The sequence below is a fragment of the Ambystoma mexicanum genome, chromosome 14 (assembly GCF_040938575.1).
Source record: "Ambystoma mexicanum isolate Mex_15411 chromosome 14, UKY_AmexF1_1, whole genome shotgun sequence".
NCBI classification, from domain to species: domain Eukaryota; kingdom Metazoa; phylum Chordata; class Amphibia; order Caudata; family Ambystomatidae; genus Ambystoma; species Ambystoma mexicanum.
This window is the reverse complement of record NC_090940.1, coordinates 609,763,181-609,835,269: the sequence shown is the minus strand read 5'-3', so window position 1 is coordinate 609,835,269 and position 72,089 is coordinate 609,763,181. Positions and strand designations below refer to the sequence as shown.

The window sequence follows — 72,089 nt, the reverse complement described above, 5'->3', positions numbered from 1 at the left end:
TCGTTCATGAAGTATTGAAATGCAGCAGGCGCATTGCAAAGGCCAAAGGGCATTACTTGATATTCGTACAAGCCATATTTGGTGCGAAAAGCGTTTTTTTATTCATCCCCCTGTTTTACGTGAACAAGGTGATATGCCCCCCTCAGGTCTAGTTTTGTGTAGATTTGGGCATCTTTGACTTGATCAAGCAATTCAGGGATCAGTGGCAGGGGGTAGCGATTTTTTACGGTAATCTGGTTCAGTGCGCGATAGTCGATGCACGTTCTCAAGTCCCCCTCCTTTTTCGGTACGAATAGGACTGGCTGCTGGAGACTTTGAGGGACGGATGAACCCGTTGGCCAGGTATTGGTCAAGATAGGCCTTCAGGTGCTGGTTTTCTGGTTCCGTAAGCGTGTAAATTCACCCACAAGGGATTTGTGCACCGGGTATCAGGTCGATTTGGCAATCGTATGGTCTATGCAATAGCAGGGTATTAGCCTGTTCTTTCTGAAAGACATATTGAAAGTCCTGGTATTCACTTGGTAGGGTGCCGATTGCCACAGTCGCAAGCGTGGAGGTTCTGGTGTCTATTGGTTGTTTCTCTTGGCGATAACATGTGTGGACGCAAGTCTCGGGAAAGGACAATTCTTTTGCTCGCCAATCGATTTGAGGATTGTGAGCTACCAACCACGGCATTCCCAAAATCAACTGGAACTGTGGTGCCTTAATGAGGTCGAAAACGATAGATTCTTGGTGTCCATCCTGGCACAGAAGGGTTAAAGCTGCAGTGCATTATGATACTGGACCAGAAGCTATTTCCATGCCGTCGACTGTGGTAACAGTGTCGGTGGTTGATTTAGGGCATAACGGAAGCCCCATCTTTGCCGCAAGATCCTGGTCGATGTAATTCCCAACGGCTCCACTGTCTATGTACGCTCTTACTGCGTGCATCCGAGATGGTTGTTGGTGATTGATCAAGACCACAGATAGTGCAAAATGGGAGGTCTGTAGTTCACTTTCTTCGCTCGACAAGTGGACCCCTACACTTGCCGGGCTGGGGAGTTTTACGATTGCTTGATGGTATCTTCCTTGTCCGTGGCCCCTACCGTCCTCCTCTGTGGTTTCACAGGGCACTCTTTAAGGAAATGACCTGACCTTCCACAGTACAGACATAACTGCTGCTGTCTCCTTTTATCCCTTTCCGCTTTAGTCAAGGGGGATCTAACCCCCCGATTTGCATTGGTTCTCCTGAACCTTCCGTTGTTCGGGCAGTATTGTCCTTTGAACGCACATACATAGTGCGAGGGTTCCGTCTGGTTCGATCTGCTCTTCGGTCCTGCAACCTATGATCCAGTTGAACAACAAGGTCAATGAATTCTGAGCAGTCTTTCGGGGGGCTCACTACTTGTGCGAGAACATCCTTGAGCTCCCCCCGCAATCCCTAATGAAATAACGTGGTTCTCTTCTCCACTGGCCATTCTGCTTCAACTACGAGTCTATTAAACGTGGCTATGTATGTTAATAGGTCTTGATTCCCTTGGCGCAGGGACAGAAGTTCGTTGTCTAACGCCTGCCCATGAGTAAGACGGGCAAACAGCTTTTCCACCTCCTGCTGAAATCCCCTCAAGTCATGCAGCAAAGGATCGTCTTGGGCCACAAAGGGTATAGACCAGTCCGCAGCGCTACCAATCAGGTAGGATAGCACAAAAGTGGCCCGTGATTGGTCATTCGGAAAGGCCCCTGGCCTACAAAGGAAGTGCAGGCGGCACTGGTTCATGAACGTTGCAAACCTCTTGGGATCCCCAGTAAATCGTTCGGGTGGGGCCAAGGGAACTGCCCCAGGAAGGGTTATATGAACGGGATTGGCTGATGGCGCTGGCATCGAGGGCAAGCTTCCCGGCAATGGTGCATGCCCTGCTTGTGACTGGAGAAGTTGCCGGCTTAAATCAACAGTGCGTTCTTTGACTACTATCAGCTCTCTCCTCAGGGTGTTGCGTTCTATGACTACTATCAGCTCTCTCCTCAGGGTGTTGGTCTCCTGCCTGGCTGCATGTACTTTGGAACGTAGCTGCCCCAACATGTGGGCTAACTGGTCGGTTTCCGACTTTTCCATGACGCCCAGGTGGATTTTGATGTGAGGCTTTGTGTTCTGTAATGCTCACCTGGTATCCATGGGGACGTCACTCAGCCTGTTCTGACCTCTTACGACCTTAAACCCTTCCCTGGAGGCTATTCGACTGGAGACTGGGCCTGAAACACAGGATTGGTAGAGTTTAACTCCCTATTGTCTCTGCGTGCTTGAACCCCTTCTTCCCCGGGGTCCAACCCTTCCCTTTGATCCACAGCTCACCTTGTTTTCTTGGATAGTGTGCTCTCCGTCCTGCCTTCAGCGCAGGGGCGCGTTGATTGCTGCGGGCTCGTTGCTGCCTAGTTACTTCACTGGCAAGAGTCTGACATGTAAGTATAATGTGTCTTTTGAACAGTTCTCTAACTTCGTTCTTTCCTTCCTTAGATGATGGCCGGCATCCAGGGATAGCGGCGTATTGCTGAGATGAGTAGCACTGAAGGTGAGTGAGAGCGCGATGCACCCCTTTTGTATTTGCATTGAACGGAGTTCTTTTTCTGTGCCTTTTAGGTGCCTCAACGTTTTCAGCGTGGATGCCGGTTATGAAGAACAAATGCGGTGGGTAAGCGCGGTATGCGGCGCCTCTAGATGTTTCCACGCTAACCTGGAGTGTCTTTTCCCTCTTGCAGATGGATGAGAAGTTCCGGAGACAGAGTTCCCCCAGAGTGGCTGGGATTCAGGTAAGCGTTTGAAGCTCGTACAGTATTTAAAAATAAGCGAAGATTTGCAGAATGCTTACTAATGCCTTTTTTCTGTTCTTTTCCCTTTTCCTTAGGAAGCGGTGTGCTGGGATGGGAATGACACCGCCGAAGATGCCCGCAGAACAGAAGGAACGATGACTGATGGGCAGAAGCGCTGCAAGGTAAGGCTGTTCCCTGCGGTGTTCTTGCAGGAGCTGAGCGCAGAAGAAAGATGCAGGCCTACTGGAGACCGATCCGAACACAGTGAGTGTCACGCTGCAGGTGCAGAAAACGCAAAGCATGTTTTTCAGCCTGGGTGTGGCTTAAATAGTCTCTGGGTATCCCAGGTGCCTCTGGGCTGAACCACACCCAAAAGTCTAGACCGCACATGCAGTTCTTGGAACCAAAATATGTGGGGGCATCCATCTGGTCCCCATCAATGCACTACAAGTCCAAACCCCAATGTTATCCTATGGAAGTGAGCTAGTCTGGTGCCACAAGCGCCAAGTCTGACTCCAAGTGGGTCTTTGGAGGGATGGAGAGGCCCTTGAGGGCCATGTAGGTGATCGTGGCCTGGTTCCAGCCTGACATCTTGGAGGGCTGGGGACATGAGGGGCGGGAATCATGACAACTGCAGAATCTTCTCTATCGATTGCACAATCTTCTGGTCGAAGAGGTGGTAAAGATTGGGCAATGGCTGTCAAAAACACATCTGAGTATTGTTGGTAGATATCGGGTACTTGGGCAATGTTTGAAATACAAATAGATGGTTGTTCGAGGGTCTGGGGTTCCACAGATGAGGTCTGCACCATGTTTTGGGATAAGCAATGAGACAAGCAGAATTCAGAGCCTAGAAATAGAGATCCGGCTGCCCAATTGATATAAGAGTTATGTTTTCGTAGCCAAGGCATTCCCAGAACCATAGGGTAGTGTGCTGCCTTGATGATATCAAAACAAAGCATCTCCTGATGGTTGTTTATTGAGAGCATCAACTCCGAGGTTTGCTGGGTTATGGGTCCTGAAGACAGTGGTTTCCCATCAATTGTTTCTTTGGATTCTCGAGGAATGTTGTGCTTCAAGGCCCATTCGTGGTCCAAGAACACTCCCATGGCACCGCAATCCACAATGGCCAGGATAGAATGAGTTTCCTTATTGGTGGTTGTCAAGGATGTTTGCAGGACCACCATGACCACCAAAGTGTTCAATCGAGGAGAATTCAAGGAAGGAAAAGAAGCAGAGCAAATATGTATCTCCCGAAGCTGGGCTCCGCTCAAGATCGGGAGCTAGACGCCTAGGTGGAGCTGTAGGACAGTTCCTTATGAGATGTTTGCCTGAGGCACAATACATACAGAGTCCAGTATTAATCCTACGCATCCTTTCCTGTGAAGATATCGGACCCCGCAAGGAGCCCAATTGCATGGGTTCTGGATCAGGAGAGTGCTGAGCAGTCATTTCCTTTGGGCAAGGAAAATCCATGGAAACTTTTGGAGAAGCAGTCTTTGTTTTTCTTTTCTCTGCCTTCCTTTCCTGGATACGAAAGTCGATTTGGAGGGACAAATCTATTAAAGCCTGGAAAGAACTTGGACGGGCTACTCTGGCCAGTTCGTCCTTGATTTCGTCATTTAGCCCTCTCCGAAATAAGGTAAAACTCGCCTCTTGGGATCAATCGGCCTCTTTAGCCAATTGCTTGAAGCGAGTTACATAAGACAATATGTCTTGGTTCCCTTGTTGAAACTCCAGGAGCTTTTCCTGAGCACTGTTCAGGGCAGTCAAACATGGTTTTAAAGGCTTCTACAAATCCATCATAATTGTCCAGTAGTGGGTCTCCCGCATTCACCAAGAGAGTGGCCCAGGCCAAAGCATTACCGGCGAGATGTGATATTATGAATCCCACCTTGGCCCGCGGTGTAGAAAAATAGTATGGTTTAAATGTGAAATGCACCAAGAAGAATCAAGGAAGGATCGCAGTGTTTTAGAGGAACCGTCATATTTGTCCACTATGCCCCCTAGCAGGGCACTTTCCTGGAACACCGAGTCTCTGGAGAGCGCGAGTTGTTTTAGCGCAGCATTTTCGGCTTTTAGATTTTGCACCTCTGTGGTCAGTTCTTGCATTCCTCTCATGAGGTCCGGGACAGCAGCCTCCATGTTGAACTCCGTATCAGGTCTTTGTCACCTCAAACTGTCACACTCAACCCCTGTTCTCACCTGTTTGCCCTTTGTCGTCATCTTCTTTGGGGTCTTTCAGCGTTCTGGGAAGTCCGGGTTTTATACAGGTAAGGGCGGTGATCTACCGTATCCAGTGTGGGGACCGTAGGCAGTCTCGGAAGGAGAGAGGAGTTCAGGATTCCAGGAAGGTAAGAATCAGGTAGTCTATATCCGGGATGAAGTGCGGAACCAGGAAGGGAACAGCATAGCTCGCAGAGAACAGGGGGATTGCAGCAAGCGTGGAAGAAACGGGTTGGTTTCCAGGAAGGATGGAATGAGCGGCCTCAGGCAGAGGCGAATGACGCACTAGAACTTCAGGAAGGAAGAGGAAGGGAAAGCATATCGGATGGTTGGTACATGGAGAAGGAAGAAAACAGCGAGCACACTAGCCGCGAACTCGAAAGGGAGCGTTGAGACGCGCAGCGCCGCGGGGGCGTGCCCGTTTTCTAGGAAGCCAGAGTTCCTGCGTAAACGCTGAACCGCTACGTGTCTGAGCCGGCGGCCATGTTGGAAGGATTGCGGCTCCAATGTAGCGGTGCACCATGGACCAGGAAGTCCAAAAGGGGCGTAAACGGCGAATCATGACAGCATGCCTCCTCCTCAACCTTGTCGCACTGGGTTTGCCTAGATGAGTTAGATGGAATCTCCGTAATAAACGAGGGGCATTCATGTGAGAGACAGGTTACCATGTTCGTTCGCTGGGAGAATATCCCTTCCATTCCACAAATAACTGTAGCCGACCTCTTCTATATCTAGAGTCACAAATCCTGGAAACCTTGAATTCAATCTGGTTGTCGACAAATACAGGGTTAGGGCGATGAGCTGATCTGGTGGACTGAATATAAGGTTTGAGCAAAGAAGTATGAAAAACGGGATTAATCTTCTTCCAGGAGTCCAGTAACTGAAGTCGATATGCCACAGGGTTGATAACCTCTTTGATAGAAAAAGGCCCATAGAATTTGGGGGCCAGTTTATTAAGTCGCAGATGTCGAGGCAAGAGTTTAGAAGATAGCCAGACCTTGTCACCAATTCCATACATGGGGCCAGGTCTCCGTTTGGCATCAGCATGTCTTTTGACATCCATCCTGGCCTTTTCTAAATGTTCATTTACATACTTATGTATAGTGACCAGTCTGTCAATCCAGGAATCAACCGACGAGGTAGGATTGTTGGCAGGACAGATGGATGGAAACCTTGACTGCAGAAGAAGGGGCTAGTCTTGATGGTAGAGTGATCAGAATTGTTATAGGCAAATTCGGCAACTGGAATCAAAACCGACCGACCAATCATCCTGCACCTTGGTGAAAAACACTGCAAATATTGTTCTAGGGTCTGATTCACTCGCTCTGTTATTCCATTAGTCTGGGGGTGGTATCCAGGGGACAAGGCACGTTGAATACCTAACATGTGACATAGGTGTTTCCAGAATTGGGAAATGTATTGAGGACCACGGTCTGAAATGATCTTGGAAGGAAGAACATGCAGCCTAAAGATGTGATTCAAAAATATCCCTGCCATTTCTTGAGCTGTTGGCAATTTGTACAATGGGGTGAAGTGAGCCATGTGGGTGAATAGATCGATAGTAACCATGATGGTAGTGATCCCCTTGGAAGGGGGCAATTCCACGATGAAGTCGGTAGCAATTACTTCCCAAGGACGTTCTGGCAAGGTAGGTTAATGGAGAAGACCTGCAGGCTTTCTATTATCACACTTATTCTGACTGCAGACAGGGCAGGCTTGGACATATGCCCTTACAGTGTGGATCATGTTAGGCCACCAGAACTATCTATGAACGAGGCGAAGAGTGGCAGTAACGCCTCGATGCCCGGAATGGAAGGTATCATCACAGAGGTTTATAACCTTAGTTCGAGGGGATTGGGTCCTCCGACGCATTCCATATCAATGACAGTAATCACCACAGCTGTGCTACTTCGGAAAATCTTTCAGCGTCTGCGTCCTGCGTCGAAGACGTCGATACACTGTCCTCGAAGGTCTCCTTCGAGCCGACGTCACCAGATGTTATAAGTAGGACGCACGACACCCGTAGCCTCTGTTCCATTTTTTTCTGCGAAGGTGTTTGCTTCGGAGATCTCGGCGCGCCTCGACTCTTCTGAGTTCTGTTCTTTCCGTTCCTCAAACCTGTTCGTTTGTGAAGTTATCGTATGATGTCTTTGTCTTCTTCGACCCCGCGGCTGTTTTTTAAGAAGTGTCGGGACTGCGGGTCCAAGATGTCGTTGAGGATTTGCACGTCGCTTGCCTCTGGTGTCTCGTGAAGGACCATGACATGGATGACTGTGTGGACTGCCAATCGCTTACTTCGAAGCCCTTGCAGAAGCGTAAGAAGAAGCTTTCTGTAGGTAAGGTGACCAAAGCTCGTAAGCCGAGGTCCTCTGGGCTTTCGATGGACGATTCGAGGGGCGACTCTCTGCGTCGTCGTCGTCGTCATTCTGGGAGGTCTCAGTCCCGCAGTCAGTCCCACCATTCTTCTGCTTCTTCGAGGCACTCACGGAAGCGCCGTCATCGGTCGCCTTCCCGGTCCTATTCTGAGGACGCCGCCTGTCGGCGGGTTGCTTGTCCCACCAAGCATTCGACTCCTGAGGAATGGGCTTCCTTCCGTAAGGAGATGTTGGCGATTTTTGAATCGCAGGGCTCTGGTCTGTCCACCGTGACCATACTAGAGACACCGCTCGTACACCTTCGGGCTCGGGTGGTCGGCACGATTCGTGGGAAAGGTCCCGCTCAGACAAGGATCGCCCAGGACCTTCTGTGGTGGGCCGACAAAGGCAATCTGATGAGGGGTGCTCCATTTTGGCTGCCCTGGCCGGAGGTGACGATCATGACAGACGCCTCCCTCACGGGGTGTGGAGCTCATGCCAACGAGTTGACAGTCAGCGGTCGTTGGTCTCTGTCGGAGTCCAGACTCCATATCAATCTGTTGGAGCTAAGGGCCGTCAGGCTTGCCCTGAAGGCTTTTCTGCCGACTGTGCAAGGAAAGAATATCCTGATTCTGACGGACAACACAATGGCCATGCACTACCTCAACAAAAAGGGGGGGGGGGCAGGGTCACTTCCTCTGTGCAGGGAGGCGATGCAGCTCTGGTTCTGGGCCATCCAGCAGGAAATTTCAATCTCGGCAGTTCATCTGGCCAGAGACGAAAACGAGACGGCGGACGCTCTGAGCAGGCAGAGCGCGATCTCTCACGAGTGGGAGCTGGCTCAGGAGAGTCTCCTGGAGACCTTTGCCCTGGGGGACCGCTCAAGTGGATCTCTTCGCCTCCAGTGCCAACCGGAAGTGCGAAAGGTTCTGCTCGCAGGAATTTCCTCCAAGAAGAGCCTTAGGGGACGCGTTTGTGGTGGAGTGGTCCTTCCCACTGCTGTACGCATTTCCTCCAGTCCCCGTCATCCCGCAAGTGCGGCAGAGGTTACGGAGGTTCGGTTCCCGGATGATCCTCATTGCTCCGGCATGGGCCCAGAGGACGTGGTACCGGACCTTCTCGACTTGTCCATCTGCCCTCCACGTCATCTACCGTACCGAGACGATCTGCTCTCACGGGAGGGGGGTCTGGTTCTCCATCCAGAGGTCAGATCCCTCAACCTTCATGCTTGGCTTCTGAAAGGTTGAGGTATAAGGATTGGGACCTCCCTGAAGACGTGATGGAGGTGTTGCTTTCGGCCAGACAGCCGGCAACAAAGTCCCTGTACCGTTGCCGTTGGAGAAAGTTCTGCGACTGGTGCAGGGTTAAGAATGTGGATCCTTTTTCATGTGACATTTCTGTAGTTCTGTCTTTTTTGCTTTCTTTGGCCCACAGGGGCCTGCAAGTGGATACCATTAAAGGTTAGCTGGCGGCGCTGTCTATATGTAAGCGCTCGTCTGAGGAGTGTTCTTATTTTAAAATCCCTTTAATTGCTCCGTTTCTGAAAGGGCTCACTAATGTGTACTTCCGTCACCTTTCCAGGTGCCCGGTTCTCAAGTTTCTAATGGGTGCTCCATTTGAACCTTTACATTCTTGTCCTTTGAGACTGTTAACCCTTAAAACTGTATTTTTAGTTGCGGTCACTTCTGCTCGCAGAGTGAGTGAGTTACAGGCACTTTCAGTTAAGCCACCCCTCGCTGTGTTTCAAAAGGACAGGGTTGTCCTTAGAGTTCGTCCTTCCTTTCTTCCGAAAGTGGTGTGGGAATTTCATTTAAGCCAGAAGGTTATTCTTCCGGCATTTTATCCTCCTCCACATCCTGGTAAGGAAGAGGAGAGGGTCCATAGGCTGGATCCTAGGAGAGCTTTAAGCTTCTACATTTCGCGCATGTCCCGGGTCCGAGTGGACGATCAGCTCTTTATTGGTTATGCTGGAAGGCGTTTGGGTCAAGCTGTTACTAAGCAGACTGTCTTGATGGATTATCTTGGCAATTTCTGGTAAGGACCCTCCGGTAGGTTTACGGGCCCATTCTACTAGGGGTATGGCTGCCTCTACTGCCCTGCAGAGGGGTGTTCCTATTCGTAACATCTGTGATGCAGCCACCTGGGCTTCGGTCCATACTTTTGTACGTCACTACTCTCTCGATTCTATCTGTGGGCAGGATCTGGCCTTTGGCAAGGCGGTCCTTTACTATGCAATTTGATTGGGCATTCTAAATTTGTATATTCTAAATTCTTTTCCCACCTCCTTACGTTGGTACTGCTTTGGGAGTCTGTCATTGATATGGAATACGTCGGAGGACCCAATCCCCTCGAAAAACAAGTTACTCTCTTACCTGGTAACGTTCTTTCGATGGGATGGTCTGACGACGTATTCCATATCGCTCCCTCCCTGCCTACCCCGCTACAGAATTTCTTATGCGATTGCAGCTTAAGTTTCCGCAAGGCTTTCTGTGGTCATACTGGCAGAAGATTGGTGCCACACGTTCTGGGAAAAAACAACTGAGGCTACGGGCGTTGTGCATCCTACTTATAACATCAGGTGATATCGGCTCGACGGAGGCCCTCGAGGACAGCATATCGACGTCATCGAACGCAGGACGCAGACGCCAAAAGATTTCACGAAGCAGCACAGCTGTGGTGATTACTGTCATTGATATGGAATACGTCGTCGGACCATCCCAACGAAAGAACATTACCAGGTAAGAGAGTAACTTGTTCTTCTCAATTCTTGCATGGGTACCGCCAGTCTCTTATCTTTGAAGAGGTAGCCGTCTTTAGCGACTAAAGTGCATCGGTTTGTCTTGATGTAATCCTTCCAGAGATCAGAAGGTGGTGTTGCCGCACGGATATCTTCCCATAAGGAGTTGGCTTAGGCCACAAAAACCATGTCGGGAAACATCTTTGGGAAGGCGCGGACCCCAACCGGCTCGTAATCAGGGTGCCTGGATAGTGCATGAGCGATTACGTTGTTAGTGCCAGGAACATGGTGTATGCGAAAGTGATACTGAAGAAAAAGAAAAAGGCCCAACGAGCTTGCCGACTTTTCCTGCACTCTAAGGATTGCAGGATCTGCAGGTTTCTGTGATCGGTTCGCACTTGGACGAGAAATTTGGCACCCAGAAGTAAATGGCGCCACTCAGTAAAAGCTTGCCAGATGGCGAGAAATTCCTTCTCCAGGACTGAATAGTGGGTCTCACTGGGAGCCAATGTTTGGGACAGGCAAGCGATGGGATGTTCCGTCTTATCCTCAGATTCTTGTTTTAGTACAGACCCAATTGCATGTTCTGAGGCATCAGTTCCTACCAGGAAAAGTTTCTTGATATCCGGTTGTGCCAAGATGGGACCTTGAGTAAATCTTTGTTTTAACTCTTGGAAGGCTGTCTCTTGAGTATCTGACCAAATGAAGGAAATGTCTTTCTTTAATAATGCTACTATCGGGTGTACAATATCTGAGAAGGTTGGAATTAATTTCCGGTAAAAATTGGCAAGTCCCAGGAAGGATTGAATTTGTTTCACTGTTGTAGGGGCTGGCCATGAGTGAATGGCATCAACCTTGGCGGGATCCATTTCTATTCCCATGGAACTCAGAACGAAACCTAAATAATGAACAGTTTGGGCATGGAACATGGATTTTTCTGGTTTGACCCGGAGTTTGTTCTCTCAAAGGCATTGTAAGACTGATGTCACGTGTTCCTGATGTAATTGGGAATCATTGGAATAGATCAATCAGTATGACATCCAAGTATACTATGACAAAGAGAAACAGCATATCCGGAAAAAAAACTCTGTCCATGAAGCGTTGAAAAACCGCAGGGGCGTTGGCAAGACCAATGGTATTACCAGGTATTCAAAATGCCCAAAGGGCGCCCTGAAGGCGATCTTCCACTCATCGCCTTCCTTTATTCAGATAAGATGGTAGGCGCCCCGTAAATCGAGTTTAGTAAAGATTACAGCACCCCGGACAGCTTCCAGTATGTCGGAAATGAGCGGCAGGGGGTAACGATCTTTAGGGTGCATTGGTTAAGGCCCCGATAGTCCAGGCAGGGTCGAAGTTCCTTGGTGTCCTTCTTGGGCACGAAGAACAAGGAGGCTCCGGCTGGAGATTTAGAAGGCCGAATGGTTCCATTGGCGAGATTGGTATCCAAGTATTCCCGTAATGCCTTTTTCTCAGGTTTGGAAAGGATAAACATTCTTCCAAATGGTATCACTGCAGAATCTACTGTATCGATTGCACAATCTTCTGGTCGATGAGGTGGTAAAGATTAGACAATGGCTGTCGAAAACACATCCGAGTATTGTTGGTACATCTCGGGTACTTGGGCAATGTTTGAAATACAAATAGATGGTTGTTCGAGGGTATGGGGTTCCCTAGATAAGGTCTGCACCATGTTTTGGGATAAGAAAAGAGACAAGCAGAATTCAGAGCCTAGAAATAGAGATCCAGCTGTCCAATTGATATAAGAGTTATGTTTTTGTAGCCAAGGCATTCCCAGAACCACGGGGTATTGTGCTGCCTTGATGATATCAAAACAAAGCATCTCCTGATGGTTGTTTATTGAGAGCATCAACTCTGAGGTTTGCTGGGTTATGGGTCCTGAAGACAGTGGTTTCCCATCAATTCCTTCGACAACTTGGATTGTTTCTTTGGATTCTCAAGGAATGTTGTGCTTCAAGGCCCATTCGTGGTCCAAGAACACTCCCATGGCACCGCAGTCCACTAGGGCCAGGATAGAATGAGTTTCCTTATTGGTGGTTGTCAAGGATGTTTGCAGGACCACCAAGGCCACCAAAGTGTTCAATCAAGGAGAATTCAAGGAAGGAACAGAAGCGGAGAAAGTATGTATCTCCCGAAGCTGGGCTCCGCTCAAGATCGGGAGCTGGCGTTTCCCGAACGCCTGGGTGGACCTATACGAGAGTTCCTTACGAGATGTTTGTCTGAGGCACAATACAGAGTCCAGTATTAATCCGACGCATCCTTTCCTGTGAAGATATCGGACCCCGCAAAGAGCCCAATTGCATTGGTTCTGGATCAGGAGAGTGCTGTGCAGTCGTTTCCTTTGGGCAAGGCAAATCCATGGAAACTTTTGGAGAAGCAGTCTTTGTTTTTCTTTTCTCTGCCTTCCTTTCCTGGATACAAAAGTTGATTTGGAGGGGCAAATCTATTAAAGCCTGGAAAGAACTTGGACAAGCTACTCTGGCCAGTTCCTCCTTGATTTCGTCATTTAGCCCTCTCCGAAATAAGGTAAAACTCGCCTCTTGGGACCAATCGGCCTCTTTAGCCAATTTCTTGAAGCGAGTTACATAAGACAACATGTCTTGGTTCCCTTGTTGAAACTCCAGGAGCTTTTCCTGAGCACTGTAGACTTGTTCAGGGCAGTCAAACATGGTTTTAAAGGCTTCTATAAATCCATCATAATTGCCCAGGAGTGGGTCTCCCGCATTCACCAAGGGAGTTGCCCAGGCCAAAGCATTAGCAGCGAGTGTTAAGCTGTGCGTCTCTGGAGCGCTGCGTACCTGGGGTTTCAGTTGCTGGTCTCACTGGTGACGCCAGACTGGTAGTTTCCAAACCGAATGTAGATATCGCAACGCTAGGAAGCGACCCCGACCCAACCCTAATGGAACAGGGATGGATTGGAATCACCTCCCAACGCCACTGGCTCACCTCCCTGTGGATTACAGTGACGTCGGGACAGTGCAAGCACTGACAGGGAGGTGACTAGGTTGAGCTGGTGCGGTCCGGTAGAAAGCCACAACTGGAGGACGAGAGGTCTTCAGCACGATCCACCAAGGCAGTTGATGATCCGGAGGGCTGGCACCCAGGGCCAAAGTGACAAGAAGTTCAAGGCAAACAAGGAGGTCAGGAAGAGAGAACGGACCCAGGAACAGGGAGACCCAAAGAGAGGGAGAAGGCCAAGATGGGAATCCCCCCCAACCTCCTAAGAGCCACGGAGCCAAGGGAGCTAATCCCAAAGGAATTGGACCCAGGGAAGGGAGAGGAACTGGCGGGTAGCAGGAGTAAGGCAGCCCGTAGTCGGGACAAAGAAACAGGAACCAAGGAGCAGGGACCTGATGCGAGGCACCAAGCGACGGTAAGTGGGGACAAACCGCGTTAAGACGCGAACAGTAGAGGGCTGGACGCTATTTACAGCGTCCAGCACGAAAGCGAGGCGTGGACCGCTAGCGGGACAGCGCATGCGCGATGGCCGAGCGGGCACCGGAACGAGGCTTGGAACACAAGCTTGCCTGCCCATTCCTGGTTACCCGCGGAGCTCGCGCACGCAAGCGAGCGCCGACCCGCTGCCCACAGCCACGCTTCCCAAGCTGGTAACAGGGCTAGAACCGCCACGTCCGGGAACGGATGCGGCGAGAAGGCCAGGTAAGTGTCCTAACACCATACCCCCCTCCGGAAAGGCCGGAAGAACCTGGCTTCCAAGGAAAACGGGCATAGAACTCCCTAACCAAACGAGGGGCATGAACGCTCCCAACAGGCTCCCAAGTGCGATCACTGGCAGGATAGCCCTTCCAGTCAATCAAATACTGCAATTTACCCCTGAAGAGACGGGAATCGCAAATCTCCTGCACCTCAAATTCAGGGAGACCACCCACATCAATAGCAGCGGGCCGGGGGCAGGCACGATGGAAGGGATCAGGAAGATAAGCTTTCAAAAGAGACACATGAAAAACAGGATGGACCCTCCAGGATTCAGGCAACTTGAGTTCAAAAGCCACCGAAGAAATCCTCCTGACAATCGGAAAGGGACCCAAATACTTGGGGGCTAGTTTCAAGGGTATGTTACGTGCGGGCAAATGTCTGGAGGATAACCACACAAGATCACCCACCCGGAACGGTGGCTCAGGGCTCCGGCGTTTATCGGCCTGTCTCTTCATGGCCTCACGTGCCTTGGCCAGGGTACCAGCCGCTCGACGCTGTAGATCCTGGATCTCGGTAACAAGGTGATCCGCCGAAGGAACATTACTTGGTAGCACTGGAGTGAAAGGCAGCAGTCTGGGATGAAGGCCAAAAGTACAAAAAAAAGGACTTAGTCCAGTTGCAGAATGAACCGCATTGTTGTACGCAACTTCGGCCATGTCGAGATGCGACATCCAATTAGTCTGGGAGGCATTGGCAAAACAACGGAGGTACTGCTCCAACGTTTGGTTCGTCCTTTCTGTCAGTCCGTTGGTCTGGGGATGGTATCCAGAACTGAGAGCCCTGCGGACGCCCAGATGCTGGCACAATCGACCCCAAAAGGAAGAGACGAACTGGGAACCACGGTCGGAGATAATCTTAACAGGCAATCCGTGCAGGCGATACACACAGTGTAAAAAGGCACGCGCCACTAGGGCAGCCGTGGGAAGTCCAGGGAAGGGTATGAAGTGGGCCATCTTGGTGAAACAGTCAACGACGACCATGATGCAGGTATGTCCTTCGGAGGGCGGAAGGTCGACAATGAAGTCAGTGGCAATTGTATGCCAAGGAAAAGGTGGTGTTTCCACAGGATGTAAAAGACCCACAGCCTTCAGGCGCGGAACCTTGACCTGGGCACAGATGGGACAGCATTCCACATATCGTCTGACTTGCAAGGTCCATTTAGGCCACCAAAAATGCCGGGAAACGAGCTCTTGCGTAGACCGTATACCACGGTGACCCCCAATCTTGGAATCGTGAAAACTCTGTAGGATTGTCTTGCGAAGCTCATCCGTGGGTAGGTACAACTTGTTCTGGAAAAAGAGCAATCCGTCCTTCTCCCTAAGCTGGCGACGTCTTACCAATGTATCCCGAGAAGAGTCCGACGAAGTAGCTTGTACCACCCTCTGCAGGAACGACGGCACGGCCAGTAGGAAATGCTTGGGAGCGATTACAGGCAGGTCCCGTCCCTCATGTTGCACATCAGCAGCCAAAGAACGGGAAAGAGCATCCGCCTTCACGTTACGGTTACTGGGTACATAGGTGATACGGAAATCATATTGTGAGAAGAAAAAGGCCCATCGTGCTTGCCGGGAGGTCCGACACTGTAAGGAACGTAGAAATTGCAGGTTTCGATGATCAGTGCGTACCTCAACTGGAAAACGTCCTCCAAGAAGGTGATGGCGCCATTCCTCAAAGGCGGTTTTGATGGCCAGTAGTTCTTTTTCGATAATGGGGTAGTTCCGTTCACTAGCCGTGAGTTTTCTGGAATAGTAGGCCACAGGAAACTCCATTCCAACGCTCGGATCCATCTGAAGCAGAACGGCTCCCACAGCAAAATCCGAAGAGTCGGCTTCCACGATGAACGGCTGGTCTTCTTGGGGATGGTGTAAGATAGGCGCGGAGCTAAAGGCCTTCCTTAGTTGCTCAAAAGAGGCGGCAGCATCGTGCCCCCAAACAAAGGTTCTCCTACTGCTGGTCAAACAGGTTAAAGGTGCAGACAGCAGTGAGAAAGACGGAATGAATCTCTGATAGAAATTAATGAAACCAAGAAATCGTTGAAGAGAATTCCTATCGCTGGGAACCTTCCATCCTCGGATAGCACGAACCTTGGCTGGATCCATGTGTATACCCGACGCACTGATCACATACCCAAGAAATTCGATATGGTCCTGATGAAAATGACATTTCTCAAGCTTAGCGTAAAGGTTATTCACATGTAGCCGCCGGAGTACCTCCTTTACTTGGACAATGTGCTCTTCGAGATTTCTTGAAAACACCAATATGTCATCCAAGTATACCCAGACTGAGGTCCCGATTAAGTCGGAGAATATGTGATCCATTAAACGCTGGAAGACAGCAGGGGCATTACATAGCCCGAAAGGCATAACTCTGTATTCGTAGTGCCCGCTTGGGGTCTTGAAGGCCGTCTTCCACTCGTCCCCGGCCTTTATTCGTACCAAATGGTAGGCTCCACGGAGGTCAAACTTGGAAAACATCCTTGACTCACGTAAAGATTCCAGAATGGATCGAATCAAGGGAAGCGGGTATCTGTCCTTTCGTGTAATGTCGTTTAGTTGGCGATAATCAACACACGGGCGCAGGGTGCCCTCCTTTTTCTTTACGAAGAACAGCGGGAATCCTGCCGGGGAATTAGAAGGGGCAATATACCCTTTCTGAAGACATTCATCGAGATACTCCTGCAAGACCTCCCTTTCTTGAGCGGTCAAGGAGTACACCTTGCCGTGTGGAATCACAGCGTCTGGCAACAGGTCGATGGCACAATCGAAAGGTCTATGAGGTGGTAAGGGTATGTCCTTAGGATCAGAGAAAACCTCATGAAAGCCAGCATATACAGAAGGAACAGAAGAAACAGAGAGTAAGCGTGGCACACCAACCCCTTCAGTCTGGGTCGCGACTGATGATTGCGTTGGAGAAGAACCGACATGGAAACAGTCCTGCACACAACGCTCAGAGCTGAAAACCAAGGTCCGAGTCTGCCAGTTGATGTTGGGGTTATGATGTAACAACCATGGCAGCCCTAAGATGATCGGATAAGAGGGAGTCTTGATGATATCCAAAGAGATCTGTTCATGATGTTCTTCAATCCATAAACCTAGTGTCTCGGAATGTTGATGGACCGGACCCGAAGACAACGGGGTACCGTCAATAACTTCCACCACTGAAGCGCAGTTCTTTTCGATCAAAGTGATACCATTCCTGATGGCAAAATCTGCGTCCATATAATTTCCAGAGGCTCCGCAATCCAATAATCCAAGCACCCCTATGGGTTCTCTTCCTGACCAAGAGACCCGGAGCGTTAAGACCATAAGCATGACTGATTGCATGGGTTGCCGAACCAGTACCGTATCGGGAAGGACTGTAGAAGGAGAGGGGCCCATCGTCGCCTTACCCCTGGACGACAGGCCATTCAGTTTTCCGACCTTCGGAGCGGCCTTGATGGGCAAGCACTGAGATAATGACCAGAGGCCCCACAGTACAGGCACAACCGTAGGTCACGCCTACGTTTCTTCTCGGCATCAGATAGGGGGCCTCTAACCGCTCCTAGTTGCATTGGTTCGGGGTTTGGTTCAGACGAGGTAGATGCTTTGGTTGGTACTGGGACGAATCTTGAAACCGTCCTTTCTAAACGGCGCCTCTCACCCCTTCTCTCCGACAACCTGTGATCAATCCGCATCACTTGTTCTTGTAATGCTTGCAGGGTTTCGGGTTCTGGTATATGGAGGAGTTCATCCTTATATTCATCTCTCAACCCCCTACGAAAAAGGGTCTTTTGAGTAATCTCAGGCCATAGTGAATCGGTGGCCAGCTGACGAAAACGGCTGATGTAGGCGATTATATCACTGGATCCTTGCTTCAGGTCCATGAGCTGATTTTGCGCAGCAGCGGCAAGGTTGGGAGACCGGAATACTTCCAGAAAAGCCTTCTCAAAGGCCACAAAGTCTTCCAGGACTGGACTCTCGGCAGCCACCAAAGGAGTGGCCCAGGCCAATGCGTTTCCGGTGAGATTCCCCAAAACATACCCAATCTTAGCCTTATCTTGGTTGAAATGTGTAGGACGGCACAAAAAAATGTATCCTACAATGATTGCAGAATTCAGCTACCCGTCTGGGGTCTCCGTCGAACTTTATCGGGGTGGTCTGAGCCATCACAGACTCTGCGGAGGTACCGGGGTGAGTCCCTTGAGCTACCAGCTGACGTAAGGCCACATTTTCCTGATGCAGTACGGTCATCTCGGCGCGTAGGGCCCTGATCTCATTCCTCAATTCTTCGGAGTCTTCCATTACAGAACCAGAGCTGGTTGTTAGGCGTCTTAATCTGTTAAGCTGTGCGTCTCTGGAGCGCTGCGTACCTGGGGTTTCAGTTGCTGGTCTCACTGGTGACGCCAGACTGGTAGTTTCCAAACCGAATGTAGATATCGCAACGCTAGGAAGCGACCCCGACCCAACCCTAATGGAACAGGGATGGATTGGAATCACCTCCCAACGCCACTGGCTCACCTCCCTGTGGATTACAGTGACGTCGGGACAGTGCAAGCACTGACAGGGAGGTGACTAGGTTGAGCTGGTGCGGTCCGGTAGAAAGCCACAACTGGAGGACGAGAGGTCTTCAGCACGATCCACCAAGGCAGTTGATGATCCGGAGGGCTGGCACCCAGGGCCAAAGTGACAAGAAGTTCAAGGCAAACAAGGAGGTCAGGAAGAGAGAACGGACCCAGGAACAGGGAGACCCAAAGAGAGGGAGAAGGCCAAGATGGGAATCCCCCCCAACCTCCTAAGAGCCACGGAGCCAAGGGAGCTAATCCCAAAGGAATTGGACCCAGGGAAGGGAGAGGAACTGGCGGGTAGCAGGAGTAAGGCAGCCCGTAGTCGGGACAAAGAAACAGGAACCAAGGAGCAGGGACCTGATGCGAGGCACCAAGCGACGGTAAGTGGGGACAAACCGCGTTAAGACGCGAACAGTAGAGGGCGGGACGCTATTTACAGCGTCCAGCACGAAAGCGAGGCGTGGACCGCTAGCGGGACAGCGCATGCGCGATGGCCGAGCGGGCACCGGAACGAGGCTTGGAACACAAGCTTGCCTGCCCGTTCCTGGTTACCCGCGGAGCTCGCGCACGCAAGCGAGCGCCGACCCGCTGCCCACAGCCACGCTTCCCAAGCTGGTAACAGGGGTAGAACCGCCACGTCCGGGAACGGATGCGGCGAGAAGGCCAGGTAAGTGTCCTAACAGCGAGATGTGATATTATGAATCCAACCTTGGCCCGGGGTGTAGAAAAATAGTAGGGTTTAAATGTGAAATGCACCAAACAAGAATCAAGGAAGGATCACAGTTTTAGAGGAACCGCCATATTTGTCCACTATGCCCCATATCAAGGCACTTTCCTGGAACGCCGAGTCTCTGGAGAGCACAAGTTGTTTTAGCGCAGCATTTTCGGCTTTGAGGTTTTGCACCTCTGTGGTCAGTTCTTGCATTCCTCTCATGAGGTCCTGGACAGCAGCCTCCATGTTGAACTCTGTATCAGGTCTTTGTCATCTCAAACTGTCACACTCAGCCTCTGTTCTCACCTGTTTGCCCTTGGTCGTCTTCTTCTTTGGAGGTCTTTCAGCGTTCTGGCACGTCCTGGATTCATACAGGTAAGAGTGGTGATCTTCCGTATCCAGTGTGGGGACCATAGGCAGTCTCAGAAGGAGACAGGAGTTCAGGATTCCAGGAAGGTAAGAATCAGGTAGTCTATATCCGGGATGAAGCACGGAACCAGGAAGGGAACAGCACAGCTCGCAGAGGACAGGGGGATTGCAGCGAGCGTGGAAGAAACGGGTTGGTTTCCAGGAAGGATGGAATGAGCGGCCTCAGGTGGAGGCGAAGGCTGCACTAGAACTTCAGGAAGGAATAGGAAGGGAAAGAATTTCGGATGGTTGGTACACGGAGAAGGAAGGAAACAGCGAGCACGCTAGCCGCAAACTCGAAAGGGAGCGTTGAGACGCACAGCGCCGCGTGACGTGCCCATTTTCTAGGAAGCCAGAGTTCTTGCGTAAACGCTGAACCGCTACGTGCCTGAGCCGGCGGCCATGTTGGAAGGATCGCGGCTCCAATGTTGCGGTGCACCATGGACCAGGAAGTCCAAAAGGGGCGTAAACAGCGAATCATGACAACGTCTCGTGATAGCGTGGATGTCAAGGTTGAGTTCTCCTAGGAGGTGGCATATGTCAGAGGAGTGTTTGACGGCAGAGCGAGAGTTGAGGGTGGCTAAGTGGAGCAGGTTGCCACTTCTGTAGGTCTTTCAAGGAGGGGTTCAGGAGTGTGGAGCACCCATTGGAGGTGCCAGTGGGGTGGCAGAAAGAAGAGTGGCAGGAGAGGGGAGGATGTTGATGAGAGACGGAAGACGTCTATCGGGAAGGAGGAGGTTGGGCTGAAATCCCTGGACCATGACAGTGCCATTAAGGTAGACATTAATGATGACCCTAGAGGACAGGAAGGATGCCAAGAGTACCTCACAAAGAGTGCCACCATTAGTGGGAGAGGAAGAGAAAGGGGAGAGCAGAGAGACCATAAGGGGGATCCAAAGGTCCTGAGAAGGAACGACAAAGAGGATGGTGATGAAAATGTGTCTAGTGGAAGCATTGACATAGGTGTCCGCGATGGGCAGGCCTGAACTGGAGACCAGGAGATCCTTCTCATACTTTTTCCTTCCGGACTTCATCAGAGCGATAGGATAGGTGATAGAATAGAAATTAGAGAAGATGGGGCAGATTGAGAACATCATTGAGGGAGAGTGCGAAGAGAAGGAATGGGGAGAGATAGAGGGGGGAACTGCAGAGCATGGCACCAACTACAACAAACAGCAATGAAACAAACTAGAGTTAAGTGTCCAGGACGAGAAAGGGCCTAGGTTACATTCTATAACAGAAAACATGACACCTAGATGCAAGTTATTGAGACAGGGGGAAGAACATAGAAAGAGGGCTAGAGGGGGAAAGGCCTAGTTTATTCCAGAGCCCTAGTTTATTCCAGAGCCCTGTGCCATAGAGAGGAAGACAGATGGCCTCAAAGCAGAGGCAAGATCTGCTCCCACACCATCCCATTGGAGTGACCAGTTGGCTGGACAAGGCCTACTGTAACTGAGACACTGTTATCCAGAACCCTGCTCACTGGAGAGGGAGGAACCCTACAAGTGTGCTCTATGACCCTGCTGGCTGGAGGTGCAGAAAGAAAGGACTTACCTCACCCGAGAGGAACCTAGATTGGGGCTCCTCAGCATCAAGAAGTCAAGGAGCAGCACTATATATTGTTTCGCCACTTTGATCCGTTTTCCTGCCAGCTCCAATGCTTTGAGCTACACCAGGCAACAACAAGAGCTGTTTTTGAGAGTCACCGCATTTTGATCTGCTGTTGAGCCACTGAATCGACTCATCGCCTTTGTGCCCTCCAGCACCTGCGAACCGTTCGCCACTGAAGCTAGTCTGGCAATTGTGCGGTAGGTGCTGGCATGTTTGGCTGCATTTGGTTACTATACTACTATACAGAGCGATCTCTGCCTGCAGCATGTTAAATATTGCCTACACCAACTCGTAATTCACGGAGGTTGACTTTACAAACCTAAGAACATTCTTATTCCAAATCCTAAAAACAGATCGACTTCAGTGAATATGGAAAGTTTCCACTCTTGTTTTATTTTATTTTCACAGTACGAACATACGATAGTTAAATGTGTTTTCTTTAAAAATACATCTCTTAAATATGACATTTCCCTTTATCTAGACTCCAACATATAAACACAGTACTAACTACCTGTTACATGGATGCCTTTCCACAATAACATTTGGTACCAGTCACATCTGCAGGACTGTAGATGTCTGCATGTTTGTACTGTTGCTCAAAGATTTGGTTCACAATACTTTTGGGCATTCTTTTGGACACTGGTGCTAGCATAGAGGGGAGACAAATTGGGCGTCAAAAGATCTGTGTTGGACAGGAACGCAGCAGCCAGACAATCAGACAGCACGTTTGTAACTCTTGGGAAACCAAGGCCTGGAAAAATACTCTGTACCCAGAATGATAGGATTCTCTTCAACATACGTTTCTCTTCCAGGCATGCGGGGGAATGGATGCAATTTGGGCAGAGTCCCATGGTGTGCCAATCCAGGCTATTTCTAGTGCTGTAGCCAGGGCAGATCCACATTCTTTCACCGGGCATTGCTGCTTGAACTTGCACAACCAAGTGTGAAATTAATTTGCTACTGGAGTTTTGAGCTTCAGCTTTCACTGGAAAGGGATTAATTGGCAACTGGAAATAAAATTGTAATGTGGTGTGCAAGGAGCCTTATTAGTGGTCTGTGCCATTCTTTCATAAGCCCATTCATCACTGTTTTTGGAATGCCACAGAAGTAAGTACTGGGATGAGGAAGAGGTACAAGGAGGGAATGTTGTTCGGATTACTTACCATTACACTTCACTCTCCGCCCTCTAATGGGATACAGTAGGCCCTGATGTATTAAGAAGAATGATGCATTGAATGACACTGGTGGTTTTATGCTCGCAGTAGAAAAGGGCAGGATATGTTACGTTTAAAAATAGTTCCTATCATTGAGGTTGGTGCCTCAGAAGTACTGTGACGAGAAACAGTAGGACTACGAGTAAAAAAGGTTACTGTAGATAATTAGGACAACAGACCCTATTAAGACGTACAAGACCTGCAGCTGAGTAGAAGTGAGAATGGCTTTCAAAGTGCAAGTCTCGCACCTTACGAGTGAGACTTTAGGGCACCTGTCTGCCTATCCTTGGAGCCCCTTGTCACAAGTATTTGAACTTCTGCAATGATGGGGGCATTTTGCTGTAGGTGGTGGGATATTCATTAATGTGACGACATACAGAATATCTGTTTCTCTCACTTCCCCCAACTATGCACATCTAATTTCCTCCTATCTGCCTAGGACCTGAATATTAAATTATAGCTCCATTACAGGGTCTCTGGCTCTGTGTGTGCTTTGCTGCAGGCATGGAACAGGGCATGTAGCCTGGAAAAGCTACCGACTTCTTCTGTCCAAGCCTAGATAATAATCTGTTCGTTTATGTGTGTGTGTTGCTTACTTAGTGGCCTGTTTTTATTTATTTTTGTCACTACGGATGTCTGGTGCTAAGTGCTTAATGCATTTGCACTCAAGAGACAGAAGGCCTCGGGGATGGTCCCCTGAGATAAGGCCTTCGCCTGCCTTCGTGTTTACCTGTCATAATTAACCATGCAGCTTATCTACCTCAAACAAGCCTGCCAGGCCTAGTCATGTAAGACACCCACCAGGCGGGTGCCCCTCTAGAAGCCGTGTTCTCATAGGTTAGGTGAGATTTGCAAGGCACAGGGTTTGCCATTTCCGTGGCTTCTTGAAGCAGACGAAGACCAGACATGATTTCACCAGAGATGGACTGCCCTATTTCTAAGCCAACTGGAGATTATTTCGACAAAATTCATGTCTCCCACCTGGTTTCGTTTTACTACATTCTAAAATATGTATTTTTATGTTAAAAGTTCGTGGGCCATTCAATTCACAACGTGCTCCCTAGGTGGGAAGTGTGTCCAGTAATTCTATTTATACCGGGCAGTAGTGCTGATCAGACATGTTAAACCAGCATTCGCCAGAAGGGTTTCCGGTCGGGTGGTACTGCTTTTTTCACCCAGCCCTTCTTCTTGACACTATGCCACTCTGCTAGGTTCTAAGAAGAAGAAGAAGAACTCACTATCACTGTGTGGCTTCTCCTCTAAGAACAGCCCGCCCTTCTACGCCCCAACCACTCTATCTCCCCCACTCCCAACTCGCCCTCTCTTCACTCGCAACGTCCTGTGACGCACCCCGGAGGCGATATTATGCACAAAGAAACCCCTACATACATACATACATACACGGGATTATGCAGAGTACATGTACATTATGAACTAATTGCATTTTTAGATCACGATTACAAAAATGCAACCCACTAATAAAAAAAGCAAACGAGCAGATTCATGAAGTTGAATTTGTGACACAAAAATTGGAGAATCGCGCCTAGATTTACATTTTAAAAGTTCTAATTTTAACCCAACTTCATGATTAGGTAGAACAGGGAATCTACCATGGCAAGCATTTCATATTGATTATGTTATAAAACCTTGTTTAAAACGTAAAAGACTTTATAAGCATCCAATACGCTTTAGGGCGGCATATAAATTCTTATAAAGTTATTAGTACTGTTCCCAAAATCCCACAAGTTCTTATAAGCTTCTTACAGGAATCTTATCAGGCATTCATTCATTCGTATGTGGGGCAGCATTTCAGCAGTGCCTGAGCTGTACAAACGAACCATGAACCTAGGCAAGGGCCTATGGTAACAAGTCCAAAAGGGAGGCAGAAGAGTCCGAAACCGCCAGCCATCTCTTTCTTTGGGAAATACCACAAAATATGTCTTAGTTGTTTTTGTGTTTTTTTCCTTTCTAGAGATCGGGAAAGAAACTAGGTTAGGACAGGATTTTGGGGCAGAGGACTGTATTTATGTTGAGACCTCCGTACATTATGATGAGCATCATTTTATTCTGTTTCTGATTAGAATAGGGTTTATAGGCCCCACCAACTCCCCAGGTATAGGGAAAGAGTAGGTCTTTTTTTAAATAAAAGACTAAAAAACATGTCTCCATGTCAGTCTGCCGATTATGACTTAACATAAACGTCGGAAAAAAGACACATACACACACAAAAAATAGTGCGACGCGCGTCCCCCGAGTTGAATGCAGAGAAGTGAGTGGCGAGTAGGTAGGAAACAGGTGTTGGCTAAGGGACTTTGGGGGGTATGGAGGGAGCCGCAGAGTGGGACAGAGGTGCGGGTGATACCCCTCAAAGTATAGAGGACAAGGGTGCAGAGAGGGAGAGCAGCCTTCACGAGGAGACCCTCTCCAACATTGGGCAGTTGTGAGCGATTTTCACTTGTAGATCTTCAGACACTCAGTTACCTCTGCCTAGATAGCACACTTTTTGCTCCAACGTGCACAACTCCCCAAAATCATCGTGTTCACTGGTGACCTTTTCTTTATTTACATCACTCTGCACCTTGGATGTAGGAACCCCAACTCCCGTAAAGCAGCAGTGTATTCACAGGTTCACTTCTCTTTATTAGGGCCTCCAATGTTCCCCTGATTCACTTGGTTTGTCATTGTCCTAGGGCTCCTTGGAGTGTTGCATGCTGGATGTTATCAGTGTCTCTGCATCAGCTTTACATGCCCAGTAGCTTCCTCAAACCACCAATTGCAAGGCTTCAGGCTTTGAGGGTTCATGGCTCAGAAGACCACCACTAAATCCACTTTAACTCTAGTTGCCTCGCTTTCTGACCCCTCACTCTGCAATCACCCCCTTCTTCTGTGATACATATTCCATTTCACTGCCTGGTGCCTTTGCTCGCTAAGATAGATATTTACTGCCATGGAAATACTACGTTCTAGTTCACCACACAGGGAAACCTCTTCATAGTTAATTAGGAGCACCTGGAGAGGGCACAGGATAGTGATCACAAGACTTATCTTCACTGCTAAGATACTACTGAACCATGCATTCTCTGAATTATGGCAACTGGTTAAATTAATTGCCAAGTCAGATCAAGGTTCCAGCACATTATGTTTGAAATGGTGTTAGGTTAATTCCCAAGTATTTTACTATCCTCTTGTCTTACTGGAACTCATCTCGCCTAATACATTCCCTGATCATGTCAGATCTTTCAGCTATTTGCATAGATCTTGAAGAAACCAGATCATTTTTCTAAACATTTCAATTCTTGCAAGATCCAAGGCAGAACAACACTGCATAGAGTTATAGTTTATATAGGATATTCATAAAGCCAATGCCCTGAATGTTTAGGTTCTTAATGGTTCCCTTGTTAATGCAGTTATCTGGGGGATAGCAATGCCCGCCAAGAAGTACCTCTCAATATTGGTATTGTGTCAGTCGTTTATTAACCCTAATATTTGTGCATGGATAAATAAAGCTGGCCATAATCAGCTCAACAAAGTTATCAGAACAGCGAGAGTGGAGAAAAAAGTGAAGGAACTGAGAGTGCACCTGAAGAAGGCAATCCTCAATAACAGCGCCCTTTTCATAGGCAGCGTTAACTACCTTACTACATGCGAAGGCCATATGGCGTCTACCACAATACGCTCATCCTTTACAGAGGGAATTACTAAAGGATGCTGATAACCAGGGTGCCGGAGAACAAGGCAGACCAGTGAGACAAAATATGTTCACAGGTTATAGACCACAATTCCGCAGGGGCCCTCCTCGTCAAAGACCACCTTGAGGGGACATAAATGAAGAAGATAAGGACCCAGGCCACCTCAACGTCCAATGCAACACTCCAAGGAGCCCTAGGACAATGACAAACCAAGTGAATCAGGGGAACATTGGAGGCCCTAATAAAGAGAAGCCCGGCCAACTATCGCCCAATCTCCATCACTCCATGCCTGGGCAAGCTCCTGGAGAAACTGGCCATCTCCCAGCTTAATTTTCATGCTGAATCTGTTGGTAGTCTTCATGACCATCAGTCTGGCTTCAGAGCTGCCAGAAGCAGGGAACCTGCTCTCCTGAACATCCGTGAGGACCTGCTCTCAAACCTTGACTCCAACACTCTGTGTGTTCTCATTTTGCTCGATCTCTCTTCTGCCTTTGATACTGTCAACCATGCCATCCTGCTCAACCGTCTCTGTGATAACCTGGGTATCACTGGTCAGGCTCTGGCGTGGCGGACCTCTTTCCTCTCCAATCGACCCTCCCAGGTCCAACTGGGGTCCTTCCTCTCTGACATCTTTTTTTCTACCTGTGGTGTCCCCCAGGGATCTAACCTCTCTCCCTGGCTGTTCAACCAATATCTGGCACTCCTTGCCCACCGCATCGCCGCTCTCTGCCCCAACTTTCAGTGCTATGCGGATGATACCCAGCTCATTTTCAGGCTACCATCGGCCTCCTCCCCTCCTTCCCTCATCTCTGACTGTCTGTCTGCTCTTCAGGAATGGCGTGCCGCCAACGACCTCTGCCTTAATGCCAGTAAGACTAAGATTCTACTCATCAGCACATCCACTCCCTCCTTCCCTGCAACTCTCTGGCCGGCCTCTCTTGGCCCTCCTCCTACCTGCAAGGCAAAAAACCTCGGGGTCATCTTCGACTCCACACTCTCCTTCTCCCCTCACATATCTGACCTCTCTAAGAAGTCACACTACCAGCTGCACCTCCTCAGAGGTATTCTTCCTTTCCTCTCCTTCCCCCAGAAGCTCACTGTCTCCCGAGCCCTGGTTCTCTCGAAGCTGGACTACTGTAACAGCCTCTATCTAAATCTGCCTGCCTCTACTCTCCGCCCTCTGCAACTTATCCAGAACAGGACTGCGAGACTTGTCCTTGGCCTCAAGCTCAGGGATCGTATCTCTCCGGGACTGAAATCTCTACACTGGCTCCCAGTGGCTGCGAGGATTAAGTTAAAAACCCTCTGCATTGTCCACAAGGCCTTCTGGGGCCTAAATACCTTCAACTCTCTCTTCCTAAATATCTTCCTTCTCGAACTCTTCACTCCTCCGTCTCCAACTCCCTCAGGGTCAGCCGCTTCTCCAAGCAACGATTGGGGGTAGATCTCTCTCCGCGGGAGGGGCCTCCCTCTGGAACGGCCTTCCTGCCTCCCTGAAACTTGAGGAGAACCATCTCCGGTTCCGGAAACACCTCAAAACCTTCCTCTTTGCTTCTGCCTTCACCCCCACCCTCTCCCCTGCTAAATTCTTGACTGAAACTGCATTCAACCTGCAACTGGGCCACTCTCCACTTGCACTGCCTCCCTGGCAACCCCTGCACTGCCGGACTGTCTCTGTATCCCGACAGCCCCCTTTTCCCAGCACTTGTCTGCACTTAACTTGCACTTGCCACTAGTCTGGCCCTATTATTTATCTGTTGTTCCACTACCCTGTACTGCACTCTCCCCCCTCCCTTTTCCCCTTGCACTTTTCCCTTCCCTCCACCCATGCACTTGCGCGATCTGAATGACACCTGGCCTAGTAGGATCGTTGTCTGTTTTCCCTTTGTTTCCCCCCTTCCTGCCTCGTCGCGCCTTGAAACACTTGTGTATAGGCGCGTTACAAATGCCATATCATATCATATCATAACTTCGGCATCGTGGTAACTTCAACTACAGACACAGATGCCCAGAAAATCCTAAACCACAAGATGGCAAAGAGACCAAAACAACCGACCCTCCAGCTAAGAACACGTCTGCTCCCGAGGCCAAGCAGGGCACTGCTGAGTAAATATCGGCTTGCCATCTCAACCATAAACCAGTTTAGTCATCAAAAAGAATGAAATTCCAGCAATAAAAAATTAACAAAGAATTCGAACTGAAGACCTTAAGTGCTTGCTTGCTTTATACAATTGACCAGATAACCAGAACGGTCTGCATTATGTATGCAACACGAACTTTGTATTGTTTCTACCGAAGGTCTTTTGGCAATGACAAACATGTTTTAGAAGCCAATTTTCCTCAATACACCTTTTTTAAAGGTTTTTAAAGTTGTTTTGTATCTGATCAAATTGATATTTTTAACAACCCTATTTTTAATTTGTATGGAATTTGCACCCAATTTTTTCAACGTCAACCAATTGCAAGCATCTGTTATTAAAGATCTTAAAGTATGAAAAAAGACAAAAACAAATTTGTTTTAAAGAAAACGTTTTCTACTAGGTTTTGGGCATAGCCCAATCAAGTCTATCAAAGAGCAGACAACATTTATTAAACGTTTTTTTCAAATAAACTAACCAACATCAGAAATATGAATGCAAAGTAGACCAGGAAAATTAATCATCAATGTATGCATCCCTCTCCCTCCCTCTACCCTAAATCCCTAATCACTCTGTTTCTCCCTCTCCAGATGGGCTTAATACTTGCTGGCATTGCAGAACAGACAGAGGCTGCTTGAGACACTTTAAAAAAAATGTTTATCAGATTTGTAGCTGGCTATGAAAGAAGTGAAGTCTGTTGCTTGGATATGACATTCTATTGGTCTAGTGCAGTGGCCTTCAAACTAAGGAGCTGCCAATCCCAGGGGGCCAGAAGGATGTCCAAGGAGCAGTGGCACAAAGCCCTTTAAAAAGGAATTACGGTTACTGTCTTTACCAGTTTTAGCTTGAGGAGGAAGCCTGGAACTAATATTTTTAATCAAGAGGGCTCAGTATAAAAAAGGTTTGAATGGCACTGTCCTAGTGGGATGGGAATTAGCCAACACTGGCAAATTGGGCTCTCTTTATACCTATACTAGCAGTACCACACGGTGTTGCACGGGCCTGTAGCTGACATGCACGTGGGGGTCTGCTATAACCTTCTGTATGTTTTATTGTGTCATAACTTCCTATTTTTGAAAAATTGCAAAATTGTCACTCTCCAGAAATCACCTATACTGATAGCACAGGGCCAGACCCTGCTCCACCCTGTGCAGAGGGAATGGGTGGTGTTGGTCAAATTTCACTATCGCCTGTACACCCCAGACTGGTATGCCGACCTTTTGTCCTAACTTCCTATTTTTGGAACAGTCGCAAAATCAGCAATCTCCCAAAGTCGCCTATACTGAGAGCACAGGGCTGGACCCCACCCTGTGCAGGACAAAGTCGGTCAGATTTCACCATTGCCAGTACACCCAAGACAGGTATGCCGACCTCGGGGCAACATTTCAGTCCACCAACTGTTGTGGGGCTGGGACCAACAATTGCAAAATCAGCAATCTCCCGGAATCACCTATACTGATAGCACAGGACCGTACCCCACCCTGTGGAGGCTGAATGGCTGGTCAAATATTCTGACAGACCAGAGAAGCAGCTTCAAGTCATGACTGAAGAGCGAGATGAAAGTGCTGATGAAAACCCGAACACTTCAAACCTCCGTTTACCATCCCCAAATGGACCGCCTTTTGGAAAGGTTCAACAAGAGTCTGAAACATGTTCAGATACAATTGGCATCCAAAGAAGGAAGAAACATAGACGACCAGAAACCCTGGGCCCTTTTAACAGTAAGGAGACCCCATAAAAAACAACAGAGTTTTGTATGTTTGAACTGGTATGCAGGCAAAATCCCAGAGATGTCCTGGATATTCTGCATGAAGAGTGGAAAGGTCCCAACTGCCGACAGATCGGAGATCACCCAGTGATCATAAACACCAGAGAGAATATGGAGATGGTGCGGCTGTTGGTGAGAACTCATATGGAATAGGCCGAGGGCAGTCAGAGGCCCAGAGAGGTCAAGAGAGAACATACAATCAGGAAGCTTGACTATGTACTTTCCAAGTGGGTGATCAAGTGATGGCCCTGTTACCCATGACCCAAAGCAACTTCTGGCCAGGTGGCATGGGCCAAATACAATCGCCAAAAAGATCGCCCCAACACGCAGATCGGAAGAAGCCATCACAACTCTACCATGTAAAGAAGCTTAAGACATTGAGAGAAAATAGCAACCAGCAATTGCTGGCGCTATATGCAAATAAAACCACGAAAACGCTTCTGCCTATGGAAGTACAAGGCATATCCTTTCCACTCATGCTAAGTATTGAAGAACATAAAGATCTTGCCCAGTGGATTTAAGAGTATGCCAGTGTATTCTTCAAGAAACCTGGATGAGTACAAGGTATCGTCCACAAAATGCATCCCCCCACCAGGGAGGATCATCATGCTAAAACCATACCAATTATCAGAGACAGAGAAACAGATAATTCACGAATTAAAAAGATGCTTGAATTGGGGGTGATAGAAAAATCCCACAGCGAATGGTCATCCTCAGTGGTACTTGTGCCGAAACCTTATCAGACATGGAGTTTCTGTATGACTTTAGGCGGTTGAATGAAATCTCTCAGTTCGATGCCTACCCCAGCCCAAGAACTGACAAGTTAGCCTAGAGACTTGGACTGGCTAGGTACATTTCGGGCCTCTGTAAATTAATTTGTGATTCCAGTTGGGGTAACAGCAAGGTGTCCCTGCAAAGAGCAAAGGTCAAAACCGAACAAAAATCTCACATTGGTCTGCAACCAGCTAAGGAAAGCACACCTGATGTCTTACCCCCTAAACATCATCAAGCTCAGCCCTCTGTGAAATATTTGGGATTCCAGTTGGGCTAACAGCAAGGTGTTCCATCAAAGAGCGAAGGCCAATACCAACCAAAAAAGTGTGCAGAGGTCTATCATGAAGGATATACAGGCCTTTCTGGGATTGGTGGGCTATTACTGCTGTTTCAAAACAAGGTTCTCAGAAACTGCAGGTCCCCTAACAAACAGAAGGAGTATCCCAACATCATCAAATGGGACAATGAACCCAGAAGGCTTTCGAAACAGCTCAACAGGCCTTATGTACAAATCTGATACTGATAATACCAGACTTCTCTAAAGAATTCATCCTCCAAACAGGTGCCTCAACTGTGGAATTGAAAGCACTATTGTCTGAAGCTGAAAATGGATAGGGAAAGCCTATTGTATACATCAGTTGGAAACTAGAGCCTAGGAAGATTAACCATTGTATAATTGAATTGGAGCCCTTGTCATCAAATGTGCTATATATAACCTATACCTTACTGGTTGAAAAATTTAAATTGGTGACAGATCATGCTCCGTTAGTCTGCATGGCCTACGTCCTTAGATGGTTTCTGGCCTATCAGCCATTCTCGTTCACCATAGTACCTCAGGCGGGAACTAAACAAGCCAATGTAGATTTCCGCTCACACAATCCCCAGTCAGGTAGTGAACAGGGAGAAGAAGAGAACTTAGAAGTAAGGATGAATGTTTGTGACAAGGCCAGTAACTTGGCCTTGTCAAGAGGGGATGGGAACTATTCTCAGCCTGGGGTGTAAGGCCTACCAGGCAGCAATCCAGAACCAGTCCTATCCCTGAGGTGAGCGGTGGCAGTTGAGGGACAAAATTGCTGCCCCCTTTGCCAGTATCTTATTGCTGACCACTTTTATTTCCAGACTTAGCCGCAATATCAAAAACTACCCAGTGTCTTTCTGCTGCTTTCAGAGCAACAATGTCCGATGCAGAAGGCAAGAAAAAACAAAGGATGGAGAAAACGGAAGGAAGATCTGAATTAGGGATAAAGTGAGCCCCACAATGAAACCGTCTACGGGCTCAGAGAGAGATAGAGAGCGGCGCAGCAAATCCAACATTCACAACTGAGGTGCTCCTTGGCGGGGAGAAAGCAAGCCACACAAGCAACCCACACCCGTATGCGGGGTCCCGAGGATCTTGCAGGCCAACAATGCTATACTGGCGATTCTGTGCAAAAATAGAGGCCCCTAACTTCTGGGGACGGAAACTGAAGCCATACACACCCTTTCCCAAAGGACTGAGTCAACATGAACATTAATACTTGTCATCCTGGGCCGCTATCTCCATTACACGATAAGCCTAAACCGGAGTCTGTGCAGGAAAAGTGGGCAGGCGTGGCCCACTATTTATGACTTTCACACATGTGTCCAGAGTGGGCCAAGCTAGGGCTAGAATGGCTAGGCAAAGGGACCTAATCAAGACAAAGGAAGGGGCATATAAGCAGAGACAGGAAGCAGGAGGTGCGGGTTACTTAAGTGAGGTCAGAGGTGGAGGACGAACAAGAGACCAGCAGGAGGGAGGAGTGACAGACTGTGGAGGCGATTTGTGGAGCAGATGAGGTATTGGCTAGAGAGTGGAAGTGGTTCTGGTAGTGTGGCAAGTGTCTAGATTGGATAGTGTAAGGAGTGATTGTAAAGCAAATGGTTACTGGGTGAAAGGAGGGCGACTGAGTAACAAGTAGTGGGAAAACATTAGAGAGGTAGAAGATTATGGGGGTGAAGGGAGAGGTTAGAGCGAGCGTGCTAGACAGAGACTAACTCAAACAGGGTATTTGAAAGGCACAATATCTATTCCCTTTAGAACACTAACCACTGGATTGTGTAGAGAGAATACAAAAGACCCGAAAGGAGTGTAGTGAAAGAGTAACTGGCTTTCGGGCCCCCCGCTACATTAGAGGAAGATAAACTTAGATAGTATGGGTCAACCTTTTCTATCTACTAACCTAGGTTCAGGGACGTCTGGGTTGGAGTGGAGGTTTAACAATAGAAAAGAGAAAGAGTGATGGCCACAGATCCCACAAAATATGTAAAACTCTTGAACTGCCTGTGGGACTGGGAGGGATTCTTGAGCCATCTGTGACAAAAGCTTGTAGGCAACCCCGGGCATCAAAGTCCCTCCAACCTCTACAGATGTTTTATGCAGTGTGACTTTGTTAGAGCGGTACATTCTTCCTTGGAGGAACCTCTGTAAAATGGCCGAAAAATTCCCCTCTCATCTCTGCTCTTGGGGTAGTTTAAGGAGCACAAAAGATATTTTGGTCTACGCTAGTGACATTGCAGGTTTTATTAGTGCACGGTTCAATAATTGTACCGTTGTTGCCTCACAAAATTAGCTAGTCTTCAGCAACTGTTAATGCTGTGCGGAATAGGACTGCAACTTGTCTGCCCAATTTATATGTTGGGAGCAATCTTTGAGGATTCCTTGTTCTTCTCAATGGTTAAAGTGCTGTTAAGCAACATTGCAGCTACCTGCTTGCTTTCATCAGAAACTGATGGAAATTGAAAAGTCAACCTCTTAACATTTTGCTTTAAGCACATGGGTTTCTAGTATTAGGCATATGGATATCATAGTTTTACCTCCCTCAGGATATTCCATTCAGGTGGCCAGGGAAGGGCCATAGCTTTTGGATCCCGAACCTGCGGGTGGATAAGCAAGGGAGGATCACCTGAGTGGAGGGTCACGAGGGATTGGGAGGAGGATACCCAAAGGCGAGACATGGTATTTCCCCAGTCGCAAAAATAACACAACCTACTCTCCCTCTGCCTTCATGGGGTATTTTCAATCTCGCACAACCATCTCCCCCTGCCCATTTACAACAAATACTGAGACTGGGAGGAGGCAACTAAGAACAGTAAACATTACCCACAGAAACAACATGGGGGAAATGAGAGCAACCTACCATAGAAAGAACTCAAGTTGTCCCACTAATAGGGTCAGGCATTTCATAATGCCCACCCACACCTGAATCCACTTGACTATTTTTTCCACTATAAAAGGTGTGGTTACACAAAACCTACCATAGAAAGAACTCAAGTTGTCCCACTAATAGGATCAGGCATTTCATAATGACCACTCACACCTGAATCCACTTGACTGTTTTTTCCACTATAAAAGGTGTGGTTTCACAAAACCTACCATAGAAAGACCTCAAGTTGTCCCACTAATAGAGTCAGGCATTTCATAATGACCACTCACACCTGACTCCACTTGACTATGTATTCCACTATAAAAGGAATGGTTTCATGCAGGTGAATGAGCGAGGTGGGGAGGCATACAGGACCAGAGAAGCCAAGGAGCTGGGAGCTGTAGAAAGAAGGTTCCGGAAGAGAACGGCGTGTCACAACGCAGCAGTGTCTGTTTAATTGCTCATTCCCTTGGGCCATGTGTGTTGCCAACGGCTATCTGAGGGGCTGGTGTTGAGAACCTGACCTCGAACCAAAGCATCCAGGAGAGACCGCACGCCAGTGCTACGCCACCCAGTAAGTTTTGCATGAAACTCGGGAGCGTGCGGGTGGCTGGGGTGGGAACAGAAGATAAGCACTATTTGTAAAGCGGCACAGAGCGGAAAGCAAGAAGGACAGTTTAAAGAAACAGAAAGTAAGAAAGAAGGAAGCCTGAATGTGTTCCAATCATCTGCTGCTAAATGCTAGCAAACCGAAGGTTGCATTATTTGGTTCAAAATATCAGTTGCAAAAGAATATGCAGATATAATCACCATGTTTTCTGGGCTCGCAACTGGAGTTCTCCCGGAAAATAAAGAATCTGGGTTGTATCTGGGAGGACAACATAGGATGTGGAGCACAGGTTAGCGCTAAGGTGCACACTGTGTTACACAACCTTCAAATACTCAGACAGAGCCTGCCGTTTATAGCAGAAAATGACTGAGCAACAGTTATAGGGACTCTTACCAATTCAAGATTGGATTATGGAAATGCACTGTGGGCGGGAATACCATGATTCCAGCTACGAAGACTGCAAGTAGCGCAAAACGCGGCAGTCAGACTAGTGTTTAGTGTGACAAAATCATCCCCCCTCTCCAACCTACAGAGATCCCTACATTGGCTGGCGGTGAAAGAACGCATAGAGTTCAAGATCCTCTGTATCACGTTCAAATGTATGAACCGGTTAGCTCCAAGTTATCTGTCGGGTAAAATCGGGTGCTACATCCCAGCTCGCCATCTACGGTCTAGCGTCAAGAACTTGTTGAATGTACCACGGTCTAGATGTGTAAGTAAAGGGGACAGAAGATTTTGTGTTTACGGACCAAGACTCTGGAACAATGTTCCCTCTAAGCTGTGCACATGTGCGCTTGCCCAGCTTCCTTTTGGTTGCCGCTAAGAAGATTTTTAGTAGTGCACACAGACAATTCTCACCCATCCAAAAAGATTTAATAAGGCACATGCCACAGCAATTATCTGAAATTTTCTTTCTTTTAAAATAAGCAACTAGTCTTGATATTCTGCTAATTTGCATTACACTACTATGCACCTAAAATCCCTAACAGCAAAATACAACACAAGAGGTTAAAAACTAATGTGAAAAACTAGCTCCATGAACAGAAGAATCTAACCAAGATATACCTGCATACATTAACCAAAAATGTTCCCTCCCCACCCATGACTCCAAAACCTGACTCTACCACAGTTTTACCTTATGACTCTAACTTCTGCCCGAGAGTACATTAAAATACTACTGGATAACCTTGACTCTTTCTCCCTTGGCTCTGCGAAAGGTTAGCAGACATGTACCTACATCCACTTGTTTTATGTTTGTTGTAACATGAATAACGTTCACGTGCCAGAATTTCTGTTACTCATTGTGCCTTACCAAAGTGTCACCCAGACTACATAATCGAACTACCAGCTCAAATATCGGATACAGACTGTAAGTAAGCAGGCTACTTGGATGTGTGACCAAATCACATACTTCCTCTTCTTTATACATATGTAACGCAAGTGCTTTGAAGCGGCCCCATTGTAAATTAACGCATTATAAAACTCAAATGTTTATTTGCCCTCTAAAGATTTTGACAAGGCAAATGTGATGCTCAGCATCTCCTACCTTAGCATTACTAACATTGCCCTATAAGTGGAGAGCAACATTACAATATCATTCACTTTGCCTACAAGGGATAATGGGTATGGACTTTGCCTGGGATTACTCGTCCATAGTAACAGGGCACCAGATATTCAGACAGGAAAATGCTTTTCACACAATCTGCATCATTTCCAAGTGTTAAGAGTTCCCTTGGGCATAGACATTCACACATTATATGGTAATTCGCTTCTATACAAAAATAATTTCACTGAGCACTTGTGTAATCCCACACAGTGATATAAGGGTGGGGTATGTTGTAAACCATCTTGTATGCACTGCAAAAGAATAGTATACATGCAGAGTCATGACGTTCTCAAAATGCACATTATATGTGAGGCATTTAAATATGCCTTGCTTGCAAAGTATTGTGGGTCTGCCAATAACCCAGTGAGTGTTTACTGCTACAATCCCTAATTTTTTACAGTTCTCTATCAACTAGTATTGGAGCCAAGCACAGGGGCCGGGGAAGGGTATGGGTGGAAGCATCACTTGTTGCGGGTGATGAACAAAACAGCAAATTTCAAAGACCAAGTCAGACGTTTCGGCAGTACACTGAAGGAAGTGTGTTGTGTGTTTGCTAAAGCATAGAAAATGCTAGTACCCATCTAGACAACAGCACATTCTTTTTCTTTCTATGCAAAACTGCTCAGCGATTTTCAATATAACCATGTGTTCTGTGTGTGCAGCCTCTAGCATCTCCCTGCATCGTATACACAAGAATTGATGACCAGAATTGATCACGAAGAATTACAAACGAGGGATCTATAGCTTCAAAAGAAGGCACTCAATCAATTGTGTCTCTGATGAATTGATGCAATTACCTTAAAAGGCATATATTTGTGATTTTCCTCAACATGGCTCCATAATACACCTCAGTAAGGCTCTTATTTAATTTTATCTAGGATGTGGTGCAGAAGGGTGGGCAAAACTATACACTATATTATGTGCACTGTCATTTCACTCCCTATGTCAGGGGTACAAGCAGGGCTCTAATTAGATGTTGCTCCCTACTTGGAGTCACATGATTTTTCAGGGAGTAAAAAAGTAATTAGCTTTGCCAATAGGAATACTTTCTGCTTATTAAAAGATGTTCTTTCGCCATAAAATTCCTTTTGAGATTGGGCATTAATATTATTAGAGTTCCTTCCTTCCTATGCCACTGCTCTACAGATCACTCATTTGAAAAAATATCAGTGGAGCTTTGTGGTTGAAGCAATGAGATGTGCATTGTTTCTCGTTTTTTGTTAGGCACATTTTCCTTTTTTAGGGAATAAAAATGCAATGTGCATATGTCACGTTAGCTCTAAGGCTGGTGTTATCACTATCCACAGGAACACGTAATGTGGATAGTAATCAGAGGCACAGGAATTTTGGATCATCATATTCTAAGGTGCACTTACTCTGATACAATTATCATCTTTACACAAATCTTTAGAAGCATGTTCTTCTGGCCCTTGAATTACTTCATTAAAGTGGCACTTGAACTCCTTTCAACAGGTTTTTGACAAATTGCTTTTAATTGCCATTAATCTATCGGCAAATGTATTCAGTCTGAGTTTCTTAACAGCCACATCAGTTATGACAAGAGATATTTGTGTTTTGTAATACAAATAAGTGATTTTCCAGTGGCATAAAACATACAGGGCCTCATTACGACTTGGGGCGGTATCCCGGCATAAATCCACCAGAATACCGCAAAACGAATTGCTGTTACCACCACTTGGTCCAGAGGAATTTCTGCCGGATTACAACTGGTGGTGGCGGTGTAATTCCCCATTAATATTGAATCCAAATTGATGGCCTGCATGTGGCTTTTTTTTGGCAGAATTATTGCAGCAGAAATTACGATGATTTCAGCGTTAAATTGGAGGATTTACCTCCAGGATTTTCCTCGAGCCAAATCCTCCACTCCAGCCCCAACATCGTAATATGGCGTAGTGGTAAAGTTGGCGGTAATGGTGTTAACGCCAACTTTACCACTTACCGCCAAACTCGTAATGAGGCCGACATTTTTCTCTGTGCAGAAGTACGTTTGCAAGGTACTGTGGCAGATATTGAAGTCTTGGACTGGTTGATGAGTTTTCTGTATAATCACAAATGACCTAGTATTGCAGTGGCTGGGAAGAGGAAATTCCTTCCTGAGCACTCTTCGGGCGACAGTAGCTCACAAAGTGGCATACCTCATTAGTCAGTTGAGCAGATTGAAAATAATCTGCGCACAACAACCAACAGGTTCCGCACATAGAGAAAAATAATTAGAGGGAACATTGCTCTGGAACAACCTCCGGAGAACTATCCGAAAAATAAAAACCCTCACAGCATTCCGTAAAGCCGTAAAGACGTATCCGTCCTGCTGAGAGAATATCATCTGGTATAACTATTGAATGGTGTATGGTTGTTTCTGCCTGACTATAGCTTTGAAGAAGCCTTGTTGCTTTTTGTTTTTGACATCAGTGCCCAGACACGATTAAGTTCGTCAGGTGCACAACATAAATAAGTCAAATCAAATTTTAATTGTAGTGGCAGGCCGATTGTGAGAGAAAAGAGAACTTCTGGCATACAATTGGCTGAAGGTCAGAACCAGCCACCATAAGGCAAGAAAAGGGGGACTAGTCTTACCTAGGCCGAAGTTTATGCTGTTTTCTCATTAGTGGTATGGACAAACTATAGGGTAGAATAGGGTAGGACGGAAGACGGAATTTTTGTAAGACATCCTGATGAGCGCTCATTTATTATTTCCTTTGAAGAGTAGGGAATCCATCATCTCAGAGCTAGGGACAGACATGTCATTCATTCCTTTAATAAAACCACTTTGTTGACTTTACACAATTGTCCCACAACCTCCTCTTTTATGATAATGCCAAAAGATGGAAGTGCAACCACTAGACAGAGACCCAACAAAATAGAAAATGGCAGCACACTGGCACCTTACAAAAAGGGGCAAACAAACTGAGGGTATGTGTCTCCCCATATCCCCCACCATTTCCATCCTCACTTTCGACTGCTCCTCTCGGGTGCAGGGTGTGGAGCAGAAGATTGCACTAGTGATGACCCATACACTAGATGGATGGAAATATAGTAAAATCCCTGTTGGTACACAAGGCAAAGCAAATATGCCACATAAATAAGGATGCGCGTCTCTGTTCCTCCACAGGATAGACAAATACAAAAGAAAGCATTTTAAAGTTCACTGCTTAATTCAACCATTCTAAAATGGTGATTGCATTTCCGGCAGCCAATGCTGTTCTGCTTTTATGATTCCACCACATGACCAACTATTTAGCAGGTATTAGCTAAGTAGGGCAGAGTTAGTTGTGACTTTGGCCTTCTCCATCACCTGATCTCAAAAGGCAAAAATCTCCTCAAAATACTCCCTTCCACAATTAATACCAATTGTTGTTCCCCTCGGTTACCTGCCATTCCAAAATGCATGGAGATCAAATACCCCCATATACGCTCTTGTTCACTTGCCAAACAAGCTATGAAACTTTCCAACCTTATTTCTTTTTGAAATCTTCTTTTCCTTTCATAACTGAGCTAGATCAAGGTGTTCTGGCCCACATTGTTCTAGCTATTCCAACCACATACAAAACCCTGCATCAACTGCCCACAACGTCCTGTAGGAGTCATCGCATTCATCTATAAAAATTCCTATGTCCCATCAAACACAACCTTTAATCCCTGTCCATGCTGAATTCCTCCTTAGCAAGTTTCTACTCTCTTCTTTCATTATTTGTTTCCTGCTCTTCTATTGCCCTTTGTGCCAAGTCAGACATAGGAGACGCACAAGAGGACATGTTTGAGAGAGGTTTAGTTAAATGAAATATTGACTCCTCCAAACCTTCTTCTAAGATGGGTTCCCTACTCTAAAAAATAATAAACTGGTGCTCGGCAGGATGTCATACAAAGAAATTCTGTTCACGGTCCAAACCTATACTACCCTAACGTCTGCCCTACCACTATGAAAGAAAAAAAGATAACATAAGCTTTAGTTGCCATAGGGTTACTTCTCCCTTGAGGTGGATGGATGGTGGCTGGTTTCTGACACCACTTAAAGTTCTCAATGTTTTTTCATGCCCTAGGCCTGTTGTACCAACAAAACAAAAAAGTCTCAGCTTTCCTCTTTGCAAGAAGGCATCATCAGGGAGTTGAAACTGTTTTATGCCTATTCCATCTTCCAGGATTTATTCTCCTCTGGAAATGACATGACCTCCTGACCTGGGTTGATCGGTATTCACAACACCTAATATGGTTCTCACACCAGCTTGCAATACTTCGCGACTTGAGGTAGTTTCTTTGCTCGCTCTTGCTTCAATTGCTTGACTTCTTATCCCCTTGTGTAATATTTAATGTCTTTGCCTGGGCTAGGCTCCACAGCCTCTCATTGTAAATTGCTTTTCTCAACCCCTTGCATGGACTTTGAACTCACAACCCTACATTGCATATAGGCCTGCTCAGGCTTCCTTTGGTTATCAGTTTCTTCACCCCTTCATGGGGTACTTGTATTTTCACCCCCACATTTGCTTGCGGATTTATCACCGCCACTGCATTTGTCAGTTTGTTCACCCCTTTGTGGGGTAAGCAGATTCTCAGCCTGGCATGGGCTAACGGCTTTCACAGCCAGACTGTGTGTACATTTGTTCACCCCTTCGTCAGGTACATATTCTCAGCTCAGTGTAGGCTAGCTGTTTTCCGAGACTGACAGTGTTTGTAAGTTTGTTAACCCCTTCGTGGGGTATACAGATTCTCAACCCGGTATGGGCTAGCGGCTTTGCTGTGAGCTCACCGCCCTCTGCCCGCTCCTTGTACAAGGCTGAATACCTTCTTTACAACAGCGATGCTCGTCAGGGGATGCAGCTTCTCAGGGCAGCGCAGTTGAGCGCTCCGACCTTGCTACAGTCTGTGTAGTCGGCCCTCTCTCGTTGGTTCCTACCGCCCAGTATGTTGCCATCACTTACACTGGACAGCGGCACACTACTTTTGGCTTGACTTCCTTCTGCCTCAGAGCTCTCCAGGCTCTCTGCCTTCGACCAAGCAGCACTGTTCTGTGGGCTCCCTCAACTCTCTAACACCATGTTGACGGCGTGGTTCCTCCTCTAGGCTCTTCCTGCAAGGAGACTCCCTCCTCTGCGAGGTTGCACAATCCAATATTTCTCCCAGTTTCTGCTCTACGCTATTTCTAGTTACTAACACCTTCAGATCCTTATCACAAGAGGGTCGAATTGTGGTCCGTGGCAGCAAGGTCTGTGAAGTCTCTCACGGATTCAAGAATATTATGAAGATGTGTGATCAGATGGGGACACTGTTCCATAGCATCAGGCTATGCCTGTGTTCATCACATCCAGGGCTGTTCTGCTTTCATGCCCAAGGCAGTAAATGATTTCCAGCTCATTTATGAAGGGGCAGCGAATTGAGCTTGGTGCAGCAAGACACAGGTATGTGAGGAGTTGTGCAGGGTTCCCTTCTCAAACCTCCATTACTGTCCAGGGACACCTTCCTCTTATAGCTTGGAACATTCCTTTCAACCATGTTGACAGATCTGGTAGGTAGGAGCTGTGGGCTGACCGGTACAGGTGATATGTTACACCTAGCAGGCTTATCTCATTCCAAAAGTATCTCCTAGAGCTGTACAAGATAGAAGTTTGGAGGTTTGAAGGGCTGTGTAGGTTCTGCAGGATTTAAGACCCAGGCATTCCAGGAGACGGTCTGTACATTTTAATTTGTGATATGGCTCTAGCTGATGAGACAATGATTGGTGTATGTGTGTGCGGGGGAAGGGGCACTCTCTGTAGGGCCTAATACAATAACATATAACAATTCTCAACAATTAACCCTACCTGTACGCTATTCCTACTAAGGTAACATGGAAGACCATTCAGAGCATTGGTGACTTGTACATGCAGCAAAGATCGTTTCCTCCTCCAAACTCCTTTTCCTCCGGTCGTTCCTGTTTTCTTCCACCACATATTTGCCAACCAATACATTCCACTCCACTTTTACAGATTTCTTTCGGATTCCTGTTTACGCAGCTTGATGGGTATTTAATAAATATAGCAGGAGTTTATAACCCCTGGACCTTAACCCCACCAAAACCACTAGCGCAAACAGACCCAGATAATTTAGCCCTCCACTCAATGATCACCAAATACTAAGAAACATCAGCTGATTCCCAGAAGAAGCCCATCTTCATTTTGCCTTTTTTTTAAATTAATGTTGCCAAAAGGATGCCAACTTCTGCTTTCCCCAACATGCAATGCAACAGTGATACTAAAAAAGAAACAGCAAACAGGCTCATGAAAAGGACTTTAAAGTACCAATGCAACTATGTTTGTGTCCAAATCATGAGCGAGCATCACTGTCTTCGGTTACTTGTCAAACGCCCATCTTTTTTGAGACTCATTGCACTACTCCAAAGTCAATCCCTTCAAAAAGGAAAACACGAGTCTCAAGAAAATGGGACATGGAAAATCGCAATCCTATAGACAAACTGTCCTATCAACAGCTTCAATTCTAATGAGCAGAAATTATGAAATCAATAAAATCCCATTACACACAACACAGTCAAAAGGAAGCTTCAAAATCATCTGCAAATTAAAACAACACACAGCATACAACACAGCACAAATACCATCACTAGAATGGTACCACTCCATTGCTGTGCACGACAATGAGGAAGTATTTCAAATTTAAGACCATCAGAACAAGAAAGGAACAAATACAGCCTGCCTAATGTGGATAAAAGCCTTGGAACTAACACTAACAGCAAGTTTGCCAAAAGACATATGCCCATGCAATATCTACAAAGTAGTATCAAGGCAATCACAATTGTCTCCAACGTTCCAAGTCCTGATCAATGCCTCAATCAATCGCCCCTCGCACCTTCAAAACAGCTTTTGTCAAACCTTTACACAAAAAAAACCACTGAACCAAACAACCTTGTAAATTACCATCCAATATCACTGCCAAGATCCTTCAGAAATGAATTTACCAACTATGAGAATACAGCAGCGAGACATTAGTAATGTTACCAAGTTTCAATAGGAAATTTACCAGACGGTCATCCCTTTCGTTCCTCGCAAGCAAACTCTGCAACTCGCTGCCCAAACTCCAGAGCAGAAAATCGCCTGACATTTAGGGCAACAACACAGAACTGTAGGGTATTTTGTGAGGTTTCCTAGCTTGCCACTAAATACGGGGCAAGACTCACTTTGGGATCACTTGCTGGAGAAAAAACAGGACTTAGGGTTGCAGTAGGGGCTCAATTTCTCTACCTTATTTGTATTTGATTGGTGGTTCAGTATAATTACTCAGAATAGACGTACCAGGTCACCTGAAACATGATGTATTTATAAGATGGGGAATCAGCATGATTGTGCTTAAAGAAATAATGTGTCACACAGTAAATAGCCATGCACAGCCTTTGTTATTTCATAGAATACTTTATAGATTTCAGATCAGAACAACACACACAAGAATACACAATATGCAATCTTTGTGCATTGAAATTGACTTAGAACAAAGAAATATACTCTCATCTATCGGCACATGCTGGTATCACAATCTGCCAAAAATGATGCCATGCAAGGTGAAATTTCCCTCTGTCTGCCCAGAGAATTATTGCATCTCTCTTCCCCCTCCTCTCAATTTGGCAGCAGCCACTGTGCAAACAGCCCTGAGAAATAACTGACTGCTCATAGCTCTGAGAGCGGTAATGTGATGCTGGAAATGCATAGGAGGGACAGGGCCTCCGTTTTCTTGTCCTTTACTGCTTTTTATCGTGTGTTCTGTTGTGTTTTCCACACAGGAATTCATGTGGGACTCCTAGCGGTGCAGCTCTCTCTCTTTTGGTTTGGTGAACAGATGGGATACCCTTATGGCACCCATGAGTAGGGGTGCAACCCTGTGCCCCTAGTGTATGTTTTGGTGGAAGCTACGTGCTGAAATGACTGGTGCCCTGAGCGTACTCCATTTTGGGATGCCCAAGCCCTGTCATTGGAATCGGTAGATTCCGGATGGAGACAAAATGGCCCCCCTGGCCTCTTGCCTTCCATCACCTGTTACCTTGATCTTCCCGAAGTCCCAGGAAGCCCTGCCTCTGTCCCTTCCCCGTGACTGGCGGGGGTGGATGTTCCGTATTTGGTAGTGTGGGGAAGTGCCGACCAGACTGGCTGGAGCCTTCTCAACGACCGTATGTTGTGGGTATGCCTGTGGGTGGGACCTGGGTGAATGGAGTGTGTGACGAATACGCATTCTATGTTGTGGGTGTCTAGTATCTGGTGGTTGACACAATGACTGAGACAGCCCTGCCCGAAACCGGTATGAATGCAGCTTGGAGTGTTGAATGGCTTGGTACTTGTCTCAATACACATAACTTGTTGTGAGTGTCTGGAGAGAAGTGAATGGCCTGAATGCCCCGTGTGCCTGATTGGCTGCCTGCCTGCATGAATGACCGTAGTCGTGATTGGATGCTTGAGTGTGACCCAGCAGAATGAATGGGAGATCAACAGTATATCTGAGGACCTCTCACTGCTAGGAATCATGTTCAGAAGCTGAAGTCCACTACGACGAGTAACTGGAGTAACTGATGCTTGACCTTGAAGCCCTGCTGGACGAGAAGAATTGCTGTTGCTCTCCTCCGCAATCTGAAAGCTGCTGTGCTTCAAGAACTGACCCAGAGAGGACCTGGTAAGGCACCCTCTTCCCGAGTTACGAGGGACCATCGTGCACAGCTGATCTTTGCCTAAGCTCCCTGATAGACAGACCTTCGACAGGCTGCCGACCCGATACGGGGATTGCTGTGGAACTCCAAGGAGAAGCGCCCGGACTGTTGTCCACCACTGTCTATGACCGCCGTCGCCGACTGGAGCCGCCGTGCTCCCGTTGCCTAAGAACTTCATTGATCCAAGGACGCTCTTGTCCGCATCGTCGCTGCTGAATCCTACTGGAGAAGGCCTGACCGTCGACGCGCCGAGGAGCATCGACCGGTGGGTTTCCCGCCACCCAAAGACCACAGAGACGCCAACGACTCGACGCCCTTGCTGGGCCACAGTTCCTCAACTCTTTGCGGTCCAGAACTATCGACATCGAGGTGCCCCCGCATGCCTCTTCCTTGCAGGACGTTTACGCTTCCCCGTCAACGAGCACCGCTAGAAACGACACGGCCACTTCAACGTCGTAGCTCGACCTGTTCTCCGTTGAATGTTTGACGACCCGCGACTCCTGCCCGAAAGGGAGGACACTCAAGAAGGGCCATCGATTCCCCGATGAAGAACGCCTCAACACCAAGGTACTTTGGGGTTGCAGAACTATTGGAAAGTCTAGTGGGAACAATATATGGACTGGGCTTGTATCTTTCTTCTACAGGTTGCCCAGGTGGGGGGACCTCCACACAGAACTGTGGTTAATGGTAGTGACCAGTATTCTGCCAATTGTTGAACCATCTTTCTTTCTTTCCTCTCTCTAATGCTGGTTTCCTCTTTATTCTGATCTGTGTGTCATTCTGACCGTATGCATTTTAATGAGATCTAATAACGTTAGTGGTACCACTTTAGAAATTGTGTATATTTACCATTGCTGCTTTTCAGAGTACAAAGTGAGTTATCGTGATATTTTATATACCTTTGAACATTAATTATATTAAGACTGTGTTGTAACCGATACAGTGTGTGGACATTCCTTTGTGTGTGCTTGGGGACTACACTGTACTTAAGAACCAGCTCGCATCACCTCCTGAGAAGATAGGCCTTGATTGCTCGTCCATTGCTACCGTAATAGAAAATCTTGGCTGGGGTCCTCTGTGCCTCTCCTCTACCATATAGAGAGCGGAAGTGCAGACCCCCCCTCCGGTCTTTACAGCTGGTGGCAGCGGTGGGATGCTTATGGTTTTAAGACTCAGTGTATAACCGTGCCACTTACAAAGGATATCTGCACCTTGTTAAATTAAGGTTTAGTCGTGTACAAGATGACTGCATTACAAGCAATGGAATCTATTGTGAATGGTAAATTGACTCGGATGAGCTTAGAGGCTCTCCAGAGTGCTTGTGAAGCCAGGGAATTAGACTTTGTGGATAAGTCTAGGGATGAGCTGATAGCTGCCCTGGTGGACTACCAGATCGATTGTGAAACTCTTGAAGGGGGGATGCAACCAATGAGGACTCTACCCCGGGAGTTGTCGCCGAATCTGATTCTGGGAATGCCACCATTCCTGCTGCCTCTGTTCCAAACCCCAGCAGATACTTGGAAAATTATTTATTAAGGATGAAGTTGGCCTTTGAATATCGCAAGTTGGAAATTGATGTTGAGCTTAAGAAAGAGGAGTTGGCACAGTAAATGGTACTCAAGAATAGGGATCTTGAACTCAAAGACAAGGACACTGAATGTCAGTTAATCCGGCTAGAGAAAGCTTGAGTGGAGACTTCAGCGAAACCAGTTGAGAGTGTCAGGTCCGCAGCAACCAAGTTTATGAAAGATTTGGTTGGTGTGTATGCGAAAGGTTCTGATATCCTCCAATGGATTGAAGCGTTTGAAATGGCTTGTGCAATTCACGATGTTGATAAGAGAGATTGTTTGTTAAGCATAGTGCCTCAAACTGGATATGACTGTATTCTGAAACTGAGTGTGGAAGAAAAGGGTCAGAATGAGTGCATGAAGTCTGCATTAATTGCCAAGTATGGCAAGACGCCTACCCAATATCTTAAACGGTTCAGGGATTTTAAGAAACGAGAGAATGTGTCTTGGGTTGACTGGGTGAGTGCTGCGCACATGAACATGATGGGGTGGATTGATGGTTACAAAGTGAAAACGTTTGTTGAATTGTCTCACCTCTTGTTTTTTGAGCATTTTTTGGAAGCCTGTTCACCAGAGCTGTGTCAGTATGTTGCTGACCAGAACATCTTGGACCCCTTTAAGCTGGCTAGGTTGGCTGACAAGTGGGTCTCCCACCGGGTGTCCCCTATGGACTCCAGTGGGAAGGACAAGGACAAAGAAAAGAGGGCCTCTCAGAAAGCTGAGGAGTCCCAAAAGCAGTCACAGTCGGGTAAACCAAAACCATCCTCTCCGAAGACCCAAAAACCTAGTGGGGATAAGTCTGTTGTGGGTGAGAGTAAGAGTAGTGGTCCACCTGCTGCAAAGCAGGGCCCCAGTGGCTCCAGTACCGTACCCCACACTCCTGGCACTTGTTGGGATTGTGGGGCTCTGGACCACCGAAGGGGTGACCCCAAGTGTAAGGGTAAGGCACTTGGAGTCCAGGCTGCCAGCCTGACGTATCCCTACTCCGTACTTGAGGTGGAGGCCACTGTCCTCCCCTCCTCTACTGGGATCACCTTCGGCGCCCCCGAAGTACTGGAGACTATCCCACAAAACACTTGTAGGTTTTTGAGAAGTGTCCTCTTGAATGGCCAGCCTTCTACTAGTTTGAGAGACACTGGGGCAAGCATGACAGTGGTGGACAGGACCCTGCTCAAGCCAGAGGACTATGTAGGTGCTTCTCTGAGAACCACCAGGTTAGCTGGTGGTCCTCCCAAATCATCGCCTGTAGCCTTAGTCAACATTACGATTGGACACAAGACAGCAAAGCTTCCGGTCCTGGTTCAGGACAACGTGCCTGCAAACATTTTGTTGGGAAACGATTTTGTCGAGTTGGGGATGATCACGGATGGTCTACCCATGGCTGCTGTGGCAGTCACCCGATCTCAGTTCACACAGGGTCCGGCTGCGAGCCCAGCTCCCCTCGCCGACGGGGAGACCCAAGGCGCGAAGGAAACGGCAAAGTAAGAAGGCGGCCCCTGTGGAGGGAGCCTCTGCTCTTCCTGCTGTTCCGTCAGCACCCATTGGGATCCATGCTCCGGACGGGCTGGGTCCAGTGGTGAATCCCGTCTCAACTCCTGTCTCGGAAGAGCCAGAAGACTTTCCTGTGGGAGAGGCTCTTAACCCGGAGGATCATCCCGACCTTCAATGCTTGTTAGCTGAAGGGGACCCTCCCGGGCGGACTTCTGTAAGGCATAGAGAGAGTGCCACTCTCTCCAGGGTCTGAGGACACAGGCTCTGCCCCAGGCGCAAGGAGAAGTGCCTAGGACATTTCGGATTTATTGGGAGGGTGAGCTCCTTGTTAGTGAGCCCACTAAGCCTGAACCTGGTGCCCTCAAGTGGTTGGTGGTACCCTAGGTTTACAGGCCCTTCCTGCTGCAGTTGGTGCATGAGGTGCCCTTAGCTGGTCATCTTAGGACCAAGAAGACTAAGCAGAGGCTCTCTGCCTATTTCTACTGGCCACGGATGGGAATAGAAGTGGAGTCCCACTGCAGGACCTGTCCAACTTGTCAGTTGCCTGGCAAGACTGGAGGCAGAGTCATTGCTCCACTGCAACCGTTGCCAGTGGTTGGCATACCGTTTGAGAGGGTGGGCATCGACATCGTCGGTCCCCTTGACCCTCCCACGTCAGGTGGACATCGGTTCATCCTGGTCTTGGTCGATCATGCCACCAGGTACCCTGAGGCTATACCCCTTCGGACGGTTACGGCCAAGGTGGTTGCCAGGGCTCTCCTGGGCATTTTCACCCGTGTTGGATTCCCTAAGGAGGTTGTCTCTGATAGAGGATCCAACTTCATGTCGAGTTACATGAAAACCATGTGGAAAGAATGCGGAGTAACTTACAAGTTCTCCACCTCTGACCACCTCCAGACCAACGGTTTGGTTGAGAGATTTAACAAAACTCTCAAGTGCATGTTAGGCGCTTTGGAAGAGCCCCTCAGGAGGAAGTGGGATCTTCTCCTGCCATCCCTGCTGTTTGCTTACAGAGAGGTACCTCAAGAGGGTGTTGGTTTCAGCCCCTTTGAGTTACTCTTTGGACATCCCCTGAGGGGGCCCCTCGCCCTGATCCGAGAAGGTTGGGAGGCCACCCCTCCAGGTCCCGCCAAGCAAGTGGGGGACTATGTGTTAGGCCTCAGACGGAGGATGACACAGATGATGGGTCAAGCAACAGAGAATCTTAAGGCCAGCCAGGAATTGAATAAGTACTGGCACAACCTTAAAGCATCGCAAGTGGATTGGACTCCGGGACAGAAGAGCCAGAAGACTTTCCTGTGGGAAAGGCTCTTAACCCGGAGGATCATCCCGACCTTCAATGCTTGTTAGCCGAAGGGGACCCTCCCGGGCGGACTTCTGTAAGGCATACAGAGAGTGCCACTCTCTCCAGGGTCTGAGGACACAGGCCCTGCCCCAGGCGCAAAGAGAAGTGCCTAGGACATTTCGGATTTATTGGGAGGGTGAGCTCCTTGTTAGTGAGCCCACTAAGCCTGAACCTGGTGCCCTCAAGTGGTTGGTGGTACCCTAGGTTTACAGGCCCTTTCTGCTGCAGTTGGCGCATGAGGTGCCCTTAGCTGGTCATCTTGGGACCAAGAAGACTAAGCAGAGGCTCTCTGCCTATTTCTACTGGCCACGGATGGGAATAGAAGTGGAGTCCCACTGCAGGACCTGCCCAACTTGTCAGTTGCCTGGCAAGACTGGAGGCAGAGTCATTGCTCCACTGCAACCGTTGCCAGTGGTTGGCATACCGTTTCAGAGGGTGGGCATCGACATTGTCGGTCCCCTTGACCCTCCCACGTCAGGTGGACATCGGTTCATCCTGGTCTTGGTCGATCATGCCAACAGGTACCCTGAGGCTATACCCCTTCGGACGGTTACGGCCAAGGTGGTTGCCAGGGCTCTCCTGGGCATTTTCACCCGTGTTGGATTCCCTAAGGAGGTTGTCTCTGATAGAGGATCCAACTTCATGTCGAGTTACATGAAAACCATGTGGAAAGAATGCGGAGTAACTTACAAGTTCTCCACCTCTGACCACCTCCAGACCAACGGTTTGGTTGAGAGATTTAACAAAACTCTCAAGTGCATGTTAGGCGCTTTGGAAGAGCCCCTCAGGAGGAAGTGGGATCTTCTCCTGCCATCCCTGCTGTTTGCTTACAGAGAGGTACCTCAAGAGGGTGTTGGTTTCAGCCCCTTTGAGTTACTCTTTGGACATCCCGTGAGGGGGCCCCTCGCCCTGATCCGAGAAGGTTGGGAGACCACCCCTCCAGGTCCCGCCAAGCAAGTGGGGAACTATGTGTTAGGCCTCAGACAGAGGATGACACAGATGATGGGTCAAGCAACAGAGAATCTTAAGGCCAGCCAGGAATTGAATAAGTACTGGCACGACCTTAAAGCATCGCAAGTGGATTGGACTCCGGGACAGAAGAGCCAGAAGACTTTCCTGTGGGAGAGGTTCTTAACCCGGAGGATCATCCCGACCTTCACTGCTTGTTAGCCGAAGGGGACCCTCCCGGGCGGACTTCTGTAAGGCATAGAGAGAATGCCACTCTCTCCAGGGTCTGAGGACACAGGCCCTGCCCCAGGCGCAAGGAGAAGTGCCTAGGACATTTTGGATTTATTGGGAGGGTGAGCTCCTTGTTAGTGAGCCCACTAAGCCTGAACCTGGTGCCCTCAAGTGGTTGGTGGTACCCTAGGTTTACAGGCCCTTCCTGCTGCAGTTGGCGCATGAGGTGCCCTTAGCTGGTCATCTTGGGACCAAGAAGACTAAGCAGAGGCGCTCTCCCTATTTCTACTGGCCACGGATGGGAATAGAAGTGGAGTCCCACTGCAGGACCTGCCCAACTTGTCAGTTGCCTGGCAAGACTGGAGGCAGAGTCATTGCCCCACTGCAACCGTTGCCAGTGGTTGGCATACCTTTTGAGAGGGTGGGCATCGACATTGTCGGTCCCCTTGACCCTCCCACGTCAGGTGGACATCGGTTCATCCTGGTCTTGGTCGATCATGCCACCAGGTACCCTGAGGCTATACCCCTTCGGACGGTTACGGCCAAGGTGGTTGCGAGGGCTCTCCTGGGCATTTTCACCCGTGTTGGATTTCCTAAGGAGGTTGTCTCTGATAGAGGATCCAACTTCATGTCGAGTTACATGAAAACCATGTGGAAAGAATGCGGAGTAACTTACAAGTTCTCCACCTCTGACCACCTCCAGACCAACAGTTTGGTTGAGAGATTTAACAAAACTCTCAAGTGCATGTTAGGCGCTTTGGAAGAGCCCCTCAGGAGGAAGTGGGATCTTCTCCTGCCATCCCTGCTGTTTGCTTACAGAGAGGTACCTCAAGAGAGTGTTGGTTTCAGCCCCTTTGAGTTACTCTTTGGACATCCCGTGAGGGGGCCCCTCACCCTGATCCGAGAAGGTTGGGAGGCCACCCCTCCAGGTACCGCCAAGCAAGTGGGAGACTATGTGTTAGGCCTCAGACGGAGGATGACACAGATGATGGGTCAAGCAACAGCGAATCTTAAGGCCAGCCAGGAATTGAATAAGTACTGGCACGACCTTAAAGCATCGCAAGTGGATTGGACTCCGGGACAGGAGGTCCTCGTGATGGAGCCTACCAAGCCTCGGGCTTTGGCAGATAAATGGACTGGACCCTTCAGGATCATCTCCAAGATGGGCGAAGTCAATTATCTGGTTGACATGGGAGCCTCTGGGGTAGCCCCTCAGGTATTCCATGTTAACAGGCTCAAGCCTTTCCACAGGCGGGCCGAAGTCTCATGTCTCTTGCTAGCTTCAGGGCAAGAAGAGGATGAGAGTGAGCCCCTTCCTGATTTGCTACATAGCAACCCTCAGGACGGCTCCGTGGAGGGAGTACATCTCTCTCCTAATCTCACAACAGAGCAGCAGAGGGCCTGCAGAGCTTTACTCCGGCAGTACGCCTCTCTGTTTTCACTGACACCAGTCCTTACACCCTGGTGTACACACGAGATTGACACTGGTGACAGTGTGCCTGTCAAAAGCAGGTGCTACCGTATGTCAGATACCATCAAGAACCACATCCAGGCTATGGTCGCCAAGATGTTGGATCTGGGTGTTATTGAACCCTCAACCAGTCCCTGGTCCAGTCCCATGGTCCTTGTCCCCAAGGCAAGTTCCCAGGCAGGTACCAAGGATTCTGTGTGGACTACCGAGGAGTCAATGCCGTCACCAAAACTGACGCGCACCCCTTTCCCCGGGCTGATGAGCTCGTGGACACCATAGATTCTGCCATATTTGTGAGCACCTTTGACCTTACCTCAGGCTATTGGCAAATAGCTCTGACGGATCATGGCAAAGAAAAGAGGGCGTTCTCAACACCAGAGGGACGCTACCAGTTTAGGGTCATGCCTTTTGGGTTGAAGAATGCCCCTGCCACTTTCCAGAGATTGGTCAACCATGCGCTCAGTGGGCTGGAAGCCTTTTGTGTGGCTTACTTAGATGACATTGCCGTCTATAGTTCGACCTGGGAAGAGCATTTGACACATCTGGATAAAGTGTTGCAGGACTTAAAAAGGGCAAACCTCACTATCAAGGCCACCAAGTGGCAGATAGCTCAGGGGAAAGTCACGTATCTTGGTCATGAGGTAGGAGGGATCAAATCCAACCTCTCCCAGTAAGGTACAGGACGTACATGACTGGGAGACTCCCACTACTCAAACCCAGGTGAGAGCCTTTTTGGGCCTCACTGGATATTATCGCAATTTCATGACAGACTATGGAACCATAGCTGCACCACTGATAGCGCTGACTTCGCCCAAACAGCCTAGGAAGGTTAATTGGACTGCATACTGTCAGAGGGCCATTGATGGCTTGAAAGGAAGTCTGTGTAGGGCACCCGTGCTGTGTGCGCCTGATTACAGCAAGCCCTTTATCATTCAAACTGACGCCTGCGACACCGGAATTGGAGCTGTCTTGTCCCAGTTAGATGACAAAGGAAGAGAACATCCGATCATCTTCATCAGTAGACAACTTAAAGGTAGGGAACTTAGGTGGGCTACTGTTGAAAAGGAACGTTTTAGTATAGTTTGGAGCCTTAGGCGTTTTAGACCCTACCTTACCGGGTCTACTTTCAAGGTACAAACAGATCATAAGCCCCTTAAGTGGCTTATGCAGATGAAGGGTGAAAACCCGAAACTGTTCAGGTGGTCCATTAGTCTGCAAGGGCTAGACTTCACCATAGAGCACAGACCAGGGAGGAGTAACAATAATGCAGATGGCCTTTCCAGAAGGTATGTTGACCGTCTGGATGAGGGTGTCTATATCGTGGGAGATTAGGCACCCTAACCGCAGTCTGGGGGGTGCGACTGTGATGCTGGAAATGCATCGGAGGGACAGGGCCTCTGTATCCTTGTCCTTTACTGCTTTTTATCGTGTGTTCTGTCATATTTTCCGCACAGAAGTTCATGTGGAACTCCTGGCGGTGCAGCTCTCTCTCTTTTGGTTTGGTGAACAGACCCATGGAATACCCTTATGGCACCCATGGGTAGGGGTGCAACCCTGTGCCCCTAGTGTATGTTTTTGGGCATCTGTGTGTGACCCACAGAGCAGGGTATGGGTTGGTGGCAGCTACGTGCTGAAATGACTGGTGCCCTGAGCGTCCTCCATTTTGGGATGCCCAGGCCCTGTCATTGGAATCGGGAGATTCCGGATGAAGACAAAATGGCCCCCCTGGCCTCTTGCCTTCCATCACTGTTACCTTGATCTTCCATAAGTCCCAGGAAGCCCTGCCTCTGTCCCTTCCCCCTGACTGGCTGTTGGGTGGAAGTTCCGTATATGGTAGTGTGGGGAAGTGCCAACCAGACTGGCTGGAGCCTTCTCACTGACCATATGTTGTGGGTACGCATGTGGGTGGGACCTGGGTGAATGGAGTGTGTGACCAATACGGATTCTATGTTGTGGGTGTCTAGTATCTGGTGGTTGACACAATGACTGAGACAGTCCTGCCCGAAACCGGTATGAATGCAGCTTGGTGTGTTGAATGGCTCGGTACTTTTCCCAATGCACATAACTTGTTGTGAGTGTCTGGAGAGAAGTGAATGGCCTGAATGCCCCGTGTGCCTGATTGGCTGCCTGCCTGCATGAATGACCGTTGTCGTGATTGGATGCTTGAGTGTGACCCAACGGAATGAATGGAAGATCAACAGTATATCTGGGGACCTCTCACTGCTAGGAATCGTGTTCAGAAGCTGAAGTCCACTACGACGAGTAACTGGAGTAACTGAAGCTTGACCTTGAAGCCCTGCTGGACGAGAAGAATTGCTGTTGCTCTCCTTCACAATTTGAAAGCTGCTGTGCTTCAAGAACTGACCCAGAGAGGACCTGGTAAGGCGCCCTCTTCCCCAGCTAGGAGGGACCATCGTGCACAGCTGATCTTTGCCTAAGCTCTCTGGCAGACAGACCTTTGACAGGCTGCCGACCCGATACGGGGATTGCTGCAGAACTCCAAGGAAAAGCGCCCGGACTGTTGTCCTCCACTACCGACTGGAGCTGCCGTGCTCCCGTTGCCTAAGAACTTCATTGATCCAAGGACGCTCTCGTCTGCATCGTCGCTGCTGTATCCTGTTGGAGAAGGCCTGACCGTCGACGCTCCGAGGAGCATTCACCGGTGGGTTTGGCGCCACCCAAAGACCACAGAGACGCCGACGACTCGACGCCCTTGTTGGGCCACAGTTCCTCAACTCTTTGCGGTCAAGAACTATCGACAGCGAGGTGCCCCGCACGCCTCTTCCTTGCAGAACGTTTGCGCTTCCCCGTCAACGAGCACCACTAGGAACGACGCGGCCACTTCAACGTCGTAGCTCGACCTGTTCCCCGTCGGACGTTCGACGACCCGTGACTCCTGCCTGAAAGGGAGGACACTCAAGAAGGGCCATCGATTCCCCGACGAGGAACGCTAGAACACCAAGGTACTTTGGGGTTGCAGAACTATTGGAAAGTCTAGTGGGAACAATATATGGACTGGGCTTGTATCTTTCTTCTACAGGTTGCCCAGGTGGGGGGATCTCCACACAGAACTGTGGTTAATGCTAGTGACCAGTACTCTGCCAATTGTTCAACCATCTTGCTTTCCTTCCTCTCTCTACTGCTGGTTTCCTCTTTATTCTGATCTATGTGTCATTCTGACCGTATGCACTTTAATAAGATCTAATAACGTTAGTGGTACCACTTTAGAAATTGTGTATATTTATCATTGCTGCTTTTCGGAGTACAAAGTGAGTTATCGTGGTATTGTATATACCTTTGAACATTAATTATATAAAGACTGTGTTGTAACCGATACAGTGTGTGGACATTCCTTTGTGGGTGCTTGGGGACTACACTGTACTTAAGAACCAGCTTGCATCACTTCCTGAGAAGCTAGGCCTTGATTGCTCGTCCATTGCTACCGTAATAGAGAATCTTGGCTAGGGTCCTCTGTGCCTCTCCTCTACCATATAGAGAGCGGAAGTGCAGACCCCCCCTCCGGTCTTTACAGGTACCTTCTTTTTTTAATTATCATTATTTTTTGGCAACTAATCTCGCATATAGAAATGCACTTCACTTCAGCAAATGGAGAACAAATAGACTTCCCTGGTGCCTGATGGGATTTTCTTTTCCCACACGCAAAACTCACCCCATCAATATTCTATCATACACATACACAATGAAATAGCCTCACTTGGTACTGATATGCTTACCCAAATATGTCCGAAAGGACCTTACTTGCAATGCCAGCAAGAGATGCCTCTCCGTGCCCTGGGCTGTTTGGTTGTGTCTCTCCGAGCACACCCTCCTTCTATCGCAGCAGGCCTCAAGACTCTGTCACGGGCAGATTGGCTGTCTCCTCTCTCTGCCAACTTCCTTCTCCCTTTTACGACAGCAACGATCCCCCACGCAGCCTTTCTCTAATTGCACCTTTTATAAACTCTTTCTGCACTCCTCCTTCCAAGGTATATCTTGCTACAGAAGGCATACCATATTCATGCCTCTTACACTGATGTCATCCCATCAATCAGACACCAGCTCACAGATTCCAGGCTGTTAGGAACGTTTCCCATTTATGTGTAATTATCCCTCCAGTTGTGTACCCCCCCCCCAACTTTTTGCTGCTGTTTACACACCATAGTCTCTGACTTTGCGAGTGGAGCACAGCCTTCAGCTGCACTCCACTGGACTTTTGCTCACGTTTATTATGGGGAAACTGACATGCCCTTACAGTCAGTACTGGGAGACTTTGTTTCCTGTAGTCCTTTCCAATGTTGCAACTTTTCTGCAACATGTTACAAGTGCACAATGTACCTTACAGTACAATGCGATTGGGTCTTCCTTTCGTTTCCAAAGGCCCTAGACTCCCTCAAAGGATTTTTTAGGAGAGGTGCAAATGTGCCTTGGACAGGGCTGGTGGCAGCTTATCTTTTCGCTTATTTTTAACCCTTTCCTGCCATGCAAACCGTGTTTACCTCGGTTGGCACAGGAAGATGGCCTGGCTCCAAAATGGCCATGCCACGAGGTTCTTCATCCTGTACTTTGGCCATCTTGTCCCTTTGCCTTCCCCAGGTCGAGCAGACCCGAGTCAGTCCTTATTTGGGCATGCAAACTCCAACGGAACACCAAGCTTTCGCAGGCTCCTGCATGCCTTGTGTGTGTGTGCCCTCCAGGATGTGGGCTGGACTGTCTAGTTCCAATACACATCCTTGGTGCCCGAATGTCTGGTGTGCTGGGAATGACTGGGACCACCGTGGTCTGAGATTGGTCCACGTCTGAGCAGATCTCCCATTTGGTCCTCTTCGTTTTGGATAAGAGAAGGCTCCAAACACCCATAAAAGGTCGATCTCTTGAGTTCTCACTAAACCTAGGATAGGATCCAAGTATCCTGAAACTAAGAAGCCGAGTCAAGGAACCGCTAGTGATCGGCTGGAAGGTTTGACACCCTGAACCCGCTGTTGTCCCGCTGGACCCCTCTACATCTGATCGAACCAGAAGGTCTGCAAAGGCGCGTCGACCCATTTGAATAGTGCGACTAACTATTCACAGCACCTTCATCTTAACCTGCAAGTAAGCCTCTTCGGAAGAATTCCTGGGCCATCCATTGAACTGACCAGCTTGCACAGGACCTTTGCTCTTAAACCGCTGCCGTTTCGAATTGACCCTTACAACTTGGTCATTCATATGTTCTGTGTTCACAGCACTCTCAGACGAATTTCGTACACTTGGCATTCCCTCGTCTGGAATAAAGAGAGAGCGCCCGAACCCGAGTACACGCGATTACCGTGTCACCCAGCCGTGATGACAAACTTCGCAGGTGCCTTGTTGATGTGCCCCTCTGTGCCCTGAAGCCTGCTACAGTGAAACTGGCCTGATTCCTTCACCAGGAGCAGAGAAATCGCCACTGTCCCACTAGGAAATAATCGCTGTATCTTCACCACTGAAAGCCACACAACTAGCGCATTTGAAGCTGCAAACGAAGTGGACTCGACTGCCGAACTTTGGTCTGGAGTGCGCCGAGGGTCGGTGAGTGCCCCTAGCGCATCCATCCATTTTTACGTTTAAGTGTCCCCTGAGTGCCACTCACCTTTCCACAGGTAGCCTGTGCTACCATCCCATTCCCAACTCCTGGAACCTGTTCTGCTCTATTGGGGAGACCCTCCACGAATAGTGGGAACTTATTCTTCATCGCCGCACCCACCTTCCTGCGCTACTACAGCCCCTGCAAGAGACCCTGTTTTCGCCCTTCTGCACTACACGTGCACCAGCATCTGAAAGTAATTTTGAGCACTAGGCTCCACTCTTCGTAGGGACTGGACTGCCTCTTAGTTAGGGATTGATTGATAAAGAACTGCCTAAAGTCTATTTGCACTGCTTGCTCCCTTTCCTTTTAGGTTGTGGACCCATTCTGTGCTTTCATCCTTTGGGCCACTTGGTACTGTATATATGTGTTATAGTAGATTTGTATTGGTTTGAAGTATTACTGTTTATATTTGCTTTGTATTTGATTTCAAAGGCCTTGAATAAATGTACATTTTTATTGTATATACATCTGACTGGGAGTGATTTGTAGTTTCCTTTACTGTGTGTGCTCATTGTGGGCTTTCAGTCACTCTCACCCCTCCTGAGATCTAGTCTTGACCACCGCCAATGCTTGGTCTGGCTTGTCCAGATGGTTACCCTGTTCCAAGAAACTAGGCTGGCCTTCTGAACCTCTGTCCACCAGGTCAGAGTTCAGGAATCCACTTAACACATGCCCCCTAGACTCTTCCAGAAAACTAACATGTGCCCCTGCTCTGTCCCCTTTGCAGAGTTTAGCGCAGCGAGCCCGGATGGCTTAGTTGAAACATTTATCCTCCTGCTTTCCTGTACTGGAAGCTTTAAACAAAAGGCATACTTTGAGCAACATGATCTTGCATATTCCAAGTTCTCTAACACTCACGTTCCCCATCGCAAAAGCAGCTTTAATTCTGCCATTTACTCTCTAAGCAGCATTTCAGAGCCTACGTCAGCAGTCCCATTTACATCCCAGTTTGCACCCTAAATTTGCACCGAATGCCATGGACTCAGCTGTACCACTCTAAACTCTAATTGTGCTAATATGTCACATGTTAGGAGTTAGTAGCCAATCATGTTAGGAATTAGAACACAGTCCCTACACACCCTGAAAGTTTGCACCGACATCACAGGGTAAATACCACGTTACCCCTGCACTATGGCTTGTATGAATTCTCAATGCTTTCTCACCTCTGAGTCCCCCATACATCCTAACATATCTCTTCTGCAGGAGTCTCAGTTATGTTTCCTGGCCTAGTTGAAATTTGCACCATTCGACAATGTGCACCCCCAAATCTCCTACAGAACCTAGTTATTCAAATAAAGCCAACTGGTGTTATGCAAATATACTATGTGACATTAAATCTGTGTGTTTGGTAATGTGTACACCTGAGTACTAGGACACATCTAAAAGACATTTAAAGAATAATTGGTCATATATAATTGACAAAGTTATAGTTTTATGGGAGTCACATTTGTGGAACACTATAAAAAAGCTCCTGGTGCTCCAGAGATAGCATAGGGTTTTAAACTGAAGGGAGCTTGGGGGCTATTTAGCTCCCGTTCGTAGCCTAAAAGTGTCTGGTTAGCTTGACACCAACACCAGCTTGACACCAGCAGCTACTGGGAGATACGTTTGACTCCCCAGGCCACCTGGTGCAGAACAAACACACCTATGTGAAGTTAACTCTCTGTATTTGGGACAATCTATACATAAACATTAGGAAACATCTATACAAGATCTATACAAACTTTAAAGCATAAGGAGTCATAAATAATGGACAAAAAGATATTTGTGCGTTTTATGTAGAAGTCAGATAACTGGCCGCTGGTTGATGCTGAACACCCAGGAAATGCTTCTAGCTCCTGCTTATCCGATCTTAATTTCGATCCATGTAGCTCCTATCAATTGCCAAAAACCTAGGAACTGCTTTTAGCTCCTAATAGTGAAAACCTCATTTCGATCCCTGCTTACACCTTCTCATGACAAGGTGATCCTAATGAACTTCTCCTGAAGATATCAATATATGAACAAACTAGGAACCCATATGTTAACATGCTAACCATCAACTATTCTGTCATTGTCCACATAAAATCCTGATACCCCTGGCCTGCACCCTTCAACACCACAGGCTTCGGATCTGCACACCCTTATATCCCTTTCACCCCCGCGCCTCCTGCTTTTCTTTCAGGCACACATGCAGTGAGTAATAATAATGGCAGATGGGTAGTATACAACACCACATTACATGTATAAAGTGGCTACAAATAACCAATCAAACACCAAGTCTATCGTGAATTCGAAAACGGCACTCCCAATGTATGAAAGAAGAAAAAAGAACAGATGATATACTTACAACTGCACTGTGCAAAAGTATGGCATTTGCAGTACAAAGTCAGCGAATCAGTAAGAAGGATTCATAATCAATGTGTTCCAAAATCAAATATTGAAGATTCGCAAAATCCTGAAAAAAATATGCAACCGTTACCACCACCCTTCACATGTCTGTAATTAAGTGCAACGAATATAAAAACTCACAGAACTCCCATAACACTCGCAATGACAGGCCTGTATGATATGCAGACAATGTGAAAATACACCAGAGGCAGCGCATATACATTTCAGTAGGTTGAGTAGTATTTGAGAATTGTATGTATGCTACAGATTGAGTAGAGCTACTACATGACCTGACTCAGGAAACAGAGAGCAGTCAGTCACAACACACATGCAGGTGTTGTGTTGCCTACACCTGCTTGTCTCGGAGAACGGGTTGTGTAAAGTGGGGAGTCAGTGTAAAACACTGATCTAATCTGGGTTTCGGGCACTAGAGCATTCTTCCAACTAGGAAATGGCAGTGGTGCAGTTAGCTCTATAGATCGTGACTTTGTTCATCAAGGGCCGGGTGGTATTTGTAAAAAATATACAATACAATAATATAGTCCTACGTGAATAGGCAGAACAAGATTCAGCGCACTGGGAACCTTAGTCTTTGAGTTTCAGATCTGGGTAGAAGCCCACCATCAATGACTCTGGGGTGGACTCAGAGCCAAGATTCCCGTCACTTCCCAAGGCTGCCAAATCATGGGTTTTGATGCAATAAAAAAAAAATGGTGCATTTTAGCTGTGTTTGAACTAAAGCATTTTCAATGAATTTCAAATATTTTTTGCGTTCTAGCCATGGCCCCACTGCTCACTTTGCAACAATTACGATAAAACACTTTGGCCCACTGGCCATGGCCTTTAGCCCATAAAATCCTCACTACAAAATAGCCAGGTCCCACGCTCACCTTCCTCCTTTCCTTTCATTCCTGCAGTATTTTCTCCTGGAAATTGATCACTGGTATTGCCACGGAAATAGTTACTACAGAAATTGTATTTTTCAATAACCGTTGTAATGCGGGAACGCTCAGAAATGTTAAGTCTTTCCTGGCCCCACTGTTGCTCCACATATGCACACCACCCCTCCTTTTTATGTCTCCTCACCTCCCTCAGCTGTGCATTTCCTTCCTGAACCTCCCAAATGATCCTCTTCCCGACACATTTTTTTCTAATCACACCTGGAGATGTTCAGATTTCTGCATTAAATTGAAAATGATCTGTATCAAAACACGCTCTCCAGCCTTCACTAAAGTGGCCAACTAACCATGTTGTACTCTCTCACCCTCACCAACCCTCCCTTAATGTGAAAGTGTTCATTCCCACCTCCACATAGAATTTAAGCACGTTTTGAAAAGCTTCAGTGCCATAATGCACCATAGGAAGTATGGGACCGAAAACGTTAATGGAAGTAGGCTGAAAACAGCCTTTTCCCTCTGCTTATTATCTTGATGTTTCCCCCAAAATTTCAATTTTGGACGGGCAAGTGCCAGGCATTTTAAAATAAATAATGTTGTCACTTCAGTCCACAGACTCGAACATGTTCAGAGCAGCCAGGGAATATCCAAAAGAGTGATAGGGACACGCCCAAAAAACTTCCACACAGACTCAAAGCACAAACCTGCTCAAAAAAATATATGTCTAGTTATAGTATTCCACACATTCACTTTGATTTTGCATTCAGAGGGAGAAATACGGTGGCCTTGGTGGATGGAGGGGTTCACTGGACTTCAGCCTTGTGATCTTGGACAAAAATATTATTTGGAGGTTCAAGCGTTCTATCAGGAGTGAAGCTGCTGCAATTCTGCTCTTTCCCAGACAAATTTAATTTTTGCATTGGATAAGTATGCCATATAAAATGATAAGAAAACCCTGTGCTTCTTTGCTGATTTGTTATGCTTTCTGTAATGGGAAAGTCTTTTGCAGAATGTACCAAACTAAACAGTGGGGTTATCTTTCACATTGGTTAGGCCATTCCCCAACTTTCATAGGCCACATCTTTTGAAAAGTTGTAGCATTAAATGTGCTTCTTAGGTCACACCTACAAATAAAAGATCTTTAAAGACGTTTTAGGTCCATCACACACGCAAGCACACACTTTTTACCCCACTTAGAAATTCAATAAACAAACAAACAAACAAACACGTCAAGCAATGTGCACCATGGTTATTCCGGGCTTGCTTTATTCTTCATCTCAGGGTGCTTGTGTATTTAGAAATTGTGGATTATATAGGTGAGGTGGTCCCATATGGCCCCTCATGGATAGGACAGGAGGTCAGCTATTTATTTTAATATTCAAGGTGGCAGTCAGTGCAGATCGAATATGGTGCACAAGTACCACGAGACAGCAAAATGAGAGTGATTAAGTTTATTGTCTGTAAAATAGTTAAATGATGTTTATGGGGCACGGTTATGCTCTACAGCCAGAAGTGAGCAAGGCTATTATTAATTAGAATTTCAAACCAAGTGGTAGCCTCTGAAACACTGATAGGGTTGAGGGCTTATCTCCAACAAGACAGGCTTTGTAACCAGATGGTCACTTTGCCTCTTCACCTATGAGCCTTTACTTTGGCCTTCCTACCTGTTGCACATTTGAGTTCCCCCTGGCGTCCTAATTACTGTGCTGTCTCTCCACACTGCGCTACTCACCTATAATGCATTCACCCCTGCACCTCCTACTCACCTCTCCCTAAGATTTCTAGCCAGGCTACAACTTCCTCCTTTCCTATCCCTTTTATAAAACTCACAACTCGAAACTCCCGCTACTTCATCCCTCTTCCACCTCCTTCCAACAAAGCCGACAAGCTAACCATACCTCCTCTAACACTTCCTCTGAGACTAACCTTCTCTACTCTTCCTTACTGCATCAACTGAACATTGCACTCTGGAATGCTCAGTCTGTATGCAACAAAACGTCCTTTATCACTGACTGCTTTCACTGCAGCTTTCCTCCCCTAGACCTGCTTACTATAACTGAAACCTGGATTTCTTCATCTGCCACTGCCATTTTGGGGGCCTACACGACTGCAGTCTATACTTCATTAACTCTCCTCAACGGACTAGCTGAGATGGAGGCGTCGGACACCTACTCACTACCCCCCTCAATTCCTCACAAATGCCCCACATCCTCGCCTAACTTTTTTTTATAACTCTTTTTATTGTTTAACAACATATAAACAACTACAAAAACATTCCCTGCATTCACCCCCTACAGTTCTTTGTCTTATCCAGGGGCAACAGTAAAAAGCAGTTATACACGTACATTTGAAGTTATGCTTTGTACATTCCCATGTAGCCGTTATCCCAATTAGTTCATAATAGATCAATGTCCCTCCTCCCAGATTTTCAAGGCTTTAGCTGGGAAACCCTGTGCGGTATAGATTCAGTGTTTCACTGCCGCACACAAGTCCATATCCGTCGCCCATAGGGCCAGGACCGGACTCTCAGGTGAGCCCCATTTCTGCGCTACATTGCGTTTTATTAGGCCAATCACTGTAGATATGAACTCTCTCCTAGCGCTTTTGAATTCACCATCTCTACTATTACTCTGCCTCACTAGGTTCGCACCATCTTTATCTATCGTCCCCCTGGTCCCGTTGGACCATTCTTTGATGATCCTGGGTAACTTCTTGTTTCTCTTTCCACTAGAGATCACCTCATTGTCTTAGTGTTAACCTTCCGCCTCCAAACACTTCTCAGAAATCTGCACTTCAGTCTTTTCTAAGTGACCACACTTTTCCACTGCATCCATATCCTACCTAGGCACACAAGGGATACATTTTTGGATCTCTTATTCATCTCCACCTATCAGCCACTAATACTACTGTAATACCATCCATATCCTATCACTCCAATGTTTCCACCACCATCTTCTTTCCACTCTCTGACCTCTCACCACATGCCTCACTTATTACTAAAATGAGAATGTAAACCTTCTGCCATTCCTCCCTTTCTCTCTGACCTACAGTGCTTATTCTCCGCAACACTGCATACCTCTTCCACCAACACTGCCTTCTCCAGCTTCCAATCCATACTATATGCCTCATTCTCCTTTCACTCTCACTTCCCACTGCTTACGTTTACCCTTATTTATTTATTGTTTGCTTGTTAGGTGCTTACACAATAAAAAATACTGTCTCAAAGCGTCCACAAGGGCAGGAGGGGCGGGGGTGGGAAGAGTGAGACATACATTACAACATTACAATACAATATTTAAGAGCAGAGGTGGAAGAGGGAGGGGGACAAACCTACTATGCCTTGGGAGTATTCAGAACGTGCAAGTGCATAAAGGAAGAGGGATAATTGCTGGTGAGTCCAAGCCCGTGGACGAGCCATTGACGAAGTGCTAGGAATGTAGAGTGCTACACAGCCTGGGCCTGTAACAGAGGTGTAAGTGTGAGTTTCTAGAACGGCGGGTGAGCAGATGCAAAGTGCTGTGGAAAGACAGGAGTTGGGAAGGATTGGTGTGGGAGGTCAAGGCCCCGAAGATGCATAAGGGCTGTAGAATCTGATAAAATATAGAGGCCTGGTTTGTTATCAGTACAGAATCATTACACACCATTACCCATCATTACTCTTGGTTACAGAACCATTATTTAGTATTACCCCTTTAGGAATTATTGCATCATGTTTAGTTACCCATCATATATTCTGTTTAGTTCTGATTAGTACTGCCTAGTACATTTGAAGAGAGAAATAGGCCCTGTTATATGAAGGGTTTGCTTAGTTATGTTATTGCCATATATGTTGAAAGAGATGCTTTTAGAATTATGTATTATGCATTAGAATGTAGTGCTTAGGCTGAGAGAAACATGCTAGGCACTATAGAGAATGAATGATGCCTGAAATGACATGTAGAGCCATTTAGAATGACACGGTATATTTGTAGTTACACATTTAGAGATATGTATATGTATTATGTATGCATGTAGAGAGACACGCATGTAGAATATGCAATGAAGTCTGCATATAGATAGCGCTTGCCATTGCGAGAAAGAGTAAGCACTATTGAAAGCATGAGGCCTATGAATCCATTCTGAATGGAGACAGAGAAGTGTCACGGTGTGCGAAGATTGTTTTGAATTACACTACATTACAAGTATTCGTAAACAGTTGCTTGGCAGGCAGACAGTTAACACAAACCTTGTCTGAGTGGAAGGCGAAGGAAGCCTTATCAGCATGGGCTTGTGTGCTTTGCGGAGACAGAAAAGGTGGGAGGCAGCGCCACATGGGGAAATGGGAGAGGAGCCTTTGCAGGCAAGGAGAGCCTTAGGCACGGAAAGAGGATTTTGTGAAGTCAACAGTGGAGTGAATAGGTATAAATGGAGAAATAGGAGACAGTGGGCCTCATCACGACTTGGGCGGTAACGGTAACGCTAACGCTATTAGCGCAGGCGATATTAGCCCTACCGCCGAACTCCCTGGCGCTAATAGCGCCGGATCACGAGGTCGGCGGTAATGTAAGTCCCCATTCCCCACTGAGCCCATTTGGGAATGCCCCATTCACCATTGGGCTCAATGGGGAATCTTCGCGTTAATACGCCGGCGGATTTCCCGCCGGCGGTAATAGCGCACATTTTCGGTGGATTTCCCCCCAGCTCAGAGCTGGGGTGAAATCCGCCGAAGCCCTGATTCGGCGGACCCTTAAATCCGGCGGTAATAGCGCTACCGCCGGATTTAAGGGTTACCGCCGAAGTCGTGATGAGGCTCAGTCACCGCAGACATATAGGCCATGATAGAGATATGATGTCCAATGTCACATTGACAAAGAACACGACAAGAACACAGAGTGAAAGTACACAGACATTCAGGCACTGCCTGAATATAGAATTTGCTGACAGAGAAAGAGACATTCTTAGCTTAGAGAACAAAGTAACCATAGGGATTTGAGTGCGTCATGGAATAGTATAACCAGATGTGAAGAGAGGGGAGTTGCTAGTTGCTGATAGAGATGGTGTTAGATGTTGAAGGAGTTCGAGTTCGATGAGATTGAGAGCTTGGCAAAGGCTTGAGGCAGTTCGAGAGACACTGACTGGCTGGTTGCAGAGTAACGGGAGAGGAGAGACTTGACAAACACAGAGCTGGAGAGAAGAGAGAGGCACATGCAAATGGGAAGTATGGTTTATGGCCTAGACTAACTGATTGATTAGAACAGACACTCTTACAAAGAGCTTTGGGTTTGGGAAAGGGGAAATCAGACAGGGATTGTCTGCGAGATAGTGAGTGTGAAGTATGGTGTGGATTGGAGAGGAATGCTGACGCTTGCATTAGACTGCATAAGAATCACAGGCTTGCATTAGAAACCTGTAAGGCTTATAGTTATTGCATGGTAGATTTCCACCAGAAGCATAAAAGGTGCAAAGTTGAGATTTGCATAGTTTTGGTAATACTTGCATCATGCCTTGTTATGCATAAATAAATGTATTCTATTGTTATAATTGAAATTGTTATAATTGAATCGATTCGTGTGTTTTCTTTGTGTCTTATGTAATTGTGTCCATAGGAGTATGATAGGAGTATGTTGTTAGAAGTAATCTAGGAGTAACACAGTGCACAAACCAGTGAAGACTTTTTAATGCAGGAGAGATGCAGTCCTTGGACTTAAGGACAAGGATAAGTATTACTGCCCTATTCTGGATAAGCAGGAGGGGTCACAGATTGGAAGAAGGAAGATTCAGGAGGAGGATGTTACAGTAGTCAAGCAGAGAGAGAACCAGGGCTTGAGTCACATTGAGCCCCTGAGGGAAAGTGAGAAAAGATAGAATTCCTTTGAGAAGGAAGAGCTGATAGTTGGACTTCTTGGCAATGTCCTGAGTGTGAGGGAGGAAGGAAAGAGAGGAGTCAGAGATGACTCCAAGGTTTCTGGCTTCAGTTGAAGGCACAAGGGGAGAGACCAAGGAGGAAGGCCAGAGAGAAGGGAAGAAGGAGGGAGCAGGGTTCACAATGGGGAGGATCTCAGTTTTACAGGCGTTGAAGCAGAGATCATTGGAGGCGCACCAGGACTGGATGGCAGAAAGGCAGTCAGTGATGATGGAGGGTGCAAGAGGGTCAGCAAGGAGTCTGAGGAAGAGCTTTGTGTCGTCTGCGTAACACTGGAAGTTGGAAGAGAAGGAGGAGATGAGGTGTGCAAGCAGAACAAGGTAGATGTTAAACGGCCAGTGGTAGAGTATAGAGCTCTGAGGGACACCACAGGTGGAGATGGAAGTAGGAGGAGAAGGGTCCCAGGATTACTTGCCAATCCAGTGCCTGTTCCGAGATACCAAGTGTATCGTGGAGCCTTTGCATGAGGATGGAATGGTTAACTGTGTCATGTGCATGAAGGATGAGAACAGCTAGGAAGTTGGGGTCCAGCGATGCGAGCAGTTCTTCACGGGTGTTCAGAAGAAGTCTTAATTCTCAGCATCCACAACCATGGGCCCCCCATTCATATGCTCTCTCTGCACAGACTTGCGTCGGCTGCTCCATAAATGGAGATGTACCCTCTCATGAGGACCTACACTCTATCCTGAACTCTTTCAAGTGCTCACATGATAGAATGAAAAGGGAATGCTACCAAGCCCTCATTGACTCTCACTCCAATCATCCTCGATGGCTACAGGGCACCCTAAACTCACTCCTCCTACGTCTATAACTATCAACTCCACTCCCACAGCTAATGGACTAGCTGAATACTTTGCTGCAAAAATTTCCCAAATTAGACAGTCTCATGACCATCCTCATACTCCCTCCGCCTACATTTGACACTTCGCTCTACTCTAACATCATTCCATGCCTTTATCGCCAACTTTAGTCACACTAATACTGAATAAGTCCTGTCTTTACTGATGCATGCTAACCCCTCTTGTGCCTCATCAGACCCTATTGCTCCTTAGCTAGTCAAGCCTAATGCCCCTTTAGTGGCCTCTCACCTCGCTGACCTCTTCAACCTGTCCTTGGACTCCACTTGCTTTCCCTACATTTTAAAAACAGTCAGTCATCCCTCTTACCTAAAAAATCAAGGGGCTGACCCAAACCTACCGGCAACCTTTCGCCCAGTGGCTCTCCTCTAAATGCTTGAAAGGGTTGTGTTTAACCGTCTTACCAATTTCGTAGACATCCACAAAGTTCGAGACCCCCTACAAGCAGGTTTTCACTCCTGTCACTCTAGGGAAACAACTCTCATGAATGTGGCCAACTTGATCACCTACGCTAAGCACTCCAACCTAACCTATGTCCTAATTCTCCTTGACCTGTATGCTGCCTTTGACACTGTCGATCACTGCGATCTCCTTAATACTCTATCCTCTTGGGATTCGCGATCGAGCCCTTGCCTGTATTGAATCCTACCTGGCACCTCGCCAATTCTCAGTCTCCCGGAGCAACAATACCTCTCAACTCACTCCTCAAATTGTTGGTGTTCCACAAGGCTATGTCTTGGGTTCGCTCTTTATACTCTACATCTCTGTTCTTAGGGCACTAATCTCCTCCTCTGGGTTCTCGTATCAACTTTTTGGGGACAACACCCACGTCTTTTTCTCCTTTCCTGAACTCTCCTCTGATCTCTGTATCAACATTTCCAACTGTCACTCTGCTATTAAATATTGGATGGCTTTGCACTCTGATGTTAAACTCTTACCGAAACAGAGGTGCTCTTCTTCCTGGTCAAATGCTCTCTCTCATCTCTCCCTTTCCAGTACCCACCCGACACTCTCCCCTACTCTTCTTCAGCTAGAAACCTCAGCGTCATCTATGACCCTTCACACACCTTCTCTACTTTCTTCTCCAAAATTGGAACAGGTCACCTCAACCTCCTAAATATTCAGAAAATCACAAACCTCCTTCACCACACATCTCTTCACCACTCTTGTATTCGTATTTTTGTATTTTGTTTATATTTATAGCATGCCTGGCCCAAAGGCATCTTGTCTTCTCTAAACGGGACTACGGTGCCAGCGTCCTCTTTGCTCTCACCAATCATGCATTCTATCCTCTCGAAAAGATCAATAACTTTGCTACCAGCACTCTCATTGAACTCCCTCACTTCACACCTACTTCCTCGTACCGTCACCAGGCTGGATGGCTGACGATGCAAAACAGGGCCAGATTTAATTGTCTTCTCCTGGTTCACAAATCTATCCACTGTAAGGCACCACAGTATCTATCCTCTTTTATCCAACTCTACAAGCCTTCTCGTAATCACCGCTCTGCCTCCTCGACTACCCTTGTGGCTCCTCGCCCTCCCTGTGCTTCCTCTCGCTGCCGCTCTTTCTCTCCCATTACCCCACTTGCATGGAGTTCTCTTCGCCTGGACATCCGAGAAACAGTCCACATGGATTTGTTCAAAACCAAACTAAAAGCCTACCTCCTCGCCTCCCAGTTACCCTCTTAACGTCTCATCTGAGCAGCCTTCTAGCTAGCCTGCCTCTGTCCCTCAGTTTCTCTGCCTCCATTCTAGCAGTTCATCCATCATGGTCACATCCTGAGCATAGCTGGCCATACCGCCTACCTGCATTTAAAAATGTCCAATGTTTGTTGTCCTTAATCTATTTATGTCCACTTATGTATTGTCCCCAGTAACTGTTCCATTTACTCCCCTCCACAACCTGGTCAGAATGTCCCTCAAACTTACCCCATCCTAAGATCAGTGAATCCTGTCAAATCTGATTTCTTATCTATTGTATGTTCTTTTGTGATCAAAAGAGCATTGCTCCTCCGTGTATGTGAACACATTAAAACAAATAAACTTGTGACCAATTCATCCCCAGGACAATACCAGGCTTTCTGAAGGAATGGCCTTGTGGGATTCAGCCCCATTTACCTGCAGACTACGTCCATCTTTGCTATGATGCCACCAGGATGACCTCTAGTGATCTCCTTAATGAATCAATAAACAGAAAGCATTACTAAGATTTGTCAGGTTGTCAAAAATCTCCAGAGATGTACTTGACTGCAAATCTCTTCTTCAAATCCCTGCAGGATAGACTGATCTTTCTCCCATCCATTGTTCTTAAACCAAGTCACCCGAGTTGGTTGCATTATAACAGTACTGTAGGGTTTGAAATTGCTGGGAGCTGTTTAGCTACTGCCTCTAGCCTAGAAGTGCCTGCTTAGCTTTAAACAAACAGCTACTGGGAGCTACTGTTGGCTTCCCAGGTCAAATGGTGCCTTAAAACATACATAGTGGACATTAGCTTTGATATATTAAATAAGAATTAGGACATATCCGGTACACATTTAAACATTATGATTAATACATAATGGGCAAAAGGTGAACCTTTCCTCTTCTGGGAAAGTTAGATTTGCAGTGCCCTCTGTACTTGCTCTTGGTTCTACACTGGTAGCGCCTGCCTACTAATTGTAATTGTTTACTTATAAGCGCTTATATACAAGTGAAGTGCTTCAAAGGGAACAAGTGGATATCATTGTCTTGTTTAGGCCTTGAAGATTGCAAATGATCCAACATCAATAACTAGCATACTAGGCCAGGGCATTCCTACTAGTATAAGTGCGTGACTAAGAGTGGGGGTAGATGTGGCGGCCGTGGGAGAGGAACAAAATTGGTCACCAATGCGACAATGCATGCAGGAACAGCCAGCTAGGGATGGGAGCTAGAGGAAGACAGGACAAATATGCTATGCCTAGTACATTCAAGGTCATGGGGTGCACCAGGCGACCAGTCAGCTGACTGAACAGGTTGGGGCTAAGAACGAAGGAGGGAAGTAGGAGATAAGAGAAAGGAGGTTAGCAGGGGAGGGAGCGAGAAGGAGAAAGAGAAGAGGAATGTCTTGAGGAGTTTCCAGAACTTAAGGAGAGCCAGCTGAAGACTGAGAACGGCAGGTAGGCTGTTTGAGAGCGAGGCACCTGCAGAGGATAAGGATCTATGCCCAAATCTCTGTTTGGAAAAACGGCTCACCTGCAGAGAGTTCGAGGAGGCTGATTGCAGGGCTCTGGAAGGAGAGTATTTAGGAAGAGAGTGTTGTAGATAGTAGGGTGATGCCCAAATCCAAGGAGCTGGTTTTAGCACTTTCATGCCCTGTAGGCACCGGTCGTCGATATGGAGCAGATGGAAGCGCATAGGTGTGCGCTGCTGCGCTTCCCCCAAGATGGTGCTGCGAACGTTGTGCAGCATTGCAGGCTTCTTCAAGGTGCCTGTGGGAGTGACACCGCCCCTAGCATGGGAGAAAGTTTATCAGAAGTCTCCAGCAGTGTGTTGCGGTGCTACTCTCCTACTAGCTACGCTTCGTAAGTCTGTGTTTATTCCAGCAGCCTTTTAGGATCTCCTATTTTAAGTACCTGTGTTTACCCTGTCTGTGTTCCCTTTCCTACATTTAGATCCCTCTCCCTTCTCCTGCGACGCTCACCTTTTCAACTCCGGATCCGCTACCAGTCAGGTTTCCCTGGGGACTTATCCTTGTCCGGTATGTCCCAGCTCTAGCTTTCACCCTCCGGTGTTCTATGCCTATTCACATTACTTTCAGCACACATAACTCTCTCTTTCTCGCAGACATTATTCAGCTCCGCCTTACTCCTGCGGCAGCCGATCCACCTCCCAGCTGTTACAGAGACTCACGGTCTCTCCCTCATTGCTTCAGCCGCTGACTGTGTAAACAATCAACACAAATCAATCTTGGTAGGTTAGGCTCGTCCTCAACTTTACCTCTTTGTTCGCTCGCCCATCACACTCAAACCTTTCCCTTCCACTCTAGTGCCAGTCCCCCCTTACCTGAGAAGCTCTGATTCCGTCGGGAAGTTGCCGCCGAGAGTCATATGCAGCCCTATCCTTTTGGGTCTCCTGTATAAAGGTATATCCTTCTTCCATATCATCAAAACGTCTTCTACCCAGGCCACTAGTCTTACTAACAATTGGCTTTGTGTTTACAGTACACATAGAAGATTTCGCTCCCAGCGACATCGTAGAGAGCTCTTCCCCACACAAACACGCCAAAGAACGTGGTTCCAGCTAAGACAGGAAACACGGTATCTTCCCCAGCGGCTTTCCCTGGAACTCTATCCTGCCCTGGCATTGTCTCAAAGGGGGAAGACAGTGACTAGGTGGAGCCTCGCTGCTTCTTGCCTGCTGCCTCTGATACAGGTCTGTGCCTTTTATCTTACACGTTGCATGGATTATTGCCCACTGCATTGTACAAGATTCCAAGGCCCTGCTTATTGAATACTAATTTTGAGCTCTGTATTGGCAATTGAAGTGGCAAGAAGCAATACGCTGTGTGGTCATCTTGAGGCTTGACAAATCAGAAATAAATAACCAACAGCCTGACCATCAGAGGATAGTTGGATATTGTGAGAAGACACGTTTTGCTGACAACCTGTATACTGCACT

The 72,089-nt window shown here is 47.5% G+C and overlaps 1 pseudogene; it reads left to right on the top strand.

Annotated features, from left to right (window-relative positions):
• The first annotated feature begins 18,585 nt into the window (after window positions 1–18,585).
• Window positions 18,586–28,123, top strand: LOC138527226 (Y-box-binding protein 1-like; annotated as a pseudogene).
• The last annotated feature ends 43,966 nt before the right edge of the window (window positions 28,124–72,089 follow it).